The sequence below is a fragment of the Eucyclogobius newberryi genome, unplaced genomic scaffold, assembly GCF_026437365.1.
Source record: "Eucyclogobius newberryi isolate DKJ021-1_F unplaced genomic scaffold, fEucNew1.0.hap1 SCAF_14, whole genome shotgun sequence".
Taxonomy (NCBI): domain Eukaryota; kingdom Metazoa; phylum Chordata; class Actinopteri; order Gobiiformes; family Gobiidae; genus Eucyclogobius; species Eucyclogobius newberryi.
Genome location: NW_027315768.1, coordinates 23485978 through 23558066, shown reverse-complemented (window position 1 = coordinate 23558066; position 72089 = coordinate 23485978). Strand labels below are relative to the sequence as shown.

The 72089-nt window shown below is 39.8% G+C and overlaps 1 protein-coding gene across 1 annotated transcript; it reads right to left on the bottom strand.

Moving 5' to 3' along the window:
• Positions 1-19747: 19747 nt before the first annotated feature.
• ikzf2 (IKAROS family zinc finger 2) lies at positions 19748-42641 on the bottom strand. The gene is made up of 7 exons (XM_072445067.1): positions 42602-42641; positions 39021-39116; positions 27751-27939; positions 24373-24540; positions 21664-21801; positions 21268-21399; positions 19748-20778 (listed from the first exon to the last, which is right to left on the bottom strand). Exons 1-7 carry the CDS (start codon positions 42624-42626, stop codon positions 19997-19999), a joined length of 1530 nt encoding a protein of 509 aa, XP_072301168.1. The 5' UTR covers positions 42627-42641; the 3' UTR covers positions 19748-19996.
• Between the last annotated feature and the right edge of the window lie 29448 nt (positions 42642-72089).

Genomic DNA, 72089 nt, shown 5'->3' with positions numbered 1-72089 from the left:
CCTGGTTTTGTCGTGGTTCAGACCGGGTTTAAGGCCAATAAACGCTGTAATTGGATTGTATAACTATAATTATTTGATGCAAAATGATATGTTAGGGCTGCAGGATATTGGAACTGCAATTTAGCTTTTAATGTACTCTATTGCACAATTGTTTCAGTTATATTTAAACTTAAATGTGCATGACTTTACTTAACCAGTCAAATTTGGTCAAATAAATACTAAATATAGAAGGGGAAAAAAATCAAGGCTAATTTAGGACTTTAGGAAAAGTATGAATAAAATATGCTTTTTTTAATTTAAAAGACTTTTTTTTTTTTTTTTTTAAACAGTCAGATGCAAAACCTTTGTGTTATTGTGATATATTTGGTTTGTGGCAAAATACAACAATATTCAAGTATTCATAATGTGTATTTCTTATCTATGGACCATTATCATACGTCATAAGGCGCTGGTACAGCTGGCAGCCCGGTGTAAACGCTCTCTCTTCTTTCTCACACTTATTGTGCTTTATCTCCTATATTTTGTAAATATAGTTAGTATATTTTTTCGATTTTACTGTACGATAGGGACACGCGCTGGAATAGTTTTTTAATTCAACTGTTTTTGACTTTTTTCGGCTGGATTTGAGCGTTTTTCGTTGCGTTCGTTGTGTTGTTGTGACGTGAGCTAGCTCCGAGCGAGCCCACCAGCCCCCCCCGCTAAAGTACGGCGTGTCGTCGGTACACGTTTATGTACACGTTTATATGAAAGAGGAACTTCACCAACGATCGGGACACGCACTGGAATCGCTTTTTAAATTAACGTGTTTTGACTTTATTCGGCTGGATTGAGTGTTTTCGTCGTGTCGTTGCGATGTGTCTTGGCTCTGAGTCCCCCGGCTCCGGCCCCGCCCCCCGGCTCCGGCCCCGCCCCCCGGCCGGCGCCGTACCGCGTTTCCACAAAGGAGGAACTAATGAAACTGCGGAGAACAGTCGTCTTACCCGGAGATCGTCACGTTATCCCGTCGCAATACTGACCTAACCTAATACTGATGTGCAATCCTGTCATATGTGCAATTACTGTTGGAATTCATGTGCAATTCATGTGCAATTACTGTGAAATTCATGTGCAATTCATGTGCTGTCGTGACACATATTCATGTGCAATTACTGTCGGGATCACATGCAATGGTATTTATCTATTTGTCTATGGGAGTTTTTATTTATTTATAGGAGATCTTCTACTGAAAGTGTTTTTCAGACTTCCTATAAGTGATCTGTTCTTCTGTATCTACCTCTGTATCTACCTGCGTTGCACCAATGAAATTTCCCCATGTGGGACAATAAAGGAATATCTTATCTTATCTTATGTTTGCCCTTTGTGTCCATAATAAACATTAACAATAAATAATAATGACAATAAAAAGGTATTATTGCGTTAGCCAAGATTGCGATATCAATACGTTTATGAAATATGGAGCTGTATAAAAGTACATCGTCTAAGCCTATTTTCTTTCCTTTTACCCACAATACCAGACTTGTCCCGGAGTCTAAAGTTGTGCATACACATAAACAAACACAAACAAAACTCAACTTTTATCGCACAAATCTATTGCCAACTTCTTGATGACAGATATCCCCTCCAGTCTTCTGTCACGCCTCAGTGTGCTGCTATCTTTCAGAAACAATAACTTACAGCAAAGATGAATACAGCTCGCAACAAAATAATTCATATTCATTTTTGTGATGCCAGGCCTGCAAAAACTTTGAGGCATTTGTTATTGTCAAAGCAAAGTGGTTTGTTGGGTAGATAATGCTGAAAAGGCAAAGCAAACAGACAATCACCGCGGCTCTGAGTGCCATCAAAGCACAAATGCTCAACATAATCAATGAGTGAACACACTGCTAGAAAACCCATAAGAACTTTGATTAAAAGTACTGCAAAGTAAGTATTGTACCACTTAAAAGTACGTGTGAATGTGGAGTGAGAGTGGTGGCGGTCGGAGGGGCAGATGCCTCACTTCCCTCTGTCCACCCCAGGGCAGCTGTGACTACGCTTACCGCCGATGAGTATGGGATGACACAAAAGTGTAAAGCGAGTTAAAGCGCTAAGACGAATGCATTACTATCATTATTGTTGTTAATGAATTGCAAGTTTGTTCAAGAGTAATTTATTGAGAAGTTGGGCTGCAAGATGAGTCACAATCACAATCAAATCAGTTTAAATGTAACAAAAAATATCAAAAACCTTGAACATGTGTGTCTTTTATTACTTTGTCAGTTCATAGTGCATGTCAAGTCTCCTAGACATGTTTAAAATATCATCTTTGAACAGTACCCTATTATTAAAACCTAAATTCCAAATCCAATCCAGAAAAATTGCAATTCCCCTAACCCTGCAATAGATATATTTTTCTACATCGTGCAGCACTACTGAGAAGGAAGAAGTATGCCACATTGAAGTAGTATTACCACGTCATATTCTTGTGCAATACTGACTTAACCATGTGCAATACCGTCATATTCATGTGCAATACTGACTTAACCATGTGCAATACCGTCATATTCATGTGCAATTACTGTCATACTCAGTAATTAAGGCCATATTCATGTGCATATAACTGATGTAAATAAGAGTGTTTACTTACCATCAGTATTAGTATTATTTAGTCTTATGCTAGCTATTTTTACTTTATTTTATTTTATTTTATTATTTTACTTTATCTTTTTATTTCATTTATTCATTTTCTTCCGCTCCCTATTAAGAGTGTTTTTTTTAAACTTCCTATAAGTTATCTGTCCTTCCTCCTGTATCTACTGCGTTGTAACATCGAAATGTCCCCATGTGGACAATAAAGGAACATCTTATCTTATCTTACCTTGTTACTATTGCTACAAAGCTATATGTAGAGGCCATTTGTGGTGTAATATCCTCAAAAGTAAGCTAATCTTCATTTGAAATACCTTTGTATGATTATTTATCATTATTTTATTTGACATGTTGAGCTAGAGTTACTTTATTGAGTCGGATGTGGGAGGATCTGAAAGCAAAACTGACCTTCAACACCTACAGTTTTTTGTACTTTGTGTACTTTATGGAGGAGTTTTTTTGTGTTTTTTAAACTTGTGGGACTTTTTTAATTATTCTCACCCATAAGTGTAAGTCTGGACATTACCTTTTGACACATTTGAATCCTTCACGAGCTAAAGCCAGGCTGCATTTTGTCACTACACCACAGCTACAGCCACTACTTCCACTACTCTTGAGTACATATGTCACCACTAGTAAGTACAGTACATATTGTTACTGCTACTACTAATATCAGGTGTACAACTATTACTACAACTGCCACTTCTGCCATCACAAAGACTTTTAACTTCTATTCTATGTTAATAACCCCAGGAATGACAGAGTTGTGATCTATTAGATATTCATTTTCACTTAGAATAGTGTTATTTAATGAAATGTTATGTTGGTAACTAGAACATTTAGTACAAATAGTGAAACTTAATGGACTAAAAAACTAAAACATCTGTATACGTACCGAGTATTAAGTTGAATTGTATTTGTAGCGCTGCATGTTGCTTACTTTTCCCCAAGTATTTCCCTCAATTGCAGATGAAATATTCAAGAGAAAACACGTTCTCTGATCAAATGGGAGTAAAAGTAAAAGTATGGGTGAGTCTGGACCTTTGATGATTACTCTTTCTGTGACAGCGCTCCTTTCATAATGACAAGGACAAACAGCCATAATGAGATTTCTCAGCCTCAGATTCCCACTGATTGTATCTGTTATATGTTGACTGATAAAAATTCAATCAGCTCCGCCCCCACACCTTCGTCTCCCTTTCATCATTATTCACCACTAATGGGCGCCGTTTGAAGAGTAGCGCCAGGAACACATCAAGTCTGACTGTAATTGAACCATAGCCACCGCACGATTGTACTCGGGAGGTTTTTCCTTTCCAAAATGACTAGTCTCGTGGTGTCACTCATTAGGCGTCATTTAAAAACAACATTTGCTTCACCAAAGTGCCTCCGTGCGGCCTGTGCTGCCTGAGGTCTCTGTTTACCGTGTGGCATCTACAGCCACGACTCAGAAAACACAGAGTTGACTACATTCTGTCAGTGCTTTATCTGTCATTCGATTGGCAATCATTACTGACGAGAGCGAGTCACTGTAACGACGGGGTTTAGATTCAGATTCAAGTGATTAATCCATTCAAGTTATAAATCCATTGCTTTTTCAAATCTATTATTGATCAAAACACTTTATCATTTATTCAAAAGTCCAGTCAATCATATTATTGACACTGACAGAAGCTGAGGATCAAAGGTCTTTTAAAATATGCATTGTCTCGGGTCGTATTGTGGTCATAATGTTTATTTAGTTATTTATTATTGTGGTTGGGTCAAAAACAAAAGGCGCTCAACATTCAAGCACAAAACAAAATTAGAGATACATTTATGTTATTTGACCAGGTGTAGCAGAAGCCAAGGCTTATTGTGCCGACCTGTCACTCAAACTCTCAACAGTGGTGGACATCTTATAGTTCATCAACACAAACCACACTACATAATACTGGACAGTCTGCTCAAGTTTATAGCAACAAAACTCCATTTTTCTGTGATTATTAAGATCCTTTTAAACTGAAATAAAGAAGTGGCATTTTTTTAATTCATCGCAACATTTGTTCCATAATTTAACTCCTTTACTAGACAAACAATGACCCTCGGCGTGGTTCTCACATAAGCTCTGTCAAACACACACGCTCCACTTACATTATATTTACTTTCCTCTGGGTAAACTTTATCCTCAATGATTTAGGGACTTGATTACATTTAACAAAATACATACATTTAGCAGTATACAGGTCTACCAAATCATAAAACTTAAAAAGCTTAGATTGAATGAACAAAGGGTGAATTATAAGATGCAGGATTGATCAGTCTAATGGCCTTTTTTTTGTAATATGAGAATTGGTTTGGTTCTAGTTTTGTTTACTATACTAACATTTCAAACTAGATTCTGATAGGACAGAGCAGAAAAGCAAAACTGAATTTATAACACATGCTAATAACAATAGTAGTTTGTGTATTATGTATTATTCAAATTATTATATCAAGACCATTTGAAAACAATTCAATTCAATTCAAATGTATGTTTTTTTGTTCTGATCTTTTTTGATGTTTGCTGAAATGAGCATCTGGTTTGGAAACTCATTTTAGTATCAATTAGTGTCCGAGCATTGATTTTTTAAAAAAACATTATATTATAAAAAATATACCTACAATACCATATGTAACATCTCAGAACATTATGCAAATCGACACAGTTGCGCAGCATTTGCATTCGTTTTGTTCTCGATTGTACATGTGAAATATGCTAAATTGCTCCATTCAAAGCTGCATTAAAACAAGCTGATGAATATACACCAGGAAGTGAGTCACCAAGACGGTATTGAAAATATACCAAAAACAAATGCAAACGTCTGATATGTTACGGAAAGAGTGGGTTGTCCACAAAACTGGATCCATAGATACTAATATAATCGATACTAAAACTCGTACTGAAACTAAATACTCATTTGAACAAGTCTCAATACTAAAAAAAGAATACATAAATAGAAAAAAGTTAGATCTTTTCTGAACAGTTTTAGAACGTCTTGCTCTACATCACAACAAGTACAAGATATTAAACGATTACAAGATATTAAATCAGTATGTGTTTTTAATCATCATGGCATCGTAATTGTTATATTGAGTATTGAGCTTTTTTCATTTTATCAAGAAAGATTACCGTATTTTTCGGACAATAAGCCAAAAAATGCATAATAGAGAAGAAAAAAAAAACTGGAGTATGAAATGCAGTTGCAAGTGTGAAAACAAGAAATAATATCACATATAAGTCGCTTCGGAGTATAAGTATATAAGTATAAATATAAGTATAAGCCACAGCCCGGCCAAAACTATGAAAAAAGGTGCAACTTATAGTCCAGAAAATACGGTATATTGAGTTTTTTTTCCTTTCATCAAGAAAGATTATATTAAATTCAACTTGATTTGTTGTACCATGTACCAGAAGTGCAAATACCACACGAAAACAATGTATGTAACAGTTTGAAATACCATGTACACATGAGCAAAGAAAGAACACTGACTTTATAAACACCAGAAGATTAAAAGTCCCGAGCAAAACTACACAACTTTTCACACGAAAGAATCAACTCGCATTGGAACTTTTTTGCCCTCCTATAAAATATGTCCCCAAAAATGTGCAGTATGTATAATTTGCATCAATCCCATCTCATGGTACAACAAAATCATCCGCTCGGTCAGTGGTCATTGCGCATTCGTCAGCACGTCTCTGCGGCGGCCTGCGCTCGGCCCTAATGGGAAACAATTACACACTCAGTGGCTTCTTCAGCGACTTGCGATGAGAGCTGCTCGCCGGGAAAATGGCTACGTAATGGTGTGTGCGTAATGCTGCGTGTTGCTCATCGGGCCGGCCTGCTGCAGAGACAGATACAGTCGTTTCACTTGACAGAATACGGCCAGCGCACGAGCCTGATGACCGCGTGATGTGGAGATGGACGTCCATTACCTGCAGCTTACAACGTGTGCCGTTCCCTCTAAATGTCAGACTAATACCCCACAAAGCCAACATCAATCCTCAAACTTCTCCTACCATTTCCTTGAAGTATGACTGAAATATATAAACATGACTGTCGGAAGTAAATGACACTTTATCAAATCAAATCATCAAATCAATTTATTTTTGTAAGGCCCAAAATCACAACAACAGTTGCCTCTGAGGGCCACAGGGAGAAATGAATCAACAATGTCTGTGGTGGCGATGGAGTCAGACAATGTCTGTGGTGGCGATGAAGTCAGACAATGTCTGTGGTGGCGAGGGACGATGTCCCAGGGTCCTCTGTCCTTAGACTCTCCTTCTCGGCCAGGAAAAACTACAAAAAAAACCTCTTTGGGAAAAAAGCGTAGAAACCTGGAGGAGTTCCAGTGAAGGAGAGATCCGACTCTCACAGACGGACAGACGGACACGAGGGAGACTGGAGCTGGACCCACTCTTCAGGCAGAAGAGGGACCGTCTGAGTCGAGCTGGACCCACTCTTCAGGCAGAAGAGGGACCGTCTGAGTCGAGCTGGACCCACTCTTCAGGCAGAAGAGGGACCGTCGGAGGCGAGCTGGACCCACTCTTCAGGCAGAAGAGGGACCGTCGGAGGCGAGCTGGACCCACTCTTCAGGCAGATGAGGGACCGTCGGAGGCGAGCTGGACCCACTCTTCAGGCAGAAGAGGGACCGACTGAGGCGAACTGGAGCCACTCTTCAGGCAGATGAGGGACCGTCCACACAGGGCAGGGACCACTTCACCAGGGGAGGGGCATCTGGGTCCACAGGTCCTCAGGAGTGAGAGAAAGAAAAGAAGGCGGTGAACAGTTTGCAAGTGGAATCAAAAAATAAATATTGTTTGATAGCATAAGTAGTCAGAAGAAGAAGAGGATAGTGCTCAAGCTGTCATACTTCCCCCAGCATAGTTACTCCTAGGGCAGCGTAGCTAAAGCTGTGGGTTTATGTTTCTGTTCCTAACTACTCTGACCATAAGCGATTTCGAAGAGGAACGTTTTAAGCCTGGACTTAAATGAAGAGACTGTGTCAGCATATTTAACATGGGTCGGGAGCTGATTCCATAACACAGGAGCTTGGTAGCTAAACGCTCTACCTCCTACAGTACTTTTAGAGACTCTTGGCACCACCAGAAGGCCAGCATTCTGAGAGCGAAGAGCTCTGTTTGGATGATATGGTTCTATAGCATCTTTGAGGTAGGATGGGGCCATGTCATTTATGGCTTTGTAGGTCAAGAGTAGAATTTTGAATTTGATTCTGGACTCGACGGGGAGCCAGTGAAGAGACTTCAGCACTGGCGTAATGTGCTCTCTTCTTTTTGTTCCTGTTAGTAATCTTGCTGCTGCATTTTGAACCAGTTGAAAGCTTTTTATGGAGCTTTTAGGACACGCTGCAAGCAGGGAGTTACAGTAGTCTAATCTAGTCGTTACAAATGCATGGATAAGTTTTTCGGCATCACTTTTAGGCAGGATTCTTCTGATTTTGGCGATGTTGCGCAAATGGAAATAGGCTGTTTTACAAGCTTGATTTATATGAGCTTTAAATGAGAGCTCCTGGTCAAATAAGACTCCAAGGTTTCTTACAGTAGAACTGGAGGCTACACTGACATTGTCCAGTGTGACTATCTGCTCAGATAGAGCGTCTCGTAGATGCTTAGGGCCAAGCACAATGACCTCGGTTTTTTCAGGGTTAAGAAGCAGGTAGTTTAGTGTCATCCAGGTTTTTATCTCCTTCACACAAGCACTAAGTCTGTCTACTTGATCGCTCTGATCAGGTTTCATTGATAAATACAGCTGAGTGTCGTCTGCATAGCAGTGGAAGTTAATGCCATGCTTTCTGATAATGTTGCCTAATGGCAGCATATAAAGAGTAAACAGAATTGGACCGAGTACCGAACCCTGTGGCACACCGTAAATTACTTTAGAGCTTGGTGAGGAGCTCTGGTTTACATTAACAAATTGGAACCTATCAGATAGATAGGATTTAAACCAGCTGAGGGCTGTTCCTCCAACACCTACATCACATTCTAACCTCTGCAGTAGAATGTTGTGGTCGATGGTGTCAAACGCTGCGCTGAGGTCCAACAGAACCAGGATTGAGACCAGTCCATCGTCAGCGGCTAATAACAAATCATTTGTGACTTTAACTAGTGCAGTTTCAGTGCTGTGGTGGGCTCTGAACCCTGACTGGAAAACTTCAAATAAGTTATTGTCCTGCAGGTGGCGACAAAGCTGTTTTACTACAACTTTTTCAAGGATTTTAGAGACGAAGGGAAGATTTGAAATAGGTCTGTAGTTTACCAATAGGTCGGGATCTAGATTAGGCTTTTTCAGAAGAGGTTTAATGACTGCATGTTTGAAGGACTGTGGAACATAGCCACTTTCGAGTGAAGTATTTATTATATTAAGAATAGGGTCTATAATTAGGGGAAGAATGTCTTTGAGGAGTCTGCTTGGAATGGGGTCTAGGACACAAGTTGAGCTTTTAGAGGACATAATGGCTGAAGTTATCTCTGCTTGATCAACAGCTGTGAACCTTTCTAGGTTTACAGGTGGATTTATATGGGACGTTAGATTTACAGCTTGGGCTAGTTCAGGGCTAATAGCGGGGGTAATTTCATCTAATTTATCTCTGATTGTTTTTATTTTATTATTAAAAAATAGGAGGAAATCATCAGAGCTAAGTGTAGCTGGGATTGAGGGCTCTACTGCACTGTGACAGTTTGTTAGCCTAGCTACAGTGCTGAAAAGGAATTTAGTGTTACTTTTGTTGACTTCTATTAGATTTGAATAATATCTGGTTTGGGCCTTACGCAGAGCCTGCTTATAGGACAGCAGGCAACTTTTCCATGCTTTTAGGGATTCTTCTGTGTGAGAGCGACGAAATAATCCCTCTAACTTTCTAACTTTTTGTTTATGTGAACGCAGTTCTTGGTTGTACCATGGGGAGGCGCGCTTTGGCCTAATGACCTTCTGTTTTAACGGCGCGACAACGTCAAGAGCAGACTTCAGAGAATTCATGGTCAAGTCGACACATTGATCACTTAAACTGGGACTAAAGCTGTTCTCAGCAGGATCACATGACATGTCACTGAATATTGGCTCTATTAATTCTTTGAATTTTGAGATAGATTTTTCAGATATTGTCCTTTTCATTATAACTTTATTTTGTGGGACTGGATGATCTTTAAGAATAAACTGAAAGGTAATTAGGAAATGATCTGACAATATAGGGTTTTGAGGGAGGACAATGAGGTCACTAATCTCTGTTCCATACGTTAGGACAAGATCCAGAGTGTTCTTGTGAGTGTGAGTCGGTTTATTTACATTCTGAGTGAAACCAATGCTGTCTAACAAGGCGCTGAAGGCATTACTGAGAGCGTCATCACTCATGTTCACGTGGATATTAAAGTCTCCAACTATAACTATTTTATCCCAGGCTAACACTAAGTTTGATATAAAGTCAGAAAACTCTGTTAAAAACTCTGAGTAGGGACCAGGAGGTCGGTAGATTACTATGAACAAAACTCCTTTTTGGTTTTTCATATTTGGACATGTGATTGACAGCATAAGGCTTTCAAATGAGTGAAATGCATTGTTAGTTTTAGGGCTCATGAGTAGGCTTGAGTGGGAGATCACTGCCACACCACCACCTCGGCCTGTGCTCCTGGCAGTCTGAAAGTTAACATGGGTGGGTGGGGTGGACTCATTTAGTCTGACGTAGTCGTCTTGTTGAAGCCACGTTTCAGTTAGAGCTAGAAGATCTATGTTATAGTCACTAATTAATTCATTAACTAAGAGCGATTTGGAGGAAATTGCTCTAATGTTTAGCAGTCCACATTTTACGTGTTTATTCATTTGTGTATTTGTGTCATTTGTGATTGTTATTTTCCTTAAGTTATTTGGTCTGACGCCTGAAATATTTTTTCTGAGATGTGACTTTTTGGCATTATTTGTACGAGGGACACGAGGGACACGAGGGACACACACAGTCTCTATCTGTCTTGAATCTGAACACTTCACATGTAACAGAACGGGCGAGAGTTCAGCGACAGAGGAGCGTCTTGAACTGCTGCTCTGCACCTGGGGCTCATCCCTAGATGGTCACTTAACACGACTAAGACTATCGGTCAAATTCCGAACTAATAGGGATGTACCCTCCGAAGTCGGATGGATGCCATCCCTGCGTATGAGCCCGGGCTTTCCCCAAAACGCACTCCAGTTATCAATAAAGACAACGTTGACAACTTTACTGCACTTGACAAGCACAAGTAAATATTCAAGATGTCTTCTGGGAAAGATGTCGCCGTTTCAGCTTCGGGTGACTAAGCTTCAGAAATGTGTTATAGAATAATTATGGATATGTTGGTGGAGAACAGTCATTATTAGCAGGAACAATTTGTCTTCAAGATTATCTTGTTCCAACCGAACGGAAATATCACTGTCAATACTTGGTCTTGGTCAGGCCCACTCCTCTGGTGACGTGTACAAGTATACGGGGGCGATGTGGCCTGAGAAAGACGAATATCACCATTTACTTGGCATAAGATGACAATTATTGATTCACAATTCATGTGTAGATGGGACGTCGCGATTTCAAATGTTGGCATAATGATTATTGTGAGAATTAACATTGTGATTTAACGATTGTTGTTGTTGCAATTATTTACATCATGACTAAAACTACAATAAAATCCAAAATGTTCTTGTTATACAATATGTGACCTGCTTTATGAAATCTTTCTGAATGAGCAATATGACATGAACAGCGAGATAAAAAGCACTCTACAGTGAGCTTTACTTTTCTGGGGAAAGCAGAAAAGACTCAAAAATTGTCACTTTTTCCTAAATATTGCATTATAATTCTCAATTTACCCAATAATCTTGACATTCCTAATGTACTCTAATTGCTTTGAGGAGGTAATTGGATAAATCCACCTGTCGCTCGGACCTTTTGGACAGGAAAAAGTATCTATGTTTTACCAAAATAGCACATAGTCACAGGAATGACATCACAATTCAATATTTCCCAGCCTTATAGAAGTAGATTACTAATTTCCAAATGAATAAAAAAAACATGTATGTGGTGGTGCCTTGGTTTTTCAGAACAGGTTCAACCCTAGACAAAGTCCTTCTTGTGTCACTCTTCTCTCTGGCTCTTTCTGTTCTGTCCAAATGTGATAATGGTCAAAGTTAGTTGTGTTTACTGTTTATTGCCACTTCTGACAATCACTGAAACACTGTCATATTGCCTTATAAAGATGCAAACTTGGAAACATTTGTAGCTTTGCCTGGAATGTTCCACAATATGGCATTAAACATATCTCACTTGCATCTGTTGGATGTGCTTTAACTGTAAAAAACAAACAACTATAACATGTGCAGTCCGACCTAATGAGCGGCCGTCACATCTCCACAGATATGAACTATAACTTGCTTGTCTCCATGGAAGTAGGTGTTTTTAATGCCATACTGAGTAACATTCCAGGCAAAGCACGTACATATACAAGCATGGAAACAAGTAGTGGCAGATCTGCACCTTTAATGATAAGACTTTGATTTAGGTACTCATCTTTTCTTTGGTTTTTGGTGATCGTTGATGGACTCTACACGTGATAGTGGAATTACTTTATCTTATTTGTACCACAGTGTTACAGTGAGAATACCAGAAAGTTTAACATTACAAATGATCGTGCAAAGCGTAGATATGCATAGATCCATCATAGATCCATCATAAATCCATCATAAATCCATCATAAATCCATGGGTTGTTTAACCCGATAATATAATATATCCATGGGTTTAGAACAGTTATAAATAAAGCTGCGCGGGAGAAAACAGGAGAACTAAACACGGTCGTTCCTTTGACACTGCTGCCACCTGGAGGCTGAAGAGAGCAGTGCAGTGCAGGGGCCATGATGCTGTGGGCAGAACCGGAGGCCCCTGGGTGGAACTGAGCGCGTTTATACCATGGATCTATTATGGTTTATACATTTAGTTACATGCCAACACATTAAAAGACGAATTGGCTTGAACAGATTTGCTCGTGTTTTACAAAAATAAGAAATGTCACCACTGGATGGCAGTAAAAGAAAAGCTTTTCACGTTGATGGAAATTAAAATGTAATTTTCACATAGGCCAATGAACATAATGAATGAAACATTCAAATATGATCACATTTTAAATAAAGATACACAATTCCAGGTTATTAAACTTGTTCAAGATGATATGTTTTGTTTGGTCATGAAAATATCAGCTTTTGAACACTTAAAAAAAAAAAAGTAATCCAAATATATTCATAGCTTTAATGCTGTGACATAATTAAATGGCATTATTTGGTGCGATTGTGGACCTGGGTCATTTTAATGTTAAGGTCTAGGGTTTTGTGAATTAGCCCTATAAACACATTAGTCTGTGCAGGAGTGACTGTGAAGCCCAAGAGGAATGTCCTCTCAGATCAAGGACAAAAATCATATCTGAAGTCCCTACAAAATATATAAAATAAAAACAAAAAGATCAGCTTTTGTGCACATATTTCAAAACCCTCACTTCCCTTCTGGGTTGTCTTTGTTGTTGTGGAGGCCCTCGCCAGGCCTCAGCTTTAGGCCCAGGGCTGAGCAGATCCATCTGTTTTTATATCGTTCTCTATCTCTTCTGTTGCTCTCTTGACCCTGATAACACGGTGACACGTGTCAGAACCTGCAGCGCAACTCACTAAACAATTGCATTTTTAACTCAAACGCTTGAGTTAAAAATGCCCCATGTCTGAAACATAAATATTCTATTCATATTTTTTTTTACAATGCAACAATATGTGTGAATACAAATAATTCACACGTTCATGTTTATGAAAAAGAGTACAAGAAAAAAAAGTAGACATTTGCTGACAAGAAACTGTCAGCAACAATTATATTTGTTTCAATTTCACACACTTCCCATTTCAGTTTGAATAAAAAACAAAATGTGTCAGTTAGATCAAAGCGTTACACATTTAAATCAAAGCCAATGTTTAGTCACATGGAAAAGACTTCTTAGTATTTAAATTCACGTCGTCAGTTATGACAAAGGTTTACAATCACTGACTGATAAAACCCATAGTGGAAAGCACAGGTTCAGTACTCATTTCAGTCCTGTACTACTAAAGCTGTAGTAGTGGTAGTAGTTTTAGTAGTAGTAGTAGTAGTAGTAGTAGTAGTAGTAGTAGTAGTAGTAGTAGTAGTACTAGTTGTAGTGGAGGTAGTAGTAGTAGGAGTAGAAGTAGTCGTAGTAGTAGTAGTAATCTTTTCAACCACAACAATGTAATAATTTTTTAACTTGAACTTTATTAAACATATTTCACTTAAGTCATTGACAATGACTCTTGGATGAGAGTCGAAACGTCTATTTTTTCAAACTGAGTCCAGATGACTACAACTGAAGCTTTTTCTACTATATTTCACTTAATTGATTTAGTTTAGTCTTTGTTTGAAAAAGTACATACATTAAGCTAATAAAACAGATGTTCCTCACCAGATTATAGCGGGTTTCCTTCATGTATTTATTTCGTTTTTATTTACTATTGTTGTTCACCTATAAAATTGATCTTGCAGTGGTTTAAATGGTAAAAAACGATTAAAAACTGTCGCTTTCCTTTCTGTGGTTGGCTGTTAAATAACATCATCACATCTTAGGTTGACCTGCTTTATATCCTACCACCAAAACCTCTCATGTAACCTGCCATGTTGGGGTTTCAAGAGCAGAACATCATCCGCCTTTTTCTTTTTGAAACTCTCTGTTCACTTTTCAACAAAATTAGCCACTTTCCATAATAGTTTCTTGTTTTCAGTTCATCATGTTGCAGCTGCCGATCCATTTCTGTCCCAGCCATGGCTTGAATCCTCAAATCCCACTGAACACACTCTTAACTTAGCACTTTCCACTTCCCTGTGTGTTCTCACTTTCTTGAGCGCGTTGTGCAGCAGGTGTTTAACCGTGTTCAACAACAGCAACAATGACTCTACTCTACATAATCCTTACAGCGCAGTAATATGCAATCGTGGCACAGTAAATCCTTTATACTGCTTTATTTTATGATCATTGATTAGTCGACATCCAGCGTGTTGACATGTCGTGTGTGTTCATTAATATGCACTGTCCTCACCAAATAATACTACTAATAATACTACTAATAACGAATAACTGTATTGATCGTTGTTAACCCGAGTTACCACACCTTGTATAACCTATTACTAACTGTGCGCCAGAAAATGTGTTCAGATTTGCTATATGCAAATGGTAAAACAGAAGCAATGCAGTCAATACTTTACCATGACACTCAACTGTATTAGTCAGTTTGGAGTAAACCAACTTCTTCAGATTGTCCTGGTTTGCAAACCCGTGTAATTGTGCTTTTTGCTGTTAATACTGCTGTTTACGTATACTTTTTGATTTGCCGAGCCAAACCTGTCCCAACGCCCAAACCATAACCAAATTAACTGTTCAAACATTTTAATTCGGGTAATTCTAACATTACCCGAATTGTGAAGAAAAAAAAATGCAAAAAATTACCATTTGCTAGTCTATCCACCCGTGCAAAGTGGCAGTTGTGTGGCATAACTGGGTCGAGTGGGGGGGAATGCAGATCTGTTTACTGTATAATTTCTGCACCATTAGTCTCCAGTTTGTCCGTCTTCGAGCGACTGGGCTGCATGAGCGTGGTGAGAGAGCCGAGGAAGCCTAGTGGAAGTTCCCCCACAGTACTTCCTCCACCACATGAAGATTGCAACCTCTGTCTTTTGAGCGCCCTGACCACAAACCTGCCACACATTACCCAGAGGTCTTTGCAAAACAACAAAGTGTCTTCCTCTATGCAGCATTAGGGTGTCACAAATAATTTGGTAACATTAGCAGCTCTAAAAGTCACGCTTTCATGTGCAATCAACGACCAAAGTCTAACATTTCACCGTTCCCACACTTACTGCAGAATGTGAGCGACTTAACGTTGTCAAATCTGGGCGTGGAAGTCAGATGGGGCGGATATGGGAGCAGGGGGTTGTGTGCATTTCTGCGTCTTAGGTTTTAAGGGCCAGTCCAAACATCCAACATTACCTGGCAGGAAAAACTGGAATAGGGCTCGTCACTGGAAGGTTGCACAACACGCCGCTCGGAAAAGGCTGTGAAAAGGCGAACAGCTCCTGGTGAGCTGTATAGAAGGAACAATGGAACCAACGTTAAGTGAGAAATGTCAAATAAACAGGAAAATTCATCTTGTTTGAGGTGTACAGTGCGAGCTCATCGTGTCAGCGTCCAAAGCGCACTCTTTTCAGCTAACACTATCGGGTGTAGAAGAGGTGGCATGGATGAAGGAAGAGGAAGTCTTACAGTTTTAGCCACTAAAGACCAGTCACTTGAATTAGCCAACTTCAATGTGTGAAAAGTTGTAGTTCATACAAATGTAACACGCAAAAGCACTAGAATGGAGGAAGAATCCAGAATCAACACTTTTAAAAGCAGAAATGGAACAAAAATGTGTCTTTACTTCAATTAATCTAGATTGTTTTAAGAATCAAATTGAGAAAATGTTAGTGAGTAGATGTACTTTGGAGATTATGTTCTTTGTTTTAATCAGAGAAGTAGTGCGCTGTAGGAGTCGTGTGTTGCAGTAGTACAAGTAGTAATGGGGGGTCATAAAAAACTTGTACTAGAGTTATCCTGCTGGTGTTCTATGATCTACGGGTGCAAAAGTGTACACAGGTGGCACACAGAGGATGCACGGTTACGCGGCAGCGCCTTCAGGAGCTTTGATTGACTGTGGAGCTGTGTGTTTCTGCATGTTTCACAGATTAAAGGAGCTGGGGCCTCTGACATTTAGAGGCCCCAGCAGCGCCCACCTGTTCACACACAAACGAAACAAACACAACTTATTACACTGTACATGGAAAACAAAACAAATATGAACCACCTAGTAAACTGTGTAGTAGAAGTGTTAGTATTCAAATGTAACTGAAACTGTAGAAGTCGTAGGACATTTTGTGAGTGGTGGAAGAAGTACTTAATGTTCTAACTGAAAAATATAGATGTAAAGAAAAAGTAGCTCATGAAAAATCTACTTAAGTAAAAGTTATGAAAATGTACTGTATTTCTCAGATTTTGAAAACTGTCAAAGGGTAATTTTTATTTATTTTTTTCCAATATGGAACTGTTTGTATCTGTTGCGTTATTAAAGGTAGCAATTCAAATTCATTTCTTAATTTTTCTTGTGATTTTTTTTAATATATTCTGGTTTAGCTCAAATCCAGGGTTTGAACTCAAAACCTTTGGCACAATGTAAAAAAAACATATTCACTATAAAAACTATGAAAGTAAAGTACATATAGCTTAGACTTTTACTATAGTACTTTTCCTTTTGTACTTATCCACTACATGCTGTGTTATTTTACAAAGTGTACATAAAAAAGCAAGAAATGATTTGATACAGTCTCATCCCCATCATTTTGTGTAAAGTAATGTGTGTAATATCTTTTTTATATTTGCCTTTTAATGCTGAAAACAGCATTCGTATTATTATTATTAAAATTACATAAACTGTTTTCATTTCCCCCATTTTAATGGCCTGTTTTTTTAGTATAAAATCCAACACATATTTTAGTATTAGTGATCTACTAATCTAAGAATATTGAGTAATCTGTGTGAGATAAAAAGACCAACACGAGGCAGTGACATCCATCCTTTAATAAATGACCCGAATCCTTGTAAAACATACATATGTTCTTCACAGCGCGTCTTCATTTAAACAGGGTTCAACTTCCTTCACCACATTTACAAAGTTTTTATGCATTTTTTGCCTGTATTACACATAAATAATACATTGAAAATTCATCATCCTATGCAAATACCTGAGTGCCCTCGCATCATTAAATGGTCAGTATCAGAGATTTCAGACTTATTTTGAGAATCAGTGCCAAAATATAAATTGTCCATATATTATTTTCTATATTTTACAAAATATAATGCACCTGAACCCTGTCTTCAGTTGTAAACATGATTTAACAAAAACACACACACTCAAAAGTCCACAAAACTGTTGCATGACTCTTGCAGAAAAATAGACATTAGTACACTCAAAATTTACAAAAAGTTGTCCCGTAATCTCTTTATAGCAAAGCTTCAATTTCAAGTTTCATTATTCACACAGAAGACCTTCTTAGAACAGTTCATATGGCTCAGTTAGTATAAGGCTGTTCGCATAAAAATATATATACTTTAGTCCCCTAATACAACTGTACATTCATTTTTATTTATTTTAATATTGTGATCTCCTTCTGAGCGCGCTTGACTCTGGATTTGTTTGAAAAGAGAAAATGATCATATGACATTTTCAGTGTTAGAACTGAACACGTGACAATCCTTGCTTTAACCGGCGTCAGGGAAGAGCTGCCTTTACATTTGGAGGAAAAAGAGAACACATTACACCGAGCTAGACACGTTGCAGCCTCAAATGTCGTTGTTTACTTGTGTTATAATATAGTTTTGATCTTTTTTATATATATTAGCATAGTTTCAGTATAAGATTTACAGCAAAAAAATGATAAAACACGTTATTTTGGTCAAGTGGCTGCAGCAAAAACTGTTCAAAGGTGCCCAGACATTCAGCCCAAGTCAGTGCAATCACGACACTTTTGATAGTACTTACTTTTAAAACATTTCAAGGTCCAACTTTATCTGTCAAATATGTCAAATCTCTTTGAGCACGTACCAGGAATCCAGACTGTGTAACAACATTTTAGATGTTTTTTGTTTTTTTGTTGTATCCAAGCCATAAGATCTGTTACACTGAAGAAAAGCAGGAAACAAAAACGGCAAACAAAAAGGTCTATCACTACATCTCTCTTTCTTTATTTCTTTGGTATCCACTGACACTCGGACTGGCCATCTTCAAACGTGTTGGAATCTATTAGATCACGATACTGGCCACTCACTCACCGACTTCTCAGAGATCAGGTCAGGACATAAACAAAGCTTATTGGCTCTGCGCACGTGTTACCTTGGAGCCAGAAAAAGAAAAGATGAGTGCACAATATGGCCACAGGAAAAAGCCTGGACAAGGCAAGGGCGTAGTATGTTTTATGCAGCTAAAATCTGGAACAGAAGATGTGAGACAGGCTTCTACTCTGACAATGTTCAAATCCAAGCTAAAAACAGTTTTGTTTAGCTGTGGATATGACTGAAAGGGTTTTTCTTTGCACTCTTCTCTTTTATGACTTTTTTAATTAGTTAATTTTATTGTATTTCTGTAATTTCTTTGTGATTTTAATGCATTTCTCCTGCTGTGTGAAGCACTTTGAATTGCCTTGTGTATGTGTTGTGCTCTACAAATAAACTTGCCTTGCCTTAGTATGTTTCATTGCTTCGCTTCACTGTCGATACATTCACCTTTCAAAAGACATTGATCAGTGAGACTAAAAGCTGCGGGAATAATCGTCTTTCACTGTGTGTGCCAGGAAGAAATCTCATCTGAAGTGTAAAACATGGGCGATATGAATAAAAACAGCCACTGATAAGACTGTTATTGAAAATGAGTGTAGGGGAAGGGTTAAGGCTGCATCGACTATGAGAGGAGTGTTCCATTTATATTGTATGAACAGGAAAGAAAAACTGTTTCTAGAGCTGCCAAAAGAAAGAACATATGCTTAGGTAAACCTACTGCTCGTACTGTCACTATCTCAAATCACGAAATATTTCATACTAAATATTTGAAAAAGCAAAATCATATCAATGAGATGATCTGCTCAGAGTATAACATACATTGCTTCTCTCAGTGAACAGAAATGGCCTAATTTTAGTTATTAAATTATTTTAACACTCACCCATTAATTGCAAAGTATCAAGACAACTTCTACGTCTTTTTCCTACTTAAGTCGACCAACTGAGCGGTTTGGTTCATGACACAGGAGTGAAAAGATGGATCGAGCGAGAAAAACTAATGCTTGTGGGCATCGTCAGTGCAATTTTTAGGGGCAAGCAATTTTAATTTTGCAGAATTGTAAAGGGCAAAAAACAAAGTTCAGTAACTGAATGAATGTTCTAAAGCAAGTTTACAATAACAGTAACAAACGCAGGCGAATCTCCTTGTGAAGCAGTGAAAAAGAAGAGAAGAGGGAAAACTTTACCTTCATAATTGTTTTTTTGTATACGATAAAAAGTAATTAAATATGTATAAAATGTGTCTTTGGCCATACCTTCATATGATTGTTCAGCATCAGTATTCACAAGAGTAGCATAAAGCAGTCAGTGATTGTGCTACACTCCAGTTCATTCAAGTGTGTAGACTGAGGTTAAGGTTGAGGACGGATGAGGATATTGCCGTTCTCTGGTGTTACTTCTGCAGCTCCTCTCACTGGAATGTGTGCTCACCCCGCACAATGTGCGAGGAGAACTCATAGCGGTCTTTGCTTCGATGCCCACAGATGTTGCACTCCAGAGGATCTCTGTAACCGTGGCAACCCATGTGGATAGTGTACATGACATGATCGAGGAAGAGCACCCTGCAGTGGTCGCACTGAAATGCCCGGATCTTTCCTTCACGGCCAAACACGTGGATGCCCTCCTGGTTGACGGGACGTTCTGTGGCCATCCTCAGTATCCCTGGTCCTCCTGCTGCTCTGGGAGTTACCTCTATCCCCCTCTCCCCTGCCAGGAACAGGGCAGGACTGGCCTGGGGTCTGCCACTGGGTGGGCGCTCTCTCGTTGGATGTCCCGGTCTCTCCTGGGGACTGCTGCGGGGTGAGTCCACTGTCTCCTCTCCACTGATATTGGGCGAGTCCTTGCCCTGGGACGGGTTGCTGAGCCTGTTTAAGGATGTGGGGCCGTTGGTGGTGGGCTGAGAGGGAAAATCTGAAGGTGGAGGCAGCAACAGAGGCTCACAGTTCCCGGGGCGCTCACCCCGTCCCAGTACTCTGTGAAACAGAGGGTTGACCATCGGCACCACGTCCACCATAGAGACATGGGGGCCCGGGTGGTGCATCAGGGGCCGCAGACTGTCAGCTCCCATGTAAGGCAGGGTCGTGCTGAGGGAAGGCTCCATCATGTGGGAGTGCAGCAGCTCTGCCTGTTTGTCGTACTTCAGGCCCATGTCATAACCCATACCAGGAAAACTGTAACGCATCAGATTCTCCCCTGCACAACAGAAAGGCAGATACATACTTCATAAACTACTTTGTTTTGGTTAAACCAAAGTAAAACCTAGTTGATATTTTGCTCCTTAGTCTGTACATTCTGTATTTTATGTCCTTTGAGTCGCACAGAGTGGAAAGCCCCATCCATCTTGAGAGTTGGTTAACCACTCCCGAACAGGGATGCGGTGAGTTGTTTTCACTTGATAAGGGCAATGGCAGTGTTACAGGTGTACTTAACCACAGAAAACATTTTCCTTGCCTGTCTGTCATCCGCTTGTAAAACACTATTTTGGGTAAAACCAAAGTGAAAGCACAGCGTCTTTATCAGTCTGCTAAATCAATAAGGTAACAATCACACTATAGACGCAGCTCACATATAAGGTAAGCTATGTTTTCATAACATAGCAATGCTTTCATTTTATGCACCCAAAATGTAATTGTCAATGCATTGCAGTAAACCTTATTAATGATTGTCTTTTCAAATAGTTACCAATAAACTTCTGTGGGGTGGTGCTCTTTCTCTTAGCCACACTGTTGTGCAGTCGCTCGATGACAGGAGGTCTGTCAAAACTCGCCAAAGGCTGTGACTCTGCCATGAGCCTCGAGTCTTTAGGAACTTCACCTGGACACAAAACAATTATTGAATTGATGAATGCATGTACTAATAATGTACTTTCACATAGAGTACCTAACTTCATTTAGGTAGAGAAAGTTTTCAAAAGAAGTTTTCACAAATTTCAATACCATCTACCATCATACCACTATAATACTATAATTATATTAATTCTAAAAAAATCTATACATACTCTCTCTCTCTCTATATATATATATGAGACAGATTATTTGCCGGTGTACTTCAGAGTACATAGTTTTATAGATTGTTTACCTGTATATGGGCCGGTGTTTGCACAGGGATCCAAGCCAATACCTTGCATGTAACTATGGCAACGCTCTTTGTGCTCCTCCAGTGACGTGCGCTGCTTGTAGCTCCGCCCACAGTAGTTGCACTTGTGTGGTTTGCCAACTAAAAGTGAAGACATTCAATGGAGAGCAAATTAATATAATTCCTAATTGCACATAAAGAAAGCGTGGGCCAATCCTATGAGATAATCTAAGGCACTGTGTAGTTTGGGTAGTGCGTAGTAGTAAATGTACAAACAAAGCACAATGAGTGAGATCATGATGTTCCACTATAGTCTGAGGATTCCACAGCAGCCAGACAGACAGAGGTAGCAGTGGGCGACAGGCAGTTACAATGTGTACGAGTGTGCGTGGCAGCCCACTCCTCAGAGGGCACACGATGACTGAACTGAAGACATCCAAAGGTGGCGGTAAAGGAAAGTAGCTCCCGCAGTAAAGGCCTATGGAGGTGGCTGTGATTCATTCAGCATTTTGTTTTGTTTGCTTTCTGCCCACTTCATTTACACATAAAAGAAAGACATATAAACATACTTAGAAATTAAATCTTAAAATGGGGTCTTCCAAGTAACACCAAGATCATATTTGCCTTTTACGAGTATCATCCGGACTATATAAGGACTACATATGGTCTAAAAATGATGGATACAGTACGGTAGTTCTAAATATTGATTAACTCAAAAGAGGACAAAAGCATAAATAAATGTGTCTCTAAATAAAACAATTACTCAAACGTCAGAGGCAACCCACTTCCCACAAGGGGAACACCTCCCTAAGTATGAGAAACACTGATTTAGTTGAGCTTAACCTATATAAACCAGACACGATATAAATATATGGATTTACTGAAATGAACTAGAATCAACTAAATAAAACAGAATTCTAAACAAATATACGCTAAACTAAATGAGGAACCTTGACTATTAACAAAAGTATCATCAAAAGATGCCAGTATCTTAAAAATGATCCCAGCACCACATCTTAAGGAGCATTGTACTAAAGTATGAAAAAGCCACGTGAAATTGAGTAAAAAAATGACAATGCAATTGTATAATTGGCCAGCCCCATGTGAACAGTCTGGTGACTCATATAGAGAGCTGTTGAGTGGACTAAAGCTGACTGATGAGATCCAGACATGCACTCATACCTTCTACACTGCGGTAGATATTATTTTTGCCGTCCACGGTGCTATTTTCACTTTGAGAACAGAGTGCACTTAGGGACATAGTTATCACAAGTAGCAAACAGGTCAAAGCTGTGCCATGGCACGGCTGCATTTCATCATCCCTGACTACATCATGTAGAGTCGATACAGATAATACATTGTTATCATCGTTTAAAAATCATAACTGGAATGGGTAGAAGCTCCTGTGTTTTAGTGAATGATGAATGTGTGTTTTCTGACTAACTGCCTGGTACTACATTGTGGTCTTTAAATGACATTGCATTTGGCAACATTTTAAACTAGGCTCATAATTATAGTCTGTGATCCACGACACAGTAATGGCAATAGTTTCAATATGATTACATTTTTGGATTGAACTTTGACGAGTGACACACATGGTAAAATGTGTGTTTTGAATATAAATATGAATGTATGATTTTAAGTGAAGTATTGGTGTATTTGTGACTGCAGCCAGCACAGTATTTCTATAGAGATGCTATAGAGCCGCCCACACATAAACTGTGGCAGATCTTCTAATCTACACTAAAGGGATTTTAGCAGTTTTACTTCAACATATTTTCCACAACAAGCAAATGCTCAATGCATTCAAATGAATAAGAAAAGAAATGCTATTGTCACCATCCCTGTTGCATTGACTGGCATTTTTGGTTATTCATGTTTTAATTATTATCATGATTACTATTTTGGTGGGGGCTTTGTTGGTAAAATAAAACAAACTTAACTGAATTTGTTTAATGACATAAAATCTCTTATTCATGTTTGTATAAATACATATAATACATTCTATAATCAACACACATTATTGCATGTGAAACTAATCATAATCAACATCACAAGCAACATTTGTGCAACGTTCAGAAAGAGAAATCCTTTACTACAAATTGGCGTTTGATATGATATTGTACATATTCCCCATTGAATAATATGATGAGTAGTTTAAATCATAATTCATACAGATGAGCGAAATCATAGTACACCAAAGATGTATCTATATCAAAGGCTTGTAGAAGATATACGTTTCAATAAGAAGTGAATGGTATGAATAGCCTCATAAAGAGAGAGAGATGGTGCTGGTTTGGCCTTGATTTGAAAAGAGTGGAAAGCACATCCCGATGATAAAGAATTGGGTGACAGAGATAGAGACAGGATTTACATGTGTCTAAACACACAACATGCCTCGCTCATGGCGCCCTTGGCATTTAACACAAAGTCCTCTCTCTTCTCTCAAACTATCACCATATTGTACTAATTATTTAGAAAACATTGATGTTGACCGTTTCTATATCTCACATGTTGATATATATATATATATATATATATATATATATATATATATATATATATATAAAATAAATCAACACATTAACTATACTATTATTAATTCAAGCTTTATGTACGCTAATGACAGATATTTTAAATAAACAAACAGCAAATAATCATGGGCCATGCAGTTTGATATCAGTCTACAGAAAGCGTGTGGAGCAAACTCACCAGCATGTGTGCGCAGGTGGCCAGTGAGGGCGTCGCGGCGTCTGCATGCGTAGCTGCAGAAGGGGCATTTGAAGGGTTTCTCTCCAGTGTGCAGTTTAATGTGTCTCAGGAGGTTTCCCTTCTGAGTGAACGACACCCCGCACTGGCTGCACTGGAACGGCCTGTCACCTAAAGAAACACAGGAAGTCACTGTGGATCTGCACTGCACTCACAAAGAGAGACGAGAGAGAAACATTGGACTGTGACTGTAGAGGAGCTTGACAAAACACAACTCTGGATTAAGAAAAGAACAAATATATATTATACATCTACAAGAAACACATTTAAGTGAAATAAATATAACATTTTGATATAAAAAAAATCATCATAGAGAGACAAACACAGGATGGGAGTTGCATTATTGATTTCAATCCTACCGGTAATAACCATCAGGAGTGATATCACCTTCTACACTAATATTATGGACCTAATTGAAAGTCACTCTTTGGGAACCCTAATCTGTGGCAGTGATTGGAATATCTGCATTCAACCTTCATTAGATGTATTAGACTCAAGGGGCAGGGGAGGAGCAATAAATAACAAATTCCATAAATGAATGAAGAATATAGGACCCTAGCGCACGCCAGTACATCCATTTTCCAATCCACACACTATCTATTCCAGGAAAGACAGATACAAATCATTGAGGCAGAAACAGGCATAATAAGTGACCATGCTACTATCTACATTACGCTAGACTTGGAGATTTTTAAAAAAAAACACACATTGGTGGTTCAATGCCAGCCTACTTACTGACCGCCCATCCTCTGGGATGCTGCTAAAGCAGTTTTGAGAGGAAAGATTATAGCCATTGCCTTGCCAAAGACAAAACAAAGGGAGAAAAAGCTAAATGATCTGCAAGAAAAACTAAAAATGCTGGAAGTAAATCATGCCAAGAAGGGGTGTCCTCAAATCTACAGGAAATTAAAAAGATAAGAGGATAAATTAATGACCTGACCTCACAGGAAATGCTCTTTACCAAACTGTTTTTCACTGCCGCCCTTCAAGGCAACCGCTGTTGTGATTTGGGGCATTACAAAAATGCATTGAATTGAAACAGATAGTGGATAAAAATGTTCTAATTTATTAACAGTTAACTATTAACAATAAGCTGAAAGATTTTTTTTAAATACAAGACTAAACAAGACCAAATTCAATCATCATTTATTTTTCAAATGTTTTTTTCTAAAATCTCAGGCGTTAAAGCAGATTAAATACATTATTTTCTGGACACCCTTAACTTGCTTGTTGTAACAGAAGAGCTCAATTTAAAAAATAGCAGCCAAAATAACAGTGTTGGAAATACAAGATGCAGAAGAGTGGTAGAAACCTCTGCTTTAAAAACGTTTAAATGGGAAACTCAGAAAGTTGAAAAGCCATCACATCTGTAATACCTAAAGAAGAGAAGGGCCGAGTCAAATGTGTTACTATATGGACATAATATATACACCTCAATTATGTCAAAAAATTTTAACAAATACTCCCAATTTTAACCCACAATAATCAGACTTTTAATTTATTATTAGACAACAAACGCACGTTAACATAATTACGACCCTTACACATAATGAATCATATAAAAGAACAAAAAAACAAAAAAGCCGTAATAATTTGTTTGGATGCTGAGAAAGCTTTTGATTCTGTTAGCTGTTTTTTTCTATTTAATGTGCTTATTACATTTCAAATTATAAAATTTTTTTAGGGCTTGATGCCCGGTGGTCGAGTGATTAAGGTGTCTCCGACCATTTACTGCATGTCCTCCCTTCTCTCATCCCCCGCTCACCTGTCCAATAAAGCCTACGGGCAAATCATATTTTATAATAATAATAATTAAATGGTCCAACATGAAGAATTAAAATGAACGGCAACCTGACAGACTCTGGAAAGAGGGGTGAGACAGGGCTGTGCCTGGAATCATTGGCCCAATATATTAGACAATCAAAAACAATTAATGTTGTCTCAATTGATGGGATGGAACATAAAATTGCCTGCTCCGCACATGATGTTCTATTATATTTGACTAAACCAGAAACTTCCATACCCAATGTGATGCATTTTCTTAAAAAAATATGTCCAATGTCCGGATACAAATTAAATGTACAACTACAAGCTAAACACAAACTAAAATGATCCATCCATCCATCCATCCATTTTCTACCGCTTGTTCCCTTTCGGGGTCGCGGGTGACTGGAGCCTATCCCAGTGACTTCGGGCCTTAGGCGGGGTACACCCTGGACAGTGGCCAACTTGTCGCAGGGCCTCTTTCTGGAAACCCCCTTTGAGCTTTAGAAAGACATATCCATTTAATCGGCAAACAGAATCTCCTGGTGTGGTCCTCTCATTTTAAAAGACAATGTTTCTGTATAAAGACCCAGTGTGCAATCTTTTTTTTTTGTACCTGTATGTTCCAACAGTTTTCAGCATTATTTATTATATCTTATTTTATATAATTATTCTGTTCTGAGCCCAATATCACACATGAGTTCAGCTGTATTGGTCTAAATAGTCATTTCAGAGGGAGAAATAAACAGAGCACATCATCAGCATTTTACACACATCATAATGCAAACACAAAAGCAAGAGAAATGAATCCAAACACAGTAAAAATGTATCTCGTGTCTATGATCCAAAGGCCATATTGTCACTGTTCTTTCTGACTTAAGCAAAAACATTACCAGTAACGTAAAACTGACCTGGACTTGATTGTCCACATTTTTTTGTATTGATAGAATACAGCACAATCTCTTTTGTCAGTGACACCTCTGCCTCCTGGTTTTTAATACACTATACATTTTCAAATGCACTGAGTTGAAATTGTTGAACTAAATTTCCAACTAACAAAATATGATACGAAATGCAGTGTATCCAAGTCAACCTCGAAAAAGAGGTTTCGATCCCAATTGTGTTTTTTACCTGTTTAATAAAAGGTAGTAAATAAATAAACTGAGAGACCATACACATACAGATTGCCACATGTATCATGCCCAGTAACCTGTGCATGACCTGTACATAGTGTCTTGTGTTGTAGGTACCCTGGTCTTTTGATCTGCCGCCAGTTGGAAAACAGAAATCTGATCCCAACACTGTGGTGGTGGCAGTTAGAACAGGTTGTGGGGGATTCCAAGGATATTTTTCCCCGATAATAATTCCAGGCGTTTGTCTTTGCACAAAACAATCGCAATCGCTCCACACCCAAAACCAAGAGAATTCTGACTCACTCTACAGTCACAGGGCACAACCAGTTAAGTGGTGAGTTAACTCCTTGATCCATCATAGTCATAGAGGTGGTTTCGACTTGAAGACATAGAAACAATGTAAATGTAATATTATGTGTGGTACCATTGGACTGTCGGCCTCCTGCCTCTGTCGGGACACTGGGCCCGGTGAGCCCGTCCCGCAGGGCACTGGGGCTGTTGGACATGGGCCCCTCCAGTGGGACTCCCTCCTCTGCAGTGTGACTGAGTTCCTCCTCAGGACTGCCGCTGTCCGTGTCCTCCATGGCCTCATCCTCCTGCTTTATTGTGAGTTCTGTGAATAAAGAACACAAGAACTTTATTTCCACTTTAAAATATAGTTAAAGTGGAAAGTGACGATTTCCAGGTACTCCTTTCGATATGTAGATTTAGTTCTATGGACTTCAGTTATTTCATTGATGTTATTGTGGAGTTAAAATACCCATCATGCCATCATTAGCTTAATAGGTACAATTACCACATGTACATAAATAATACATTCAAAATAAATAATAAGGAAGAATTTGGAGGTCATTGCAAGTGACATTCTAAATGTTTTCTGAGCCAATTCCCTCACGCTGATGAACCCTGTGACCCGTTCATCAATTAAATCATGAATCTCCCGCTCTTGAGGGACTAATAAAAGAATACCTTACCTTACCAAACACATAAAATATTAATTGAACTTCTTTTAATAATGTTTTTATTGTATTGACAATGAAAAGAATTCTGTGGATATGAACTTAGAGCAAGGTTCACAGACAAGTGTTAGAATTAAAAGCCTATAGACCAGACAGTTGATACAATATGGACTTGAAAATATAAGTGTAGCACTTCAAATGATTTCAGCTACAGCTAAAAAATAATCTCAGAATAGAGGGTTATGTGGACTGAAACAGCTAGTAATCCTGAATTGTAAACCAGAATATTGATCTAAAATGTCTTGGTAATAGACATTGCGTGCGTTTACATGTGCACAAATAACCTGGTTATGATCAGGTTTTTTAAGTATTCGTGTTTACTGTGTACATGTACATTTCCCACCAGTTGCTGTTGTACTGAGAATGTGCAAACTCAACAAACACATTAGGCAGGAGCAATCAACTTCACAAAATGACGCAGACTCCAACCAAGGCTTTTTTATTTGTGAATTTTATCATCATCAATCGTTTAAGTTGTCTACTGTACAATACAGTCATCTTCTGTCGTGTCGCTCTCAGATCTGACGGTGGAACTTAAAAATGTCTTTTCCTGAAGCTGTGACGGTGCTTTACAGTCTCATGCTCTTATTTGAATGTATCTTGTCCTTTGAGGCAAATAATTTATTCAGTCCATTTTGGAATAAGGCTGTAACATAACAAAATGTGGAAAAGGTGAAAGACTGTGAATACTTTCTGAATGCACTTTTTGTTGTTTTGAAGAGAATGTATTTGTTTTATTGCAGCTTATGAAACATTATATTTAAACTATTTTTATTTTGTAATTTGTTGTCACAGTTATAATAATGTCACCAAACACACACACGCACACACACACACACAAACACACACACACACACACACACACAAACACACACACACACACACAAACACACACACGCACACACACACACACGCACACACACACACAAACACACACACAGACACACACACACACACACACAAACACACACACACACACACACACAAACACACACACACACACGCACACACACACACACGCACACACACACACAAACACACACACACACACAAACACACACACACACACGCACACACACACACACGCACACACACACACAAACACACACACACACACACACACACACACACACACTGTGTCTAGTTACATGAACTCGTCTGTATTCTAAGTGTGGGAGATAGGGGTTTGTGAGAAATTTGATAAATATATACAGAGGCGGCGGAGGAGCGTAGTGGTCTGGGAAGGTAGTGTATCCAGTTATTTGAGAGGATAGGTTCCTGGAGTAGGCTGGGAGACTTTCGGGGGCCCTTCATTAGGAATGGACTCCTTTTTTAGATATTTATACAATCAGATTTTTGGTTCATGTTTTTGGCAAGAATCTTTTTGATGTTATCTTCTCTTCTGTTTCATGTTTCTGTAGTTCTTGTGTTCATGTGTGAGCATTATTAAATTCATAAGAATAAATTCGACATAATCAACCCAATGGCATCTGAAAAGTAATGAGTAGCATCTTTCAATGATAACGGCATATTGAACCCAATCAAATGATTAAAAAATGTTAACAAAAAATAGAAAAGAGAAATTAGACCTTATACATTTACAAGAAACACATTTAAGAGCTGTAGAACAGAGTCACACGTCATTAAGACTTATGTGGCGGACAATGACAATGGTGAAACTTCTCCGCCCGTCCTCTGGGATGCTGCTAAAGCAGTTTTGAGAGATAAAATCAAAGCCATTGCCTTGGCAACAAAGAAACAAAGAGAGAAAGGGCTAAAATAGCTGGAGGTAAATCATGCCAAGAGGGAAATCCTCAAGTGCTACAGGAAATTAAAAAGATAAGAGTAGAAATGAATGATCTGCCCTCACATGAAATAGTTAAGAAAATGTTCTTTACCAAAGACACAATGAGAGTAGACACGTTATAAATTATTAACCTGAAAACCTAGAAAACAACAAGCAGAAAGATTTTTTTTTTTTTTTTATATGAGACGGGCAGAGTAATGTAATCATAACCAAACAAGACAATTCAATCATAATCTGAATCATTCCAAAGACCATTTTTAAACGAAAATGTCAGGAGCTAAAGAAGATCAATACCCTCAATATATCTGTAAATAAAAAAAATACCGTAGGTGTTGAACAAAACAGTTTTGGAAATACAGTGTTCAATCAAGAGATTAAAGAATGGTACATCTGTGGGAGTGATGGATTCACCTCGTACTCCTCTGATTGTAACAGGTTTAAACGGATTCTATCATATCTCTAACACCTAAAGAAGGGCAAAACTGACCCAATTGTGCCTCATATAGACCCATTTCAATTCTGAATGTGGATTATCACATATACACCTCAATTAAGTATAAAAGAATGGAGCCTAATTGAATTCACAAGGATCAGACAGGATTTATAAACGAACGACAAACACGAGATAATTCTAGACAATCTTTACAAATAATGAATTATACACAAAAACTGTAATCATTAGAATGAACGCTGAGAAAGCTTTTGATACTGTTATCTGGTCTTATTTATTTAAAGTGCTGAACACATATCAAATAAACAGTTTAATCATATACAAATATTGGGGCTCTTTATGATGGTCCAACTTCAAGAATTAAAATCAACTGACACGAAAAAGACGGGTGAGACAGGGCTGTGCTTGGTCCCCCCTCCTATCTACTTAGTACTTTGAACCATTGGCCCTGTATATTAGACAATCAGAAACAATTCGTGGCGTTACAATTGATGGGATGGAACGTAAAACTGCCTGTTAGATTACAAATTATCTTCTATTATATTAGAACAAACCAGAAATGTCCAAACCTAATGTGATGCATTTCCTTAATTATATTGGTCCAATGTCTGTTTACAACCTGAATGAACAAAACCAAAAAAAAATTCTTACAGGCCACGCCCTTTGACCTTTAGAAAAACCTATCAATTTAAAAGGCAAATGTAATCCCTTAAATGTGTTTATGTATATTACTTCATAACGTATTGCCAACAATCTTAGAAGGAAAAACTATACTCCTCTTTTCTCCACTATAAAGAAAGAATTTTTTTTTTTGAAAATGGACTCTTATCCCATACTTCAGTCGAAGTCAAAGGATTGAAACTGCTACTGTATTAAAGTGATACAGAAGGTTCATGTATAGGCCTTACCGGCAGATTGAGTCATACAGAGGAAATTAAGGAAATTGTTTTGTATGGCTGTGCATATTACTGAAATTACTTTTCTTTGCACTCTTCTCTTTTAGGTCTTTGAAAATAGCACTTAATGAAAATAGCACTTAATAAAAATAGCATTACTTAAAGGTCGCGTGTCTTCCAAGGCATCAAAAAGTAGTCCAGTGAAATGGTTCAAATCGATTTATTTGGCTCACCTTTGCCACAATAACACGTGAACCATTAGACACGGTCAAAAATCATATGCCTCTGCACCTTCCAACACCTCTTTATACCTGGGGTTTCCACACCCAACAACTACCCAACAGTCCCCATAGGGGCTGGAGGTGCACATATGAAGGGCAGTCAAAATGGCTCCTACAGTCTGTCTTTAAAGAAATTCTTTACAATTCCTAAACTACTATTTAGACACAATTACAATTGACACAATAGCCCATTTTACCAGTGTCCAAGTGCAGCCGCATAGCAGGAGCCTGGGGAGGGGTTAGAAGAACACACACTGCTTAGACTAAAGCCCCTGCAAAGTCCAGGAAGAGCCTGGCGTTACCTACCCACTGATCAAGAGTTCTAACACTAAGCTTTGGTCGAGTTTTGTCTGGGACAATTAGTTTAGCGAAAGCTAAATCTAGGGAGGGGCAGACGAGACTGGGGCCGTCGTTAGATACAAAATCGCCACACATAAGGTCGTCGTAAAAGATACATACGCTCAGCACAGACGTGTGCAGCGGCAGATAGCTCGTTGACGTCTAGGGACGGTCAAACATGATAAAGAATCAATCTAAAAGTGATGTGCCCATCCCGGAGACAGCTGTCCCGCTGGTAATGTCAAATAAATATGGGAAAGAGAGTCTGGAGTGTCTGCCAGTGTGGTCCATTAGGTTCAGTTTTCCATCTGGCACGGACAAAATGTATGATTCATGTCAGAATTTTTTTTAAATTGAATGAAAAGAAATTAAGGTTTTGTGATTTCTGACATGTCTTGCATGCCTTTTTTTTCCTGTTGTGTGAAGCACTTTGAATTGCCTTGTGTGCTCTACAAATACACTTGCCTTGCAAGAAATTAAACAAAGGAACAACCACTATGACCCTCTGACTGAAAGTAAGGCTTATAAAGCAGAAATTTCAAGGAGGATGATACCTAAATTGTATTAATAATCTGGACAGCTACTCCTCTAAATGTATCAAAAACACATATTAATATTTAATATATTAAAAAGAAAATGTAGCCTTGCTTTGTCTGACAAAGAAAATGTGTGTACATCCCAGTGGAGGGATGACAAGTTTGGAGGGAAATTTGTTGGGAAATATATAACTGTTAATGCATAGAAAAAGACCATTACAAATACAATTAGAAAAAGACTATATATATATATATATATATATATATATATATATATATATATATATATTCACTTTGCTCTCTGTCCTTATTCAGTGTTTTGTTTTGTTTTTATTTTAGAAATGAACAAAACCGTTTTTGGGATGAGGAGCAAAGCCGGTGACTACTGGAGCTGACAGTGAGGAGATTACTGAGGTTCTTCTAAATTATTGATGAGATGCAGTGAGGAGTGAGGGACTTAGCATTAGTGATAAACCGTAGGGGATACATCTTAATTAAACAGTAGTGTCGGGTATTTTTGCACAATGACAGTAAACCCCTACATGTGGTAACATAGTCAAAGACCTCAATTGTTTAAGATAAACATGACAAATCAGTCTCCACACAACAAGTGACGTCAGATGTTGATCTCGTTCAGCAACTTGACAGATTCATAATATTTTATTCTTACCGTGATACGTAATGTGATATTTAATTTTAGTTTATGAATTTTACTTTACTTTATTTTTTTTTCAGCTGGTCAGCTGCATGTCTGTAACGGGGGGAAATTCCTTTAGAGATAAATAAATCAAATTCTGATTCTGATGACATTGACATAAACATTGTAGAGCGGTCAGATGGCCACTGGCCCACAAGTCAGCGGTACAATTCCAGCTCCTACAGGTGAATACTACGTAGTACGTTGTGTATGAATGTGTGTGGGAATGAATGAGTGGTTCCTTGATTTGAATTGCTTTGAGTGCCCAGAAGGTCAAAAACTACTGATATAGTCATTCTGTTTCCAAGTACTGAATCAAATATATCATTACTTTAGTTCATCACCTTCAACATCTGACAGAATTTTTCTAACAAATGTATGTTACCACTTTCTATAACAAACTACATCTCAACTGACCTATACATTAACAATAAAATCGTCATCATTAGACGGACTGGGCATGCCAGTAGCTTAGCAACTCAACAGCTTTATCTCTGACTTTCCTGATGAAGAGAAAAAATAGACGCAGTGTGAGAGAGGCGCAAGGAGAGTTTGAAACTGGCTGGTCTGGTTCCTGTCTGTCCTTGGGGAGAAAAGGAGTGTCTTGGCCCTGAAGCTGCAAACACCGATGGAAGACTGGTTGGATGGCAGCACTAAAAGGCTTTTTAATCGAGCATATTTAAGTGTGTGAGTGTGTGTTTTTGTGCCTGTCCAGGGGCATGTGTGTGGGAGGGGAAACTATTTATCACCTGCAGCCTGTAGGTATCGACTCTAAACAAAACTTTGTTGAATACACAAGATGGTGTTAACTAGCAGTCTTGAATTAAGGAAATGTGAAAATGTATGGAAACTGACAAAATGGCATTATATTCGTTTAAACGTTACAGTCACCTATTCGACTAAAATAATTCAACATACAGATTTATTCAAAAATAATTGTAGATAAGGTACATTTTTGGTTGTGTTCATTCAAAAATAAATAAATTAAGACATAAAGACATAAAAATAGACAAAACTTATGAAATTATGAATCCAGTCCGAAAAGTGATTTTACCTTTGATAGCAACTCTGGAATCCATCCCAGCTCCTTTGACTTTTCTACACGGGAAATGCAGGAAAGGACAAAGAAAACCAGGAGGGGCAAACATCCAACTGCCTGCTGGACGGCGATCAGCTGATAAGGTAATTAATATCTCTTTAAAGTCATTGTCGGATCAACAGATATCTTTACTCACTTAGGGCCTATCATTTGTCCCTCACAATCCTGTATTTGGCCTAAAAGTGAACAATTTTAAATGCTTTAGACAAATAAAATGAAGGCCTTTGATTTTTTCTAAATCTGGTTCCTCTAAGACCACACAGTCGTTATTTAAAGACAAAGCACGTTCTGCCCCAATACAACTAATGCCTCCATAAACACTATTGGCAGAATGGTTGATTAGGACATACAAAAGTGTGTTAAAATCCTTCAATCTAAATGTATCCAAAGATGACAGAGTTGCTCTAAAGGAGTTAATGAATGATAAAGACATTGTGATCAAACCAGCTGATACAGGGGGCGCTGTTTGTCGGAATTAGACAAAAATTAAATCCCAATTGTCAGATGCCTGCTTGGGCACCATTTGAGCACCAAATTATGCTTTGTTTGTGGGTTATTTTGAAAATAAATGTCTGTTCAACCCTGACAAAAATGTGTTTGCGAACAGCGTTCAGATACGTTGATGACATTTTTTGCATTTTAATGGCAGCCATCATGAAGTGAATGAGTTTATTATCTTACAATATTTGAACCCAATTTGTTTTTTACCCCACAATACAGCACTGAAAAAAATCACTTTTCTTAATATGCCAGTTAAATCTAATGGAAATCTAATCGGAACTCATTGTTATTAGCTACAAGATCCTACCCCACTGAAAAAGAGTCTGCCAATCAGTCAATTCTATAAACTCAAGCGAATCTGTCACTCAGAGGAGTGCTACATGATACAAGAAAAATAAATGACAAATAGGTTTGTCCAAAGGGAGTATCCTACAGCATGGATCAAAAAATCTTTTGACCTTGCTCTTGAGACGCCCCGTTCTGAACTGTTAAAAACAGAACAGAAACATTTCTCTGTGACATACATCAATCATAGCTCTCCTCACTCCCCTAATGTAAAGGCCACATTAAAAAGCACTGGTACATTCTCACGTCAGATCATGAGCTCTCCCACACCTTCACCCTATATGTGAACTTGGGAGACCACCTTATCCGTGCCAATGTCCACCCTAAAGCCACACCCACTCAGACTCTTCTGATGCACACTCCTAATGGAAATGATCAATGTGGTAGTTGTGCTCAATGCAATAATACTCTCAAAACCAGCTCTTTCCAACACCACAGCAGCAAGAAAATACCAATAAGGAACATTACAACTTTTGCATCCACTCATGCGGTTTCTTTATTTTGCAGCCCTTGTGGATAAGTTGGGGAAACTAAAAGAAAGCTAACACAAAGAATAAGTGAGCACAAAAGCAGAATGACAGCGAGTACCCAGTGGCTTCACATTTTAACGATGCCCATGGCGAGGTCATCTTCTGCCACTGTATATTGTATATAGGCAACTTGCTGTTGCAGGTGCCCTTATAATGGCCACACCCTATTTAAGATGGCTTCTCTTCCATAACCATTTGGCTGATGAAGGCTACGGGCCAAAACTTTGCAATGTAAATAAAAGAGAGAGATTTCTTCTTCTTTAAGAAATGCATCATACCCTACACCAAAATTAATACTTTATAACAATTCAAACCTTAAAGTGGATAGGTTTATTCAAAATAGACAAATCACAAATAGAAATGTTTTTTTTTCTTTCTGTGCCACATGACAAAGAACAGGCCGACAAATAATGAGACCTGTCTGTCGGTCTGTCTAATACAAAATGGCAACAAAACATCACAAAAGACAGACGGAGACACATTAAAGCATTGTGTTTATTCCCAATAGATTGTATGTGGACCTGTTTTTAATTGTAGAAATATTTTGATCACAATAGATACTGTAGATTGAAGTAGCCACTTTATACTTTGATGGTTTGAAAATCAGGTGTCCCAGTTTATTTATCTTAAAGCGTTTCCTTGACAACCATTGACATCTGTAACCCAGAACATTTGATAGCCTGTCTACCAAAAATATGAATAAAACTATGATTTTACGCAATTTAGGACCATATCAGGGGGAACATACTTGACAAGAGAACACGTATCTCTATGCATAAACTATACTATTACATGTATAGGAATGGGAGGAACAGGTACACTTCATGATTGACAACGAAAACAAGGACATATTTTCAGCGGGTTTGTAAAGATTTTGTTTGTGTAAATCTGAACAAACAAAGTGCAGTGAATGTGACGCTGTGTAACCTTCTGATCCTGACTGTCCAGTTCTGGGATTTGATGGGACAATAATGACAGTGTGTCTGACGGTGACTTCCAGTATGTCTAGCAAGTCTACTCCAGGTGCTGATTTAACTACAGCGCGGCACATTCAGCACTGAAGTATTACAGTGTTTTATAGCATGTGTGCCAGGACTTTTGAAGTAAAAGTCTAATTCCTTTAAAGTCACCATGGATAATTAACAGGCAAAAGGAAAATAAAAATGATGATATGGCAAAATACATTTATAAGCATTATATTTAAAGAGATACACATTGATGTTTTATAATAATGAGTTACCCCATTATAAACAAGACACTGCTGCTCACTTTCCATCTCAAATTACATTGAGGAGGAGGTGGTATTGTTGCCTGGAAAGTTCAGAAGATATCTCTCTGTACAGATCGATATCAGTCTGGTCATCGTTTTCATCTCTGCGAGTTCAGAAGGTCGTGACTGACAGGTGGATTAGCCAATCAGGGACAGGCATGATCCGTACGTATCAAAACAAATATGGCTGCTTACGAGGAAAAAGAAAGCAAAAATATATCAATTCAATTCAAATCATTTTAGTAACGCCCAAAATCACAACAGTGTTTTCCTCGGAGGGCGACAGTGTGAACAGATTAAACACTGTCCCAGCATCTCCTGTCTCCTGTCTCCTGTCTATCTCCAGAAAAGAGTATTTCTGCTGAATCAATTAGCAAAGCTTAAAACGCTGTTTATCCGAGGTGAGAGGAGTTTGATTTTATTGTAAAAGATTGAAGGCAAATGATGTCCTTTGTTTTATGAGCTTCATGGAAATAAACTCATTTTATTGGACGGTAGTGTCTGAATTGAACTCAAAGCGTGACGGAGGGCGGGGTGACCAGACACGCTCTTCTAAAGACTGAAGATATGTGTATTCTGGATCCCAGACAAGTGGCCTCACGGGTGGGCCCCCAGGAAAACTTTGTCTTTATTTATTCCTTTTTGTCCATCACATGAGAAATGGAAACTATCATCTTTACGTTGGATCTGATTTCCCTCTGTGCAGATAGTAATTCATGCATCCGAGGCCAAAACTAAAGAGCGTCAACAAGTCCAGCCAATTGTTCATACTCCAAAGGTTGAGGAACAAGTTCAGTTTGAAATGAGTAATTTGAGAGAAAATAGGCCCTTTTGATAAGGAGTTAAACCTGATTCCCTGTGCTAACCATGTTATGAATGTTGTGTTTGTATACCGTAATTAGGATTAAATGCAAGGTTAACCTAGATTTTGCTCTGGTTCTTAGTATTATATAAAATATCAAATATTCATCATTTCCATCTCATGAATTCATTAGAATAACATACTGTAATTGCCCGATAAACAACAACATTTGATTCTGAAATACAAGCTTTCAAGTTCAGAATTCATCTTCAGGCAACATTGGCTAAAAGAGACAAGTTCCGTGACAGAGGTTGTGCTCTCTGCAGACTTTTGGTCTGGTGCTACACGTCGTCGTTGGCAGCACCACCATCTTAAGTCCAAACCAACGTCTCTTGTGGGGAGCTTGTGTGCTGTGGAAACACTTATCCCGACACAAGCCTTATCTTTCACAGCTGTATCCTGGCAACACGGAGCAGACCCGAACGTCCTTCAGCTCCTTACATCTTTACATCTGTCTGTTGTCATGTGGCCCAGTGGTAAGCACACAGTGATCAAATGAGGATACAGTACAATTTGAATGGGCAGCTCGGATAATGGCATTCACCCTCAGACAGTTTGAGTGTTTAAAAACCCAGTCTAGAGCGAGGAGACTGACAGAAAAGGAATATTATTAAAGAAGTGAAAAGAAGACATGATCTGTAGCCCAGTGTAAATGGATAGTCAAACTGTGTAGGATAAAAACAGGCTAATGGTCGAGGTGGCATAGCCCATTATGTCCATATTATAAAGGCAGGTTGTTACTGCTGATACAGTGGACTCTTCTCAGAATCTAAACAGTCTCATGTTCCTTTTTTGGAGAATCAAAACTTTGGATCAGTTCAGTACTCCATATGAAAAAATGAATTGCTTTACTCACTTTTATAATGTGCATTTAGCTTAATTCACGTCTGTCATAAAGGCTTAAAGGTAGAAATATTTGCGCCTAAAATGATTCCATAGGAACCAGAATAATTAAAAAACCTTGTGCGCTCCATTGAGTGAACATAATGAAAGCCTTCTGATGTGTGTTTTCTGACTATTAAACATTTGCATTCAGCCTCAGAGCTTTAGTGAGCACTTACCACATGGTGATTTAGGACCACGGGGAGCCGTCTGCCCATTGGACTTTTCCACCAGCATCTGAGAGTTCTCTTTACCAGGCGAGCACTGGCCATTACCTGAGAAAGACATAGTTCATGTCAACCAGCACCTGCGTTTTCTACAATATCATATACATACCAGAACATTTTTTTTTCATCTAGTATTGGTAAAAATATGCACTCGGTAGGTAATTAAGTTCCAGAATTTGTTGCCCTGTAATATGCTTAACGGTATTTTAACTTGTTGAAACTGAATTATTCTGCTTGACACAGTATACACTTACACAATGTATATTTTTTAGCAAAGGGTGTTAAAGCTTTGTCTTGTCACCAAAGGCACCTGTCTTAGCTGCCTATAGGATTCTTATGTCCAGTGAATGTGTATCCGATTGCACCACCTTCAGCAGTGTTCACAGAGAAGGCCATGGATAGCCAGTGTCCACTCAGAGGGAGAGCAGACCCATCCCTGATCCTCTTACATGACAGCTCCATTGGGGTCAGCTCAACAATACAGGCACCCCCCCTGACCCGGGTGTCACGTCCTTCAGGACACACATGGACATGTCGTTTACAGACGCCCCAAAAAAGTAGAGACTATACTACGTCCACTGACACATACGGCCAGGATATGTTTTAGTGCTGAAGAGTACAATTCACCTGCATCCAGAGTCTGTTAGACTTACTTTACTTGTATGGCACTGTATTTGACTTCTACTTGAGTAATAACATCCCTCGTCCTTAAACTATGCAGTTGTTCTAACTTTATGTGACCAAGGTGGTGGTTTCAGAAGCTTTAAAGCTAGAATGTTCTAAATGATGTTACTTGTGCGTCACATCATTTTCATACTTTAAGATAAGATAAGATAAGATAAGATAATCCTTTATTGTCCCACATGGGGAAATTTCATTGATGCAACGCAGTAGATACAGAGGCAGATACAGATTCATATGTTGTATATGTTTTTACCAACCAACTGTTTTTTCTAAACCTGACAGATTTTAATGACCTATACGTCCTTCCATATAAGAGTTATTTTTTGTAATAGACATAGTTAATCCTCTACCTGCTGTTCATCATTCTCCATAAAAGACCAGCCCCGTCAGATCACATTTTGCTTTGACAGTTTGCATTAGCTGGACAAGCGCTCTCTGCATTGTTCCATTGTACTGGAGGCCTGGCTGAGTGGGGCATGCTGGGAAACGTTGTCCCTGACACAATCCCTGGGACGGGACTCAGGTTGCACAGGTCGGGGTTGGAGGAAATCTCAGGTGACCAAGCGTCTCTCCCCTGGCAGCGCTGTCCTGGAGACAGGACTGGCCCAGATTTGTCATGAAGGATTTTCCATTACTGTAGCCACCACAGCAGCGGCTTTAGGACATCCAGCCACACACGGACGCTCTGGGTTCAGTGGCTTTGCCTTTCACGTGCAATATTTATGCACGTTATGGAAGCAATGACCTTTTCATTATTACTGCGTTATTGTGTTTTTATGTGACGTGGAACAAACAGACACTGAAAACAACTGTAAGACACAAACATTGCATATGTCTTTCTGGAAATGATTAAGCAATTATGTTTATGGAATTGTGTTTAAAAAAGAAAAAAACATAATAGTAATAATTCATATTATTAGTATTGCTATTAATAACTTGTTTGACAGTTTTAAATATTTGTTCTATATGTATAAATATATATATTGTGGGGGTAGAAAATGAATTCATGAACCATTCCCTAGAGAGAGAATATTTTATTGCATATTGATATACAATATCAGTCACCATCAAATATGTTTTCCATCCCAGACCTCAAAGCTTTAATGTTTAATGTGGAAAATGCCCACAAATACAGCTAACCACACTCATTTACACTTTCACAGAACGAAGTGAAGCCCGCGTTGGTGACTTGTTTTGGCTGAGTCAACTCTGTATGAGCGTTACAATCGAGATATCAGGCATTCGATTGGCGGGGTATGGTTTAGTTGAGTAATGCTCTAAATTGGGATAATATGGTCCACTAATGTGCTGACAAATGGAAAGGAGCAACAACAAGCCTACATACAATGGAAATGATTCAAAGCTAATCGCTGACTTATTTTTGAAATACAAATTAATATAAGATGTTTCCTCCCTCTCCCACCCGTTGGGTCAGAGGATGCGAAAGTATGGCTCAGAATGATACTCCAAGACACAAGAGGCAGCGAGGGCGGCAGAAATAGTGACAAAGCTTATGGTGGAGAGCAATGGTCACACATTTTTTCAACTTTTATTATTATCTTATGAATTTAGAAAACAAGACATGTCCTTAATGCTCAGTGGAGGAGCTATCAGAGTTACAAGGCTATACAGAATCACAGTGCATGTCAGGTCATGCTGTTTGTGTGCATTGTACTTCTTCTCTCCCTTTATTTTTAATTTAATTTATCACATTGTACATGTTTCTGTACAGAATACTTAAAATAGTATTCAGTGTTATTTTGAGATATAAAGTAATGTTATTATGTGAATGTACAGCAATGTCTGCATTAATACGCACAGAAAAGGACTGGATGTTATCACTGAATTTCTATTGTCCTGAAAATTTGAATTGTAGAAATGGTACAAAACAATATGGTCTTCAAAAGTTGTAGACATATCTTTAAGTGTAGCTTATTCGGTATCAGTGACGGTATCGATGTCAAAAGTGAACTCTCAACTCTTTTTCTTCCAGATAAATAATGTCAATTTCAAATTCCAAAACAAGTTTTGAGCATCATTTGGGTCACAGTGTGCATTGTACCAAAGTGCAGCTTTTTGTCATATTCAGCACTATTTTTAATGGCACTTTTGAATGTGGACTTGGCTAAAGAAATAGCAGTTTGAAGTGTTTAAAGTGTAAGGTTTCTTTCTTCTTAATATAGATGATATTAGAGATATCAAGGTTAGCAGGCCACGGCAGCACATCCAACTTTGCTTTATATGACGTACTAAAGCAGTTTGAAATAGGGCAAAGTGAAATATCGCTTTTTTCACAAGCAATGCACATTTAATATTTGACATAAAGGTTTGGAGGATTTGAATATAAAACAATGCAAAACTACCCGGGACTAATCATGGCCCATATCAAGAGCCAAAAGTCCCTGTCGTGTGGAAGGTCGAGCTACCTGGTAAAGATATGCACACAAAAGCAGCGCGCAGCACAGAAGGGGGCAGGCAGGATCACACAGACACAAGCCCAAAGGAAACCAACAAAGGGCAATGGAGCACCACAACGCACATATCCAGTATGTGCTGCACAGACAGACAGGATGTCGATAATGCATGATTCTCTCAAGCTTTAAGGGCTGCACAGGAAAAGGCTGCAGTGAGGGAAAATCCCTCCAAATGTTTACACTTTAACTTTTATATCGCTCATCATACAAATTATTCTCAATAAAGCTTTACAAAGTAGTTGCAACTGGAATAGAGCCAATTATGGGCAGTTGTGCCGTATAAAAAAACAACACTGTAATTAACACGATATAACATAAACATGCGTATTTGAAATAAGAGCATTGTTGGCTTGAATATGATGTAAATAGACTTACTTGAGCAGTATCCAGAAGTCTCCATTTCACTTTGGGAGTTCTGCACATAAATAAATAAGACAAAATTACTTTGCAGGATTTTAACATCATCAATGAAGTTATTTTATTTTTACTGTGGAGCAAAAAATTATTTATTTAAATAAGATCTGTGTTGAAAAGTGGGCAGCTTTTGTTAATAATTATCACGTGCAAATCCCTGAAAATGCTTTGAACATTTTCACTTCATTCTTTTATAAAAGTTTAAGTTTTTAATGAAAGTTAGAGGAAGAATTTGAGCGTGATGGAAGCTTACAGTGTGTATTAAACAAAAAGCTGGTTTATTAATCATTTTTAACAAAGACACACAGATTTATTCAAATACACTGTCTAAATTCAACATTTCAACAAAGGAAAGTTTTAAAAAGCTTGAATTGATGTTCAACGTGTTAATTGGCTTATTAATATTTTTTAAAACAAGCACACAAATGACTTGGTGCTCACTCTGTAAACTATAGTATACTAAAAAGGGGGATAAGTCCTTATTAAAAATATACTTTTCATCTTATGAAGAGAAAAAAGTAATGTAATTAAATCAAGTCAAAATAATAAAATCAATATCTAAAATTATAATGTTGATTTTACTTTCTGGTGTCAATTTTATATTTAAAGATCTCTTCAAAGGAATATTGTAATAGAAAAATATATACAGTAAATTCTCTACAATAAGAAGGAAAAGTGCTTTACCTTACCAGTAGACGTATAGGGGAGACCAGCCCGGGACTAAGGAGGGAAACAAGTACGTCCTCTTCCCCTAAAAGAGAAAAGAAACCATTCCTAGTGAGATAATAATGTTTTCTCTCTTATTTTCTGACATCAAAATAATATTTCATGTATAAATCTTGACGAGAGCGTTCGACACATAAGAATGTCAGTAAAATCCTACAGGTGTTCGCCGGTGCGTCCTGAGCGCGCGTCCCGTCAACTTCTGTCTCTTCTGCTGGTGTCACTGGCCCCGTCCCGTCAGCCTCACACTTGTCCCAAGTTTATAGTACCGACCTCCTGAAGTTCTGGAGTGGGGCAGATGGGCACTGAGAGCTCCTGAAGCTATGGGGCAGATGTGTGTGCGACTGACGCGGGGCTTAGACTCAACAAGTTGGTGAAGGAAGAGAAGGAGAAGAGGGATCAATCAAACTGGATCCACCGGTTCCTGAGGAATTAGCCACAATGTCAGGGAGCAGCCAAGCCATTCTTCACCGCGACTCTCAGGACTGGAAAATCCCTGTGGGGAGCTCGATCTCTTACATTAAACATAGCGTGAATAGATGCCAGGAGGACATGCATCCTGCCCTAAACTGTCTAGTGAATAATTCAGGCAATAATAGCGGCTAAAGGGAAAACTTTATTCTAACAGCCTGAACATTTAAATGGAATCATTCCACACGCATTCCACATGTCATTTAAGATGTGAATGTGCGAATATAAATGAAATGAAATGCCACTCAAAGCCACGCAGTTTGGGTCGTAAGTGCAGTGCTCCGGCGCGGTCTGACTGACAGCTTCGATTCAACAGGTTCTCGGATCACAAGAGCCGTGTCCCTTTCACAGACGGTGCTGTGTCTGTGCTGCAGACACGCGCCTCCTCACGGCCGAGCGGCTGGATCTCCTCCCGTCTGCAGCCGCTCCACGCTCTCTCCTCCTGAGTTATCGCAACAAGCACATGACTTCTGTCCCTTTTTCCTCTCACGTTTTACCTTTGCAAACACACCGGAGTTTCAGACGATCCTGCGAGACCCGGCGCGCTCATCCGCACACGCCGCACCGGCTTCGACTCGATCGCAGCCCGACGTGCATCAGCGGCCGGCGGGCGGCTCCGCGGCAGTTCCGAAGAGGAGGCGGCGGCGGCGGCGGCTCGTGCAACAGTTGTTCAATCCACCGCCGACTTCCTCCTCCATCTCCTCGAGAGCGCGGCGCGCAGACCGACGCGGCAAGAGACGCGCGCGGCGGCAAGACAGACGAGGCGAAACCCCAGAGTTGCTATTCTGGGAAGTTGGTGTGACACACGCGGGAGGAGGGAAACGGAGCGCGGCGGGAGCGCGGCGGACCCGGTCGTCTGCGTCTCGGCTCGACAATCGATTGGGTTACAAAGGGCCTCTCATTTGTGAGGCGGCAGCAGGGTCACCTATGGCGGCGCGCGCTACTGTCGCCCGGCGCGCACGGGATCATGTGTCCTCAGGGTCCGCACACTAAGGAGAGCGACACGCGCGCACTTAAATGCACTGAAGTTGTCAATGATTGAGAACATAAAGAGAGCTGAGATACTTTTGATGTGGGGTTGAAACGGTGCGTTAAATCGAGCTGATTTTCTCTCTTGTCACGTAGAGAATGAGTTGAATTAACCCTTTAGCGGACACGCGGGCTCTGCTGTCACTGTTACAGGTGGATGAACGGACCGGAGGACTTTGAGTTGCGTCGGCAGCGCCCCCTGGTGGACAGACGCGGACACGGCAGCTCCACGTCTCCTCGTTCACCTCACTTCACACTGGACGCTGTGTATTCTTGTAACCATGGCACCTCTGTATTAGATGACATCACTGCAGTAAGAAAAAGCACAAATGGTATATCTGTACGTGGTCCAAGCCTTTATGTGTCGAGTTATGGCAATGGAAATGATCTTTCAAGACGTTTTTGGTAATAGGTTTTCTTCAAGGCAATCAACGTACAATTAGCAATGAATTACCTAAATTTACATTTATGATCACCAATCGTGGGGTCTTTTTAATCGACACGTCAATAGCCAATCCTCTGTCAGTAAAATCAGGAGGTTTAGACTAAATTGGGATATTTTTTAAATTCATGAAAAGCACACTAAATATTTTGAAGAAAACAATGTATATATATATATATATATATATATATATATATATATATATATATATATACATGTGTGTGTTTTTTTGTTATATTGATCAATCAATATGTGGAAGAAAATAAACGGCGATTCAGTTTTTTTTTTTAATATTGCCAAAGGCTACAATAAATCAAAGCTACATATTTAATGAAATTAGGCTACATGAGTTATCAGTTTAATTCAGTGCAGCCAAAATCACATCCACAGCCTGTATTTTAACTTTTACAAGGAATATGAAGAAGTAAGACGACTGCACGCAAAATACCAAAGTATCTTGTGGTTGTTGCTTTCACTTTCATAAAACCCGTTAAAATGTAGTTTGTGAAGTTGCACTCTTGATTCTGATTCTGATGTATCTGTAGCGCCCTCTGGTGGAAACTGTTATGTATCTCAGTTAAACTTCGAAGACTTTTTATTGCAACGTTGGTAAAGTTGACATTATCTGGTTGAACAGCTCTCTCTGCTGTCCATCCACTTGGGTTCAATGTGGGGGAAATACTGTACGTTTAGTGTGTAATAGTTTAATCAAATAATGCTAAAATGAAACATGGGTTTAAAGCAGAATATCTCTAGTTAATAAGAGTCTCTAGTTCACATCAATGCACATTATCATACTTCAGATTATCATACTTCAGGGACATATGAGGCCTTTATTTGTATGTACAGGTAGTTAATAATAATATTTAAGAATTTGCTAAAGCTTGTTCCAATTATTCACTAGTTTGACAATGTCTAATAAAAGTCTATACTTTTACTTCCTGGTTTGACATGAGCAGCAGATAATGGTAATTCCATAATTGTTACCTATAGCAACCACTCTTTAAACAAGTAAAAGCTTGTCTAAGTGACACAATAGTAATGACTTAACATAAAAAAAAACTTTATTTTCTTCAATGAATGTTTTAAACTGTCATAAAACAACATGTTACATATTGGATGAAATATTGCTTATTGGTGATTGATGTAACTCTACTTCTATTTCCCATACTTTATTTATCATAACTTTTTTTCTTCACAACAATCCATCTGAATGATGGAAAACTATGATACATATTTACTCCATAAAAACCGTGTAAAGCTGCACTTTCACATGTAAAACTACATCTGTTGAGCATATACCGTATGTACTTTCTGTAAAGATAAGATAAGATAAGATAAGATAATCCTTTATTGTCCCACATGGGGAAATTTCATTGGTGCAACGCAGGTAGATACAGAGGTAGATACAGAAGAACAGATCACTTATAGGAAGTCTGAAAAACACTTTCAGTAGAAGATCTCCTATAAATAAATAAAAACTCCCATAGACAAATAAATAAATAAATACATAAATACCATTGCATGTGATCACGACAGTAATTGCACATGAATATGTGTCACGACAGCACATAGATTGCACATGAATTTTACATGAATTGCACATGAATTCCAACAGCAATTGCATTTATGACAGAATTGCACATCAGTATTAGGTTAGGTCAGTATTGCGAGTGTTCAGTACTAACAGTTTTTGTTATAAAGTCTGACAGCAGCAGGAAGGAAAGACCTACGGAACCTTTCCTTCGCACATCGAGGGTGGATCAGTCTCTCACTGAAGCTGCTCTCCAGAGCGGACAGAGTGTCCTGCAGGGGACAGAGTGTCCTGCAGGGGGTGACACTCATGGTCCAGCATAGATGTGAATCTAGCCAGGACCCTCCTGTCCCCCACCTCCTGCACCGAGTCCAGAGCACAGCCCAGGACGGAGCTGGACTTCTTGATGACTCTGTCCAGCTTCCTCCTCTCCCTCTCTGTGATGCTGCTGCTCCAGCAGGCCACACCGTACAGGAGGGCCGATGCCACCACAGAGTCGTAGAAGGTCTTCAGGAGTGGCCCTGTCACTCCAAAAGACCTGAGTCTCCTCAGGAGGTAGAGCCGACTCTGGCTCTTTCTGTACAGTGCGTCTGTGTTATGAGTCCAGTCCAGTTTGTGGTTCAGATGAACACCCAGGTACTTGTATGAGTCCACTCTCTCAATGTCCCGTCCCTGGATGTTCACTGGTGAGGGGGCAGTGGGGTGGCGTCTGCGGAAATCCACCACCATCTCCTTGGTCTTCCCCGCGTTGATGAGGAGGTGGTTCCGCTGACACCAGTCCACAAAGTCCTGCGCCAGTCCTCTGTACTCCGCGTCATCGTCGTCCGTGATGAGTCCGATGATGGCAGAGTCGTCAGAGAACTTCTGCAGGACACAGCTGTCCGTGTCATGTCTGAAGTCTGCAGTGTAAAGGGTGAAGAGAAAGGGCGCGAGGACAGTGCCCTGGGGCGCCCCCACACTGCAGGTCCGAGTGTCAGACACACAGTTCCGGGCTCTCACAAACTGGGGTCGGTCTGTGAGGTAGTCCAGGATCCACTCTGCCAGGTCATACTCCACACCAGCCGTCTCCAGCTTGTCCCTCAGGAGCAGCGGCTGGATGGTGTTGAAGGCACTGGAGAGATCGAAGAACAGGATCCTCACAGAGCTGCCAGGCTTTTCCAGGTGAGAGAGGGAGCGGTGCAGCAGGGAGATGACGGCGTCCTCCACTCCGATGCCAGACCGATATGCAAACTGCAGCGGGTCCATGGCTGAGCTCACGGTGGAGCGGAGGTGGTCCAGGACCAGCCGCTCCAGTGTCTTCATCAGGTGGGACGTGAGAGCCACTGGCCTGAAGCTGTTGAGGTCTTTGGGGCGCGGTGTCTTAGGCACAGGTACAAGACAGGAGGTCTTCCAGACCTGTGGTACCACCCTCAGCTTCAGGCTCCATAACTCCACACAGTTCATCTGCGCAGGACTTAAGGAGCCTGGGGCTGATGCCATCAGGTCCTGCTGCCTTCCTCACTTTAATCCTCTTCAGCTCACTCCTCACCTGTGCTGCTGTGACAGTCAGTGGTTGGCAGGGGGACCGTGTGCTGGGGGGATGGGTGAGTCCAGGCGAAGTGGGGAGCTGATGGTCCGGGGCAGATAAGCGAAGAGGAACAGATGCAGGGCATTGTCCAGCTGTGGAAGAGGGAGCATGCAGCTGTGCAGGGGGAGGGGCGGGTGACCGATCAAACCTCAAGAAGTGAGCATTTAAATCATTCACCCACTGTAGATCCCCCTCTGTCTGGGCAGGGGGGATTTTGAAGCCTGAGATGGTTTTCAGGCTCCTCCACACTCCCTGAATGTTCTTTTGCTGCAGCTGCTCCTCCATCCTCCTCTTGTAGCCGGCCTCAGCCTGCCTGATCTTCCTCCTCAGCTCCTTCTGCACAGTCTTCAGCTCCTCCTTGTTCCCTGACCTGAAGGCTCTCTTCTTCTCCTTCAGCAGAGCCTTCAGTTCACGGTTAATCCATGGCTTGTTGTTTGGAAAACACCGCACCGTCCGGGAGGGAACAATGTTCTCAAAACAGAAGTTGATGTAGTCCGTGATGCACTCTGTGATGGTGTTGATGTCCTCCCCATGTGGGTCATAAAGCTCAGTCCAGACAGTGGTGCTGAAGCAGTCCCTCAGAGCCTCCTCGCTCTCAGCAGACCACATCCTCACCTCACGGGACACCACAGGCTGCCTGCGCACGATGGGTTCATACACAGGCCTCAGATGTACAAGTTTGTGGTCCGAGCTGCCCAGGGGAGGGAGGGGGGAAGAAGAATAAGCCTCCTTGGTGTTGGCAAAAAACAAGTCCAATGTTCTATTCTCTCTGGTGGGGCAGGTAACATACTGGGTGTATGTTGGTAGGACAGAAGAGGGAGAAGCGTGGTTAAAGTCACCAGAGATGAGGAAGAGAGCCTGTGGATGCTGTGTTTGCAGCCTACAAGTGCAGGAGAGCAGTGCTTCACAAGCATTTTCAGCATTGGCAGACGGGGTCACATAGACTGCGATCAAAATCACATGTGAGAACTCCCGGGGCAGATAGTATGGCCTCATGCCAATAGCCAATAGTTCAATATCCTTGCTACATAGCTGCTCCTTCACTGTGCAGTGTTCGGGTTTGGACCAGCTCGTGTTCACATACACCGCGAGACCGCCTCCTCTTTTCTTCCCGGATTCTTTCGTTCTGTCCGCCCGCAGCAGATGAAAATTGTCCAAACCTACAATAGAGTCTGGCATTTCTGCTGTTAACCAGGTCTCTGTGAAAATCAAGACGCTGCTGTCCCTATAAATCCTCTGGGACCGCATGAGGCTCGCTATTTCCGTCATTTTATTTTGAAGGGACCTCACGTTACCCATGACTACGGCGGGAACCGACTTCCTGTTTTCTCCTCTCTTCTCTCGGAGTTTACGTCCAGCCCGTCTGCCTCGTTGCGTTTTCCTTAGGATGTCCGCCGGGATAACGTGACGATCTCCGGGTAAGACGACTGTTCTCCGCAGTTTCATGAGTTCCTCCTTTGTGTAAACGCGGTACGGCGCCGGCCGGGGGGCGGGGCCGGAGCCGGGGGGCGGGGCCGGAGCCGGGGGACTCGGAGCCAAGACACATCGCAACGACACGAATAAAGTCAAAACAAGTTCATTTAAAGCGATTCCAGTGCGTGTCCCGATCGTTCGTGAAGTTCCTCTTTCATATAAACGTGTATATAAACGTGTACCGACGACACGCCGTACTTTAGCGCGGCCGGAGGGCGCGGGGGGGGGCTCGCTCGGTGCTAGCTCACGTCACAACAACACAACGAAAAACACTCAAATCCAGCCGAAAAAAGTCAAAAACAGTTGAATTAAAAAACTATTCCAGCGCGTGTCCCTATCGTACAGTAAAATAGAAAAAATATATTAACTATATTTACAAAATATAGGAGATAAAGCACAATAAGTGTGAGAAAGAAGAGAGAGCGTTTACACCGGGCTGCCAGCTGTACCAGCGCCTTATGACGTTTAGAAAACAAAACCTTTATTTGTCCCACAATGGGGAAATTCCAGTGTTTCAATACAAGTAGCTACAGAAGTAAATAATAAAAAACAGATAACTTAACACTCTTGTAGAAAAACTCTTATACTCTGAATACATATAATAATAATAATAATAATAATAATAATAATAATAATAATAACACTCTTATTTACAGCTGTTATATAAACAGAGAATATTGCTCCAGGATGATTGACATTATGTCACAGTATTGCACATGAATATGAAGATGAATGACACATGTTCAGGACTAACAGTGTTTGTTATAAAGTCTGACAGCAGCAGAAGGAAAGACCTGCGAAACCTTTCCTTCACACAACGAGGGTGGATCAGTCTCTCACTGAAGCTGCTCTCCAGACGTATGACGTAAACTGTCGTGACTTGATATTTAAGATGGAAAATGTGGTCAGATAGGTCATGTTTAAAAGGAGCTTGTTGAGTCTGAGTGGGCTGTTTTTGTCCTCACCACAACCATCTCTCAGTTTCATACGCTAATAACTGACTTCAGGCTCTTTCACCTCAACAGTAGTCTTCTGCCTTTCACACCCACTGCTCTGGTTGGTATTTTCTATACTAACTGCAAAATTGTCAGGTAATATAATACAAAAATGCATTATTATTTACATTTAACTTAAGTTCAATGGCAATGTGAAAATCTATATAAAGGAACTCAACTTATACAACAAATAGGAATGTACTTTCGTTAAGAAAAGGTCGGTTTGATCTAAATAGATTCAGTGATCCCTTACAGATGATGGGTTTAAAATCATAATAATGTGAGCAAAAACCAGCGCTTCAACAATGTGCATGAGCTCTGAACTGCACCGTGTAATGCCGTGACTTTCTGATAGAGGGCACTGTTGGTCTTTCACACACCGCTCCTGTTTCGTCTGCACTGGGTCTTATAAAACTGCCATTATTCCAGACTCTTCCTGCTGAACCAAACGCTCCTATGAAGTCATTAGGTGGTAACAATGATTTTGCACCACACTTGCATTGACAGTTCTCCCTTTATCTGCAATATTTGTCATGTTTAGTCTCAATATGTACACATTATATACGTGTATAAAGACAGAGAGAGAAGGGAAGTCTGTATGTTCAGTAGTTTTTTCCTGGCTTCCTTGCACAGACACACACACTCATATTTGCATATACAGGTGAAACTATAAGTCAAAATCAAAATGTACTCACTTTTAGGATTGGCCTCCAGATCATCTCTAGTTCTACATTGGAAGTAAATGGCCACTGTCCGTCACATGCCCATGGTTACCCAGAGTTAGTTACTAATTATGTGTTGTATATGAAAAGGAAAATGTTCTGCAAGAAAATATACAGAAAAAGGTTTGTTATTGTTGTTCTCGCATGCTTTGTACAATAACTTTAAATCTATTTAATTGGTCAAGTATGACTGTGGTAATAATTCCCAGAAGCTACAGAGAGCAGTATTTGCAGTATTTTGGCTGTTGTTTCCATATTTAAAGGAGCATGCCAAACAAAATCAACTTTCTTTTTTCATCATTAGTTGACGCAAAGTTATTTTATTTTTGATTGATTCATGCATGTTTGAGTATTCCTATATTGTCCACAATAGAGGCATGAGGGTCAGAAAATCTCTGTTTTCACTTACCCCTATCCCCGCCCACATCTTGTACTCACTTGCAATTATTTGGAATAATGGAGTGGTACATGTAGGGTTAAAAAATATCACAGCCAAATACAAAAACATATAAGAAATTCAGCTGCTTGTAAGGAGAACTGCCACTATGAAGACTTCTGCAGTTTTGGACTTGTTTCTAAGATAATATAAGATAAGATAAGATAAGAAAAGATTAGAAAACAAAACCTTTATTTGTCCCACAATGGGGAAATTCCAGTGTTTCAACACAAGTAGCTACAGAAGTAAATAATAAAAAACAGATAACTTAACACTCTTGTAGAAAAACTCTTATACTCTGAATACATATAATAATAATAATAATAATAATAATAATAATAATAACACTCTTATTTACAGCTGTTATATAAACAGAGAATATTGCTCCAGGATGATTGACATTATGTCACAGTATTGCACATGAATATGAAGATGAATGACACATGTTCAGGACTAACAGTGTTTGTTATAAAGTCTGACAGCAGCAGAAGGAAAGACCTGTGAAACCTTTCCTTCACACAACGAGGGTGGATCAGTCTCTCACTGAAGCTGCTCTCCAGAGCGGACAGAGTGTCCTGCAGGGGGTGAGACTCATGGTCCAGCATAGATGTGAATCTAGCCAGGACCCTCCTGTCCCCCACCTCCTGCACCGAGCCAGGTACTTGTATGAGTCCACTCTCTCAATGTCCCGTCCCTGGATGTTCACTGGTGAGGGGGCAGTGGGGTGGCGTCTGCGGAAATCCACCACCATCTCCTTGTGTTAGATGGGGTTTTATTTATTTATTTATTTTTTTAGATCAATATTGGGGTTTACAATGAACAAAGTGTAAAATGGGGATTGATCTACGTATGCTATATCAATACTAAAACGCATAATATGTCTTCTCCTTTAAGTCTGGGTAAACATACAGTACGTATAAAAGATAAGTCAGATGGATCAGGGACATATTGGCTGACACCGGATGGTGATCTAACACGTGTGCTCCCGTGGTAACACAAGGGCGAGTGACTAACTGCTCAGCCCTATATAACAGCAACACCTCCCTAAGACCAGACATGCTTCCTGCAAAATCTATTACTGGCAAAAACACACGGTCCAATTGTCACCACAGTAAACCTTGTGTGTTCTCATCATACAATAAAAAAAACATACAATAAAGCAGACATATCATTTATTTAGTAATAACTATAAATTGAGCAAATCCTAATATTTCATTATTCATTGTAAACCGCAATATTGATCTAAAACGGCTCAATAATAGAAATATGTCCATTGACTTTCTGTTCAAACCTGCTGAACTGACAAGCCCTTCCGTTTCTTGTTTTTACTACTGAAAATTGCTTTGTGACATTTTCGAGCCTTATATGTGTGACCCAGAGTCTGAATAATATATGTAATAATCCCAAGCATGTACAGAGAAGTGGGCGGAGACGACAGAAAGAGCGCTCAAACCTCAAATAATACAGAATTACTCAAACTCACATGAATCTAAGACGACTGTAAAATAATGATGAATGAACACCATTATGACATAAGCAGTTCAAATCTAATTTAAAACCATTCTAAAGGAAATGAGTCATAGGGTTAGAGTTATATTATACTGTAATTTGAGTGAATTTTTATGTTTATTACATTGTTTTACTCGCACAGTACTTTATACAATTGCTAGTCAATACAGGTTAATAATTTGTGGCCGTCTACATTCATGCCCCAAAAGGCCAATGAAATATACCCCGACAGCCACTGATCAATAAGAGGACAGTGTGTCAAAGCCGGTCCATTTATCTTTACATGTGCTCATATGTCTTTGGCCGGGGACTGCAGGCCCATAATTTATGATGGGGCCAGTGTGTATCTGTGCTAATGCATAAATCATGGGTCTAATATATGAACACGGAACAGGCAGAAGGAGGTTGTTGTGCGAGACAATGACAGCAGGATGGCTAAAGAATATTATTCAAGATGACTGTGGCACAATAGCAGAAACAACCTACGGTATTACTAAAAGAAAGGGGGGGGGACAATGGAAAAAGACAATATTTTACATTAGCGGTAGATATATTACTGGGATGTTTTTGCTTCCTACTGTATGTGTGATCATGGTCGCCACAGTGCTGCATTCAGGTTTTATTTGATGGACAAGGTAAATGTTTTCTACATTTATTTCTATTATCTCATAAAAAAAAATAAAAGAAAGTTTTATTTGTGGCTCAATATAAATATTTGAGAATTGTTCTAGATTCTAACCTTGCATTTAAGGAACATGTAAAGAAAGTTACCCAAACAGTGAAGCTTTGCAAAGTTTAGATATAACAAGCACAGTCTAAACTATTCTTATGACCATAATGCTATGCTAATGCTGCATCTGAACTATTGCGCCACCAGCTGGTCACAGGGCTGTAAGACAATGCATTCTGTAAACAAACAGGCTGTAAAAGTGCTGGACATGAAACCTTTCCGCCTTCATCATTGCAGTATGTTGGTGAAATATAAACTAAATAAGTTTGGACAACATGGTCAACTTTCATGATGCCAAACTGGTTTTTAAAATCCTCCATGGACTGGTCCCACCACCGCGTTCTAATTCATTTGGCCAAAGCAGCAGACACACCAGATCGGCTACCTCAAATAAAAAGTGCCTTCAGCCAATTTGCATTTTCAGTACGAGTGGTCCAGTTTTGGAACACAATCACATCTCGCATACTGGTAAACACGGAACTTTTAAAAGTGTGTTGAAATCATGGTTACTTAAGAATCAAGCCTGTGACTATAGTAAAAAAATGTTACTAACCTTAAATGTAATTATTTCATTATATTTATTTGTCTCCATACTGAAATGTCAAAAATCTTTAAATGTATGAGCTAAAAAGTAGTACATTGTTAAACTTAAGTTGTGTTGCGTCAAATATTGGCTTTATAAATTGTATGATGCAGCATGATAATAATACTCCAATTGCAATTTTCTAGATGTATTGATTCTTTTTTTGAGCTGTATGTATTGTTACCATAAATCAGAACAGCTGGTATCGAAAGTATCGATTCCTACCATCAATCGCTCGCTCACACAGCACATTCATATAAAGGAGGGTGAAGCGTCAGGACGAAATGACAGAAGGGATAATTATGTCCTCATTTCAACCCACGTTTTTTGCCCTTAACCTGAACCTGAACTGAGTTTCCTTGCATAGGTTCTGCTCTGGCTGTGTTATGTGCTCGAGCTCGTATATGTTCATTACACCAGTGCTGTGGGACTCATGTCAGTCAGATTATTGCTCTGTGCCACAATGAGGAAATGAAATGTGTCCAGATTGTCAAGGTTCTGTATGTCTCGGTGAGCTGTGGCTAGGATATACGTTTCCTTTGTTGAGTTTGTATTGGCCCTGTCCATCTCCTGCAACGTCCACAGTCGTTGAGATTTACGTCTCATTTAGCCAAGTCAGCGACTCACAAGGATTGGAAGAGCTTTTTAAATCATTTATTAGCTTCTTGCGCTTATCAATGGAAAATAAATAATAATACTGTTTTACTGTACATGCCACATACTATAGAGCCATGTATTTTATGTGATTTTGTCATAGTTAATATATTTTTATTTGTCTATTATGATTCCAAATCTCAGCGGGACGTTCCCGGTTAAATAAAGGTCATTTTAAAGTTGAATTCTGTTGCACCACATGACCAAAGCAAATTCTTAATTTTGGGAATTTTGTTCCCTGGGTTAGATAAATAATCCACTCAATCAAAGAATAAACTTACAAACAAAACACAATAAGGAGTAAGTATGTGCACGATTGACATGTATTTCTATGGCATGTTTTACAAGTCTGACATGATTCGCACCACCTCGAACAAAGACTGTTCAGAAAGCACAAAGAGCCAGTGTCGACGTGACATACAACCTTCCAGTGAGATTACAGCTCGACCTGGGGTTTTGTTATGGCCGTTTGCGTTTACATAGAATATACCATCAACGCTCCACCTCCCTCAGATCAGGAAACCGTCTGCAGCCTTGGAGAGCAAACAATGTAGATTACTATGCTAAAAATCTTTCAGACACTCATAACCTCAGAGGCCGAGAAACAACTCTTGGATTTTGTCGATCCTGTGAAGACGCCCGGCCATGATAGTTCTTCTTAGTGCCTGTTGTTTGTTGGCAAAAGCCTTGGAAAGCGGCCAAAGAGCGGAGCCTGTCCACCTGAGTGTTGTGGAGTTTGGGGCTGTGTTCATGACTCTGTCTCCAAACAGTTGGATGACAGAACAACTATTTCATTTGTGTTGATGGCTGTTTATCCACCTCAAGGTGCAGAGGCTGTAATGAGCTCTGAGGTAGTGCACTGGACTTCCACTGCACTGTATTCTGTCACAGTGCACTGGATTGTATTCTGTCACGGTGCACTGGACTTCCACTGCACTGTATTCTGTCACGGTGCACTGGACTTCCACTGCACTGTATTCTGTCACGGTGCACTGGATTGTATTCTGTCACGGTGCACTGGACTTCCACTGCACTGTATTCTGTCACGGTGCACTGGATTGTATTCTGTCACGGTGCACTGGACTTCCACTGCACTGTATTCTGTCACGGTGCACTGGATTGTATTCTGTCACGGTGCACTGGACTTCCACTGCACTGTATTCTGTCACGGTGCACTGGATTGTATTCTGTCACGGTGCACTGGACTTCCACTGCACTGTATTCTGTCACGGTGCACTGGATTGTATTCTGTCACGGTGCACTGGACTTCCACTGCACTGTATTCTGTCACGGTGCACTGGATTGTATTCTGTCACGGTGCACTGGACTTCCACTGCACTGTATTCTGTCACGGTGCACTGGATTGTATTCTGTCACGGTGCACTGGATTTCCACTGCACTGTATTCTGTCACGGTGCACTGGATTGTATTCTGTCACGGTGCACTGGACTTCCACTGCACTGTATTCTGTCATGGTGCACAGGACTTCCACTGCACTGTATTCTGTCACGGTGCACAGGACTTCCACTGCACTGTATTCTGTCACGGTGCACAGGACTTCCACTGCACTGTATTCTGTCACGGTGCACAGGACTTCCACTGCACTGTATTCTGTCATGGTGCACAGGACTTCCACTGCACTGTATTCTGTCATGGTGCACAGGACTTCCACTGCACTGTATTCTGTCATGGTGCACAACTTTGGCTTGTAAAGAGTGACTAGAGGTGGAGTGCAGGATTATAAAAAAATAAATCAATACCCGGATGTGATTTTACAATATATTTCTTTTTAAAAAGCCAAGCTCTTGTCTAATACGGCTTAATTCATCAGATGTGGGACTTTTTCTTTATTTATTCAATTTTGTCCACCATCTTATAAAAGGGAGTCTCAAGCTGCTCGATATGCTGTACATAAATATAAAGCCTCTTATTTCCAGTCAAATCAATCATTCTGTGAAGCATCAGGGTCAGTTGGTTCTCCAAAGCCACAAATAAAAATTACCCTAAAATAAAATGAAAAATCAATAAGACATTGAAATGGAATCCAACTGGACATTTTAGCTTTATTACAAGGCCCTAAAACTAATGTTTAGTGCATTTACCTTCAGTTTTTAAAAGAGAATGGTCAAACCCCAAACAGGAGCTCATTTAGCATTGATCAGCTGATCCCTCCACAAACCAGTTTTACTCATGTATATATTCAACAAAGACAATGTACAAAGAATTAAAACTCCAAAAAATAATAATTACAAATATGGTACTGTGACTGATGTTTGACAAGTTTCATAGAACGAAATGCTTCATACTATATTCTTAGATCTGTAATGTGACCACAGACTGGAAAACATACAGTAATTCCCTCAGTAGGCGGAGGTGAAGTGCAGTTTTGAACTTTCATTTAAACTGTGAAATGTCATTTGCTTTGAAAGATGCTGAGGTAAAGTGAGCAGGTGAATGAGTTGTGGTCCGTGTGGGTGGAGGGGCAAGTGTGCCTCTGTGGACTGAGGTTAGACTTATGAGAAAACCTGGTTGAACATGTAGTAAATAGGTGGGTTTTACTCTCTGTTGGCCCCTGTTCTATTTACTGTAGTGGAAGTGACACCAAGTGAAACTCTGTCTCTCCTTTTACCCATGATGGGTTACAACACGATGTGAACACACTGCATTTTATTACTACGCACACACATAATTAAAGGTAGACAGAAGAAGTGGATAACAGAACATGCATACAAATTCTACTATATATATATATTAACTATAGTTTAAAAAACTTTACATATAAATTGTAAATTATCGTATTTAAAAAACAAAACAAAACCCTATATTTTTATAACAGCAAAATGTGAGCTGGGCTCCTCCCTAGGAGCTTGAGGGTTCTGCGCTGTATCTTTGCTGTTCCTGCACTGCACTTTTCTGAGATGTCTGATATTTTTCCAGTTTTTCTGTTGTAGCCACTCCTCCAGTTTGGGGGTCACTGCCCCGAGTCATCCGATGACCACAGGCACCACTTCCACCGTCCACACCTTCTCCAGCTCCTCTCTGAGCCCTTGGTATTCCTCCAGTTTCTTGTGTTCCTTTTTCCTGATCACTTGGTATTGCCACGTCAACCACAACAGCTTTAACTGCTGTACTGCTGTTTATCTATCTCTATACTGAATATATATATATATATATATATATATATATATATATATATATATATATATATATAAAGAGAGAGAGAGAGAGAGAGCTATATAAACATAATTTATAATATCATTATTATTTTTTTGTCATTATATTGTAATGTTTGAGTCACTGTACCCAAATAAATTCCTCAAATTTAAAAATTTAAAAACTTGCTGAAAAAAAAAGTTTGATACCAATTTAGACACCACAATAACAAAACACATATTTTCTATGTTTAAGACAATAGAATGTAAGCTTCATCGCAAAAAAAGACACATTTCCTGCTGGACATCTGCCTGTGCACAAAGGTCTGTTTGTATTCAGAAACCACACCTGCTTCTGGCTCCCATGGATTAGAAGCAGATCATGATTTACACTCGGATAATCTCATTAATGGTTTTCCAATCCATGCGCCTGCCTGGAATCTGCAGCAGTAATCCTGCAGACTGCTAGTTTGATCTGGATCACCGATTCACCCGGTGTTGTACAAATATTTCAATTGAATGATGTACAGGTGGTTATTTTAGCTGTTTATTTGGGGAAATAGGAGGGGAATTTCTATAATACAACTGCAACTTTCAGACAAAGATCAGTGGTTCTGAGGCATTTGATTGTGTGCTTTGTGTTAAGACTTTGTGATTTAATTACAAAAGAGTCAGTATGGGGAATCTTTGTGGCAACAGTTAATTGTTCAACATGGTTCATTAGTTCTTCTAATATGGAACAACAGTAAGTATTTTCCTGAGGGATCGGAGCTAAGACTGTGCACATTCAAACCACTTTAATTTCACTCGGAGATGACTTGCTTCTATTTTTTCGAGGTAAGGCATTAAACCTTTAATTTGATCTTTGCTGTATGTTTTGCCTCTATCATATACTCCTTAACAGCCTGAAGGGAAAAACTGAAGATCATCAGATTTTTCTTGCGAGCCCACTACCCTTTATGTTGAGCGGAGTAACTTATCACACCACTTGATCTCGCATTTCAAAAGGACTGCAGCGTTGGAATTGCAGGAACACCCAGCACGGCCAGTTAATTCTTCTGAAGTCAGCAGTAAAACATTCACTGCGTTGGCGCCGCGGCTAAAGAGCTTTTTACAGCGAGAGCCGCCCAGATGCTAACTGTGCTACACCAGCGACCCGTATAAACTGACAGCTGTTCTCAGTCCTCTGCTGGTCCTTCTCGTCTTGTGCGGTGCTGACAGTGGAGTAATCAGAACATAAGACCCCTCCTTCATCGGATAATGGCGCGCTATGGGACGTTTGGTGGAGGGTCCGCCAATTGCTTGTCTTCGTGGAGGTGTTGGAATGTTCCACTGTGCAGCTCTATGTACCTCCATGGAGACAAGTTACACAGGTCAGATCTGTGGCAAGGTGAGTCCGCAATGAAAACACCTGTGATGAAATAAATGCAAGAAGTTTAATGTGATACAGTGGAACATTCATATTCTGTTCACAATAGTTCACATTTTGGGACTGGGCCTTGTGACACAAAAGTGCACCGTTGCATATAATGTATTAGCTTTATTTATTTATTTTGCTCAGGGCAGTATTATAACAGTTTTGACATCTTCCTGCTTCCTTTTGAACAAATTAAAATGTAACTGTTTTGCCAAAATGTAACTGTCTCTCCTATTAATGTGTGTAAGTTAGTGCTTGTTGTTTACCTTTGTTCTTACTCCATCTAGTGGGGAAATTATGCGCGGAATAAATAACTAATTAAGGTTCTGCCCGGCTAATTAAGTGCGCACTCGGCCTTCTGCGCCGCCACGTTTTGAAGAGCTCCAGCATATTTTGAGCAAACAATGCAGAAAATAAATTAATAATGAGTAAACTAAAAATAAGAACAAAAAGGAAGAAAAACTGAGGCCCTAGATGAGTAATTTGCCCCACATCCACAAGTCTTGTGTCCTTTTATTGTGTGTTATGTATGTAATTGATCGATTTAAAGTAGTACATGGGTTTAATATTTGTTGTATTGTATTTCCTTTCGTGACCAGTTCTCAAGGGTTATCATGACAAGAATAAAAGCCTGTTTTCTCTGCCTCGTGCTCATGCTAAATCATTGAGGATGCGACGCAAAATATTGTCTATTGCTGTTGCAGAAGAATTTTTTTGTGCATTTTATAGGGTCTAAATAAAAAATATATAAAAAAAAAAGAAAACAGTATTCACTTATTTATCCATGAATCTTTTATTTACGTTACAGAAACAATTTTAACACTAATGGAGTTTTAATAAGCAAATGCACCAGTATGTTACATGGCTGACATAGACTGGACAGAGTTTGACAGGGCCTAATTAATACACAAGGGAAATTACTTCCTCTGGTCGTCGTATATACATAAAACCAGATATTGATCACACCCACGCAGCCATCTGTGAAAACGTCATACATCAGTGTCAGGATCAGTAATGTCAAGATTATTCAGTTGTTCGCTAAACAGGATTATTCAGGTCGCATAGAAGCAAACAAAGTACTACGAATCAAATCTATTTATCTTTTAATCTCGCTGTTTATGTCACTATAGTTGATGACTCAGAAAGTTTGATTTACTTTTGAGTCACTTACTGGAGGAATGTTCAAATGTATACAGAAGAACAAAATGAAGGATTTCACAGTTGATAGTTTGGGACACTATTAGTGGATAATTGCTGAATCGTGTTGTTTCTTCTAACAATAAGAACAACGCAAAACACTATATAACATGACAAACATCCCGACTAAGAGTACAAAGCAAGGTGCATCTTTTTGACTGTTTTAAGAAGTTATATATAGTTGTTAGCATTACTTCTTCTTCACAGCGGGCAGGAAAATGTGGGCTGATCTTACTTCACTCACTTGTACCCTATATGTGGTTTGGTGCTAAATATTCACTTCCTCTCCACGCATTGAATGAAAGTGTCAACCTTTTAGTGTACCTCTGCCCGAGACACCTCCGCCTGAGAACAAGGCAAAAAGAAATGAATTGTTGCACTTTGATAGGAAACACCTTGGTCCGTCGGTTTTACCTTGTAACGTTTAATCTTTGAGGTACTGCCATGCACCGTCTTTTCACCTCATGCATGTAAACCCTTGTGTGTTAGTTCCTCTGTTCCTCCCTCTCCTTCAGACACATCACCACTGCAGCATGTAACCGTATCAGAGTGTACCTTGCTCACCACTCCACCGTCAGCTCCTGTAATTGACTCTTGTGGTCTTCTCTGAGCGGTCCACTCCTCCTCAGTCCTCTCTCTCTTTCTTTCTCTCTCTGGGCACCCAATTACTGTCCTCAGCTCGCCAATAGCCCACTCTCAATGACCGAGGTGGGGATGAAGGCAGGTGAGGTGGGCGGGCGGCAGGGGGGGCATCCATTTTATGTCTGTGATGCGAACGCCGCCGCACACGTCTGAATAGCAGCTGGCAAATTACCTTGCCGAGCGGCTGCAGGTGTCACTGTGCAGGCCGTGGTTCTGACACATTGTTGTACATTATTGGCTTAAATCAATTAGCCAACCACCGGGGTCTGCAAGGTTAACACGGGGGCAGGAGTATATCAGATTTGCCGGGTTTAAAGCAGATTAGGTGCCATTCACGTCTTGCGCTGACTCTTGTTCGAGGTGGTTCTTTTTTTTGGACACAGCTCAAGTAGGCAACAATGGGGCAATGGCGGTCAGTGGCAGTCTGTCAGAGATAATAGCCGTCAGCGGGGCAGCTGTGTTTGCAGGAGAGGAGGGCCTAAGCACAAGTCCCTCAGTGCACATTTGTCACACTGTTCAGTGATGGGCCACTGTTGAAGTTTTGCTGTCCCATAGTTTTTGCCTTGGCTTTCAAAATGGCTCGCACTGTTACCTTGTTATTGTTTGTGCAGTATATGTTTGCGTGGTCATTTTACCCTGGAGAAACGCAGAGACGACAAAGAAAGGTCTATTTAGCAAGCTTTATTACGTGGGTTATTTGGCGCTTAGACCCCGGCGGAAGACGTTGCGATCATGGGCACTCCATGATCTATTTGTATTAGATGTCTCCCCCCGGAGTCTGGAGACTGGTGGGGGTAGGTAAGGGAGAATAGAGAGGATGAGAGCTGCAGAGGAGGAGAGGGGGAGGTGGTGGGTCGCAGTACGATCAGGAGCGGCCGAGCCAATTGCACGGGGGTTAATATGGGACCGGCTGTGCGCTGGTTGGGAGCGAGGAGGCGAGTTGATTAGCGATAGGGAGCAAGTGCGAGGGGCGATGTCCTGTCCTTAGACTCTGCTTCTCGGCCAGGAAAAACTACAAAAAAACCTTCATGGGAAAAAGTAGAAACCTGGAGGAGTTCCGTGGTGAAGGAGAGATCTGAACTCTCACAGACGGACAGGCCGGACTGTTGAGCTGAGGAGCAGGTGGCCATGATGTAAATGGTGGAGTTAGGTCTTCCAGGCTGAATTTATGCAGGCTTCATTTCTCAGATAGAAATTGTATTGTATTTTAAATACAATAAAATCAATTTTCATATAATATAATGCTTTGGAATATATATATATATATATATATATATATATATATATATATATATATATATATATATATATATATATATATATATATATATATATATATATATATATATATTTCAGATTCCCTTCCTGGTACAAAAATGTTTATAATATAATGCTTTGGAATATATATATTATTATATATATATATATATATAAAATAATAAAAGACAGTCAGAGGACCACACACATTTCTCATGCCGGGTTAAATGCCAGTGAATAAAAGTGCGTTTTTAAACAAGACTTAAACACATCATCTGAAGGTGCAGTCTTTATGTGGGGGAGGAAGAGCGTTCCACAGTTTGGGGCCAGCTTCAGAAAAGGCCCAGTCGCTCCGGCTTTTGTTTCTTGTTTTTGGGACAGAAAGTTGGGACTGACACTCAGCGAGAGCATCACAGGAGTGTAATGTATGATCTGTCAATGCATGCATTTCTTAGACTCTTGTGCTACAGTTTTTCAGATAAATAAAATACATAATACATAAATGTCCAATATCATGTCATAAATAGTTCATGTTTCAATAATGTTAATATTTAGCCATAGTACTTAAATATAACTCATATACAATACAATTAAACTTACCATCGGTCTGTTTTTACATAAGACTGTTTTGAATTCAACTCGAACTAATTGCTTGCCCTTCTAGACATTTAATACTTTAAAATTCTCATCATGTTGTTTTCTCTGAGGTCTCAAACCCCCCAAACCAGACAGCCAGATTAATATTCATCCTTGAACGTGCTTTAAGCATTTCTAATTCTGATGAAAGAAAACTTTTGAATATTCTCCACTATCTTCACTTCCCCTGAAAAAAAAAGGCAGAGAATGTTTTTGGGTGTTGGTAGTTGTGTGGTCTAATGGTCTATCTGAGACATGCCCAAACCAATTAGCCCAGCTGACCTCTGAGACGCCGTGTCGAGCTGTCAATCGGCTGGAAGAGGAAAGCCTTATCTGGAGCCGCTGTTATGGAGGCTGGAAGCCGCGTTGATGGCAGAATGGAGAGGAGAAGGGTCAATTGTAAAAGTACAGAAAGAGAAAAATGATAATCTTCGACAGGAACACTATTTTCAGGAACGTGAACGCTGAAGAGCAGAAGACATGTTCACATTTCTAAGCCAAACTTAGTGGCTTCATAGGGCTTCAAAGGGATAAGATAGAATAAGTACTTTTGTAATTCTAGGCTTATCTTTTTCCTCTGTGTCAAGGAATTTGAACAGGACCACATGGATAAAGGCAGAAATGCTATTTAACAAACACTCTCAGCTCCTGTCGCTCCTGGGTTTTTCTATTGGTTTAGTTTAGGGCTTATCATTCATCATTTATTCATCTGCTAAGCGGAACAGTAAGGTTTATTAGTAAAGTGACAGTCCCCCAACTGTGTGTATATATTCAGTATTTTGTTTATATTATTTAGTTAACCCAGTTTTTAATGAATGCCTTATTATTATTCTTATATTTTGCTATTATATTTGTTGTTTCATGTTACACCTTATCACAGAAGAAAGTTTCTAGTTTGTGAATATTGTTTTTATTCAGACAATGGCAACAAACCTTTTTCTGGTTCTGCTTCTGACAAATGACAAACATTCCATATATACATTACAGCCTTTTACATTTGATGCCTTTCTTGATACAGCCACTACACTTCATCTAGGACTAATAATGCTGTTTAACTTTTATGACATCATTTATTATTCCTCCAATAACATTTGCAATAAAAGCCAATAAAATGATGTATTCACTCAAAATAACACTGACTAGTTTATGGCATCTGAGGCTCAGTTGTTTTAACCAGTAAAGCACATGTTACAGCTTAAGTTTGACATTTAAGAAGTTTAAGAACAGACATTGCTAATAGATATGATGTAACTTTATGGTGCAGCGTCTCTTACTCTTAAGTGAGACTCGTCGTTGTTGGATATGACTCATGGCACCGAGGATCTTATTGAGGGCAGGTCAGGTCACTGCCAGCTCCGCCCTCAATCGCCGCTCTCCTGCCTATTAATGACCACACACACCACATCATGCCTTTTACTGCTCGATAGTCGGCTCCAGAGGGATGAAAGTGGTGACGGAGCAGCTGGTTGCCATGGTAAGGTGTAAACTTGTCATGTCGGTGGTTCATTTTACAGTCTATTCTCTTTAGCTGGTATTTGAACACCAACCAAGACGGACTATAAGTTGCATCTTTTTTCATAGTTTTGGCCGGGGTGCGACTTATACTTATATTTATACTTTTATACTTATACTTACGGGAAGCGACTTATACTTATATTTATACTTTTATACTTATACTCCGGAGCGACTTATATGTGATATTATTTGCTATTTTCACACTTGCAACCACATTTCATACTCCAGTGCGACTTATATATGTTTTTTTTCTTCTCTATTATGCATTTTTTTGCTGGTGCGACTTATATTTAACAGTGTAACGATACTTTTACTTTAAAGTTTTGGTTACTTTGCCCACCGTGGATAAGACTGTACAGGAAAACATTTTGATTTGAATATTGACAATATTCAAATCAATCATTGACAACAACTACTTAATACTTTTCCTTCAAAATACATTTACATCAAATTATGAATCAGATACAACCAGACACATTTCCTGGAACACTATTTTGTACTTCTACTCGAGTAATATTTTGAAGTAAATTTAGTATTAGACTGCTGTACCCAACTCTATAATACTGACTATGATGATAATGACTAATAGCGAGAACACAAAAAATCTCAAAATATGATTATATCAGTATGGACTAGGTTTTCAGTGTTATTATTTAAATGTGGAAAAATATAGTGTCTACTGGATAGATAACTTGACTAATCTTGATTTTGTAAGCACAGCATATGAGCATGTATAAAGTGAAACAGTAGGGGGCAAAATTGGTCCAGCGTTTCAAAGTCAATGACCTCTCTCCAGCTGTGAGGAAAACACATCAAGCTATTTTTCAGAAAAACAACATGATCACAATGTGGGTGAGCTACTTAATAGGTTTTCATGTCCAAATTATTGTTTAGTTATATCCCCCCAGTGCATTTTGACTAAGGCTTTAGTGGATTGTTACTGCACATGCTAGTTTAATGCAGCATAAGGTTATTGTGTGGCTGAAGACAAGGACAGAAGCAGTGTGGAGGTGCAGGGGTCACGAGTTTAACCTTTTATACCAAGAAAACGTCATTTTCATCTGTGTTATTGTGCAAAGACAGAATGCAATGGTGTGAGCTCTGTGCCACTGAACACAGGTTTTCATTCAGTTTTATAATTGTGCATTTTATGATGATTGACTGTGGCTTGCATTATTCATCTCTATCTATTTTGGCTGAGAATGAGCGAGATCATGTATGTTTTGGCCATGGCATTAACTGCACCAAACAATACCCTAATGACTAGAGATCAACCAAAGCCGCATTTTTTAAACTACAGCAGTGGTTACCAACCTGTCGATTGAAATCTACCTTACCATTTTTATTGTCTGGTGTACAAGTGATAAATGCGCTGAATGACTAGTTCATTACATACAAGGGTTGGCACTAGCGCAAGTTTCAATCAGGGGGAATACACGCTGTTTTTGTCCTTCTCAAAAGCAGTTTGTTGTTGTCATAAACCAAAACGGAAAGTCTCAAGCCCGTCCCCTGAGCCTTACCACGGTTATAATTGACTAATTAGAAGAGCTACAAGTGAGGTGATGATACATATATCTGTGTATACACAGATATATATGTATCATCATGTATCATGTATACTGTATATAGTTATATAGTTATAATAGGTTGACATGCCGGCTCAGACGTTGCCTGGCCAAACAAGGTCTGCGTCAGGTGCTGGGGAACCAGAGCACCTTGATGACAAATGGGCTACTGGAACAAGGAGGAAATGGGCGAGATGCGAGAACTTGGCTCTGTTAGAGTAGTAACTCTAGTAACCCTAGTCAGAGGGGCACATGCAGAGAATGTGGGATGAATGGCTAATACAAAACTCACTAACACTAACAACCGAACAACTGGTAGCTCAATGTTCCAACATCCACAAGTGGCAACTGTTCAGTGGTGGTTGCAGGGGCAGATGAAAGCCGTGGTGGTGGACAATGTAGTAACATCCAGAAAAAGGAACACGAGTAACTAGAGAAATACCAAGGCCTCAGAGAGGAGCTGGAGAAGGCCTGGAGCCTGAAGGTATCGGTGATGCTGTAGTGATCAGAGTACTTGGGCAGTGACCCCCAAACTGGAGGAATGGCTTGAGCAGATCTCAGGAAAAACATCAGACATCTCGGTCCAGACAAGTGCAGAGAACTAGGAACGGCAGAGATACTGCGCAGAACCCTCAAGCTCCCAGGGGCCTCTGGTAGAGGGCCCGAGCTTGAAGGGGGATAAATAGAGACCGCCAGCGGGGGGTGAGGAAGAGGCTTTTATATGATATATGATTATTATATTATGATTTACATGTTTTATATTAGAAAAGAGGCTGCTTGACATTTAAAAACCCAGCATGTATGTGACGGTGCGTCATCTCTTCTCCCCGGCGTGTGTTCCCAGCTCTCACAGCCCGAGAGTGCACAGTGCGCTCTTCGTAATTGCGGAGCCAGTTAGTTGCTGCTGCTGCTGCTGCTGCTGCTGGTGCTGGTGCTGGTGCTGGTGCTGGTGCTGGTGCTGCTGGTGCTGGTGCTGGTGCTGGTGCTGGTGCTGCTGCTGCTCCTGCTGCTGCTGGTGCTGCTGGTGCTGCTGCTGCTGATGCTGCTGCTCCTGCTGCTGCTGCTGCTGCTGCTGGTGCTGCTGCTGCTGCTGATGCTGCTGCTCCTGCTGCTGCTGGTGCTGCTGGTGCTGCTGCTGCTGATGCTGCTGCTCCTGCTGCTGCTGCTGCTGCTGGTGCTGCTGCTGCTGATGCTGATGCTGCTGCTCCTGCTGCTGCCTCCTCTCCGGTGGGACAACCAGAGACAATGCCGAGGCGCAGTTTTAAAGCACTAGTTGCCGCGCTTGGTCTGGTCACATGACCAGAGGACTCGACCATTAGTTTGCAATGTGTGTTTTTATTATTATTGTGGTTTCTTGTGTTATTAACGTCTGAGCCATATGGAGGGCTATGGACACTTCAGTGCAAGTTAAAGGGACAGTATGATTTTGGGGGTTTAACCCCTATCCTTGGTTAATTGGTTTGCCCAGGGGAGGGGCTAAGGGTTTAAATAGGAGCTCTGCTCATTGTTGAAGAGAGAGAGCTGAGGAGAGCATGTTTGTTATGAGACCTGGTTTTTTGGATCCTGTAAATACCTTGTTTTTCCACGGTAAATATTCTGCCACTGTTTTTGGGACTGGGTGTGAATAAAAATCACCACACTATTTTTTTTGACTGTGCCATCATTTTTTTTCACGGGAGCTAAAAACGAACCCGTGACAATGTTTCTTTTTCTTCAGTCTTCATTTTGATTTATCTCAAACATGCACAAATCAATCAAAATACAACTTTAAGTCCATAAATGATAAATTATAAGATAAGTTAAGATCAGATAAGCCTTTATTTGTCCACACAATGGGGAAATTTCGGTGTTGCAACACAGTAGATACAGGAGTAAAATAAGAGATAACTTATAGGAAGCTTTAAAAAACACTCTTAATAGAAAAAAACTCTTATAGACAAAACCTCTCATATTCTTAATAAGGAATAGAAAGGGAAAAAATCATACATTATCGCGTATGAGTATTGCACATGAATATGACAGTATTGCACATGGTTAAGTCAGTATTGCACATGGTTAAGTCAGTATTGCACATGGTTAAGTCAGTATTGCACATGGGTATGTCAGTATTGCACATGGTTAAGTCAGTATTGCACATGGGTATGACAGTATTGCACATGGTTAAGTCAGTATTGCACATGGGTATGTCAGTATTGCACATGGTTAAGTCAGTATTGCACATGGGTATGACAGTATTGCACATGGTTAAGTCAGTATTGCACATGGGTATGACAGCATACATGTGTTCAGTACTAACAGTGTTTGTTATAAAGTCTGACAGCAGCAGAAGGAAAGACCTGTGAAACCTTTCCTTCGCACATCGAGGGTGGATCAGTCTCTCACTGAAGCTGCTCTCCAGAGCGGACAGAGTGTCCTGCAGGGGACAGAGTGTCCTGCAGGGGGTGACACTCATGGTCCAGCATAGATGTGAATCTAGCCAGGACCCTCCTGTCCCCCACCTCCTGCACCGAGTCCAGAGCACAGCCCAGGACGGAGCTGGACTTCTTGATGACTCTGTCCAGCTTCCTCCTCTCCCTCTCTGTGATGCTGCTGCTCCAGCAGGCCACACCGTACAGGAGGGCCGATGCCACCACAGAGTCGTAGAAGGTCTTCAGGAGTGGCCCTGTCACTCCAAAAGACCTGAGTCTCCTCAGGAGGTAGAGCCGACTCTGGCTCTTTATAACAAGGTTAAAAGCTCATTCAATTTTAAAATTAAAGTTTAACTTGGCATAATATGTCTCCTTTAACAATATTAGTAGTATAAAGTTACCATAAATAAAGCTACATCATCACATTTGTCTTACTGTTACAAGACACTGCAAAATCAAACATTAGTTTTTATCAGTGGGTGGTTCCAAAAATTTGCATATTTTCAGAAGTTTGAAAGACTTCTCTTTGTGCAAATGTCTGCTTTCTGTCACATTGGATTTGACAGTCGTATCCTCTCGGTGTCAGAAAAATGGCAGTGGTTATCTCTGATTCATCTGTGAGGGAGTTCTGTTGAAATTATTGCGCACAGAGTTTAAATGCCAAGTTAATTTTAGTAATATTTCCGGAAAACGGAGGTGTTGGAGGAAGAATTGAATTAGATGAAGTCATTTCACCACGTGGACAGGTTTAGTGCATTCTAGGTCATTTTGCTTGATCCAGGCATAACAATAATATTAGAAAAAAATATATGTAGGTCAACTTATTTTATTGATTTTATTTCTCGGAGACGAACACATTTTAAGAAATCTATTTGTTTTACTCCTTTGCAAGATCATAAATAGATTGAAATATATTATGACTCTTCAAACAATAAATTGACTATAAGCTTAGGGGTAAAACAAAACCAACAAACAAAAACAATAATTGAGGAATAATGTTTATGGTCCTCAGTCTGACACAAGATACTTTTGATGAGAAACCATGAAGAAGATTATACAAGGAGGAAAAATGACTAAAATGAGACACTTTAAGTATCATGTGATTACTGAAGTGGATCTACAACATGTGGCTGATTTTGGAACACACTGGTAATGTATGCGGCATAAATTGTTATCACTAAAAACACTTATCCCCTAAACACATCGTGAAGGAGACTAAATGAAAGCAATGAAGCATATTTGTATTCCGCTAAATATTCATAAACAGATAGCAGATGGCGAGAGGACAGCCCTCTGTGTTTGTGATTCAATATGCGAGAACAGGACTAATGCGAGGGAGCTGAAATGTTCAGCCTCTGACAAATAAAACAATCAAAAATGTTCCATAGAAAGTTTAGAGCTTTAAAATACACTTGTAGTCCTGATTCTTTGTAAACAGAATGCCTTCATTTGACAGGCTGGTACAGCTCTATACACGGCTCCAACACATTTCAATGAGAAGCCAGGACTCGATCACACATGCGTAACATCAAAGCTAAACTTAGTCCTTTGCCTTTGTACATTGCATAAAATAAGGGGGAGGGATCAGCCCATTTAGAACTTGAAAAATGAAACGGGCATCCAGGAACATGATAACTTTCAAAATCCAATGTGTTGTACTTACTTAAAATGTTACCATAAGGATAATGTAACGGCCTCTTGTCTAGAGTTTTCAAAGCTTTCTTAAACAAAGAGAGGTTTCAAAGTGCTGTCATTTGTCTGGGACCATGTTGTAATATAATAGGTTATATCTTTGGTTCCCAACCTTTTTGCTAAGGAACCTCATTTTTGAAATTCAATTTATTCTGCTAGTGCCCAAAATTGGGACTAAACACGGGGAACCAGCGTTTTATGCAGCTAATATCTGGAACAATCTTCCTGAAGCTGTAAAACAGGCTTCTACTCTGACAATGTTCAAATCTAGGAAAAAACGATTTAGTTTAGCTGTGCATACGACTGAAAGTATTTCATTTGCACTCATCTCTTTTATGTCTTTATCTGTTTTGTGATTTGAATGCAATTGTTTTCCTGTTGTGTGAAGCACTTAAATCACCTCGTGTATGACTTGTGCTCTACAAATACACTTACCTTGCCTTGCCTGGCCTATGATTAAGCTGCTCCATGATGACCTTTGCTTAAGGTCCAGAGAAGGTAACCTGAGAAACGGCTTTCCTGTGTCCTTGATGCAGAGGACAACTCTCCCTAGTGAAGAAACAAGTCACTTAAACAGTGGACTTACACCTTTATAAAGTGTAAAAACTCATGTCCAAAATAAAAATAATTCAGCCTTTGCTGGTTCAATTTAAGCAAAGAAAAGTAAGTGAGATATTGAATAATAATATCTATATTGCCTTGTAGCATATTCCTATCAGTCTAGGTTTCCCACCCTCAGTATCAGACGTCCCACCGATAAGCTAGAAATGCAGTTATTACTTGCCAACAGCCAGTTCAACATCACGATGTGCTAGACAAATACAAATTTAAATGTATCATATTGAATTTCAAATTACCAGAATGTTGAGGATTGTTGGAATAATGACCACATCATTTGGAGCAGTCTGGACCAGAGGGTCAAACAAGACGTCCCGAGGTGAATCGATTGACATTTCCAGAGGCTCTGCAAAAGTGATGAAGTAGCAGTGTGGGGGATATTAAGGTTATGACTCTGCGTCTGTTAGCCTTCACAAGTGCTCTCAGTCTGTAGCCCGAGGACTGCTGGGTGCTAACCTGCTTACAACCATCCTCATTATAAA

Bases quoted from the DNA above. Each gene is read 5' to 3' on its own strand.
- ikzf2 (XM_072445067.1), bottom strand. From the start codon at position 42,626: ATGGAGACTTCTGGATACTGCTCAA. The intron at 24,541-27,750 runs GTACCACACATA...GTGTTTCTTTAG, and splicing joins AGGAGGCCGACAGTCCAATG to GTGACAGGCCGTTCCAGTGC. The intron at 20,779-21,267 runs GTAACTATTTGA...TCTGTTGTGCAG, and splicing joins CACCCCACAGAAGTTTATTG to GGGAGAATCTGATGCGTTAC.